The 71,175-nt window shown below is 46.1% G+C and overlaps 2 protein-coding genes across 4 annotated transcripts; one reads left to right on the top strand and one right to left on the bottom strand.

Moving 5' to 3' along the window:
• Positions 1-40,226: 40,226 nt before the first annotated feature.
• MRPL15 (mitochondrial ribosomal protein L15) lies at positions 40,227-45,013 on the bottom strand. Its single transcript, XM_043879102.1, has 5 exons — positions 44,840-45,013; positions 44,143-44,297; positions 43,440-43,605; positions 41,143-41,266; positions 40,227-40,723 (listed from the first exon to the last, which is right to left on the bottom strand). Exons 1-5 carry the CDS (start codon positions 44,945-44,947, stop codon positions 40,386-40,388), a joined length of 891 nt encoding a protein of 296 aa, XP_043735037.1. The 5' UTR covers positions 44,948-45,013; the 3' UTR covers positions 40,227-40,385.
• A 6,152-nt stretch (positions 45,014-51,165) lies between these two features.
• On the top strand, positions 51,166-69,609 carry LYPLA1 (lysophospholipase 1). Of its 3 annotated transcripts, XM_043879099.1 has the most exons (10): positions 51,513-51,646; positions 52,340-52,447; positions 52,634-52,665; positions 57,822-57,887; positions 59,384-59,431; positions 62,000-62,070; positions 63,046-63,119; positions 65,060-65,161; positions 66,078-66,254; positions 67,829-69,609. In XM_043879099.1, the coding sequence occupies exons 5-10, from the start codon at positions 59,391-59,393 to the stop codon at positions 67,880-67,882; spliced, it is 519 nt and encodes a 172-aa protein (XP_043735034.1). In that variant the 5' UTR covers positions 51,513-51,646; positions 52,340-52,447; positions 52,634-52,665; positions 57,822-57,887; positions 59,384-59,390; the 3' UTR covers positions 67,883-69,609. The 3 variants fall into 3 exon arrangements, with proteins under 3 accessions (XP_043735033.1, XP_043735032.1, XP_043735034.1); XM_043879097.1 differs by lacking the exon at positions 52,340-52,447 and having other exon boundaries at positions 51,171-51,646; XM_043879098.1 differs by lacking the exons at positions 52,340-52,447; positions 65,060-65,161 and having other exon boundaries at positions 51,166-51,646.
• Positions 69,610-71,175: the final 1,566 nt, after the last annotated feature.

The raw sequence follows: 71,175 nt of genomic DNA, 5'->3' as shown, positions 1-71,175 counted from the left end.
GCTACTCTATCTCATGAGCCCTTGGAATATGAAGTGTTTCTCTACCCAACTGCCTGTTAGAATCTCCTAGGGAGATTTTACATATCAACGCCCCTAGAAATTTCTGGTAGTAGGTCCTTGACATCAATATTTTTAAAAAGCTCCCCAATATATGGGTTAATAAAACAAATATTGTATGTTAACACATATATGTGGAATCTAGGAAAAAATGGTACACTGAACCTGTTTGCGAAGCAGAAATAGAGACCCAGACCTAGAGAACAAATGCATGGACACTCAGGAGGGGAAGAGGGAGTGGGATGAGTTAGGAGATTGGGACTGACATATCTCCACTACTGTGTATAAAGTGAAAGTGAAGGTGTTAGTTGCTCCATTGTGTCTGACTCTGAGACCCCCATGATCTATAGCCGCCAGGCTCCTCTGTCCATGGAACTCTCTAGGCAAGAATAGTGGAGTGGGTTGCTACTCCACTTCTCCAGGGTGTCTTCCCCACCCAGGGATTGAATTCAGGTCTCCTGCATTGCAGGCAGATTCTTTCCTGTATAAAATAGATAACTAATGGGGAACACAGTGGTGACCAATATGGGAAGGAAATTGAAGGAAGAGAGGATATACATGTACGTGGGGCTGATTTACTTTGCCATACAGCAGAAAACAACATGACATTGTAAAGCAACTAAACTCCAACAACGAAAAAGAAAAAAAAAAGAAAAATCTCCCCAAGGGGTTCCAATGCATTGCCCAAGCTGATAATGACTGGATGATAAAGATGATTTCTAAGATCTCTTCTAAAAATCGGGTTTTTTAAAACCTAATTTCATGGGACACTTCTCCCTCAGTCTCTCATTCCAAAAAGAAAATCCGGAATAGCACAAGCTTCCTTTTGTTTCCAGGAAGCACACACATGCAAAGACGCAGCAGTCAAGACCAAGGTTTAAGTACTCCCTCAGCACTGGGATGGTTTGGCTGATTTTAAGGAGACATTCTCCAAAGCTTCTGAAGGGGTTTGCTGTTTCCAGGTGCACTGAGAGGCCCCCAGGTGAGCAAGAAGGAAAGGAAATCAATGGAGCCCTGGGCCAGCTCTCAGGAACCAGCCAAGCCGTGGTGGCCCTCCGGCCACTAACCTTTACGCCAGTGGAGTGAGCCGTCCCTGAACACAATAGAAGCTCTGCCACTTTGAAGATAAGCTCGCACAGCCTGCTTGAAACAATAATTCTGTACTTTCTTTCCTGTTTCTAGATTTATTTTAAGTATTAGTATAAAATGTCAGAGCAGCTGATAGCAGCCAGATCAGTTTGTATAAAACTCGACTGCCTGTTTGTGGTATATTATGGCTATATTTGACACAGGAAAGCACTTAATCATGCAGGCTATCAGCAGACCACACCCACCTTTGTGAGGACCCTCCGAGGCCGCGAGATTTATCACTGTGAACTTGAACTGGATGGACAGGCCCTGATGGATAACACAGGCTGCTTCTGAGAAGTTGGGGCTAGAAGGGTACCATCCACAACCCAAGGGCCAGGAGAAGGTCAGGAGCGCAGAGCCGTCTCCCACAGAGGGCCTGAGCGTCTCCCACCTATGCCCTGGCTCTTATCTCAGGCTGTTGAAATCTTCGGAGTGGAAATCTGATGATGTGGGAATTGTGGCAACCACCCAAAGCCCCATTTCACTCCAAAATGGCTTTTTCTGAGGCTGCTAACCAGTTTTCTCCGCACACCTGCTAATCAGTGAAGAGTGAATCTGTTTACAGAAAAAAGCCTAGCATCTCTGCTGTTCACTAGTCTCTTTTCCAGTGGGTTACTCTGTTTGCGTATTTGCAGGTCTTGGCAGTTGAGAGGCTGGCACTGCGGGCAGGGTGGGGTGGTGGGGCTCCTTCTCTCCCTTTCACTTACTGGACACCTGAGACCCATAAGAGAAGTAAGTGAGGGCTTCCCTGGGGGCTCAGGGGTAAAGAAGTCACCTGCCAATGTGGGAGACACAAGTTTAGTCCCTGGATTGTGAAGATTCCACATGCCATGGAGCAACTAAGCCCATGTGCCACAACTACTGAGCCCACATACCACAACCATGAAGCCTGTGCACCCTGGAGCCCAAACACAGAACTGGAGTAGTCCCTGCTTGCCGCAGCTAGAGAAAAGTCCACAGAACAACGAAGACCCAGGGCAGTCAAAAATAAACAAACAAATAGAGAAAATTACTTTTTAAAATGTGACTAATGCAAACAGAGAAACTGAACCTTTAAAAGCAAAAAGGAGTGAGCTGACCATGGGGAGGTATCCAAAAGTCCCCCAATTCAGAAATCCCAACCCTAAATCCTCCTGCTTGCATGTGAAGCACTCAGGCCATTCCATCTGGTGCTGGCATTTGCCCAGAGTCAAAAACTCTGAATTCTGCTCCTGGTTTCCCCTTTCTGTAGTGGCAGTGTGACCTTTCACAAGTCACCTGTGCTGTCTGCTTCCACCTCTGAGATGGGGGTGGTTGTCCCCAGGTACCCAGTGTACTGGGATGTACCCAGATGGGAATGTACACCGCAGAGGACTAGTGTCGAATGGGTGGGAAAATACTATTATGTTGTCATTAAATATTAATATTCTTAAATACCTGTTTGGAATTACACTCTGGGGCCAGTCTCACTGCTCACAGCTCAGCTCTTCCAAGTTGCTTACAAAACCCCTCCCAGCCTCAGTTTCCTCATCTGTAAGGCAGCAACAGTAGAATCTCATAGCTTCTTTTTCTCTTTATTATGGACATACTCAGACATATTTTTAATGGTAGAAGGAGTAGGAGAATCAACTACAGGAATCCGTGCGTCACCTAGGCCCAAACATTTTTTCTCTGATTTCCTCCAAACCAAGACCCAGGCAGCAAGCCCTTTCCCAGCCTCTGGCTAATTAGGCTATATGTTTTCTAATATCACCACTGTGCCATGTCACACCCAACAAAATCAACAACACTTCTTTATCATCCAATATCTAGGCCAGAGCCAATTTTCCCTGATTGTCTCAAAGATGTATTTTTACAGTTGGTTTATTCACTCAGAATGAGAGTAAGGTTCAAATGCTGAACATGGTTACTATATATCTTAAGCCACATTTATTCAGTAACAGTCTGCCCCCCCACCTCACCCCTCCCTTAAATCACAGCATAGTTGTGTTGGAGAAATTGTATCATTTGTCTCCTGGAATGTTCCACATTCTGGATGAGGTTGATTGCTTCTTTCTGTTGCTGCTGCTGCTAAGTCACTTCAGTCGTGTCCAACTCTGTGTGACCCCATAGACGGCAGCCCACCAGGCTCCCCGGTCCCTGGGATTTTCCAAACAAGAGTACTGGAGTGAGGTGCCATTGCTTCTTTCTACTGGTATCTAACTCTAGCCACTCCATCCTCAGTACAGAGGTAGGTTTATGGGAAGGATTACATGAGTTGATACCTGAAAAACAGTGCTATATTAGTTTGTAAAGGCTGCTGCCACAAAGTATCACAAACTGGGTGGCTTAAACAACAGACCTTTATTCTATCACAGTTCTGGAGGCCAGAAGTCTCTCTTTGGCACCTAGATGCCGTTTCTTCCTGGGTCTCTTTACCTCCCCACCCCTGTATTTGTCTCTGTGTCCAAACTCCCCTTTCCTAGAAGGACGCCGGTCATATCAGGTTGGGACCTACCTCAGTGACCTCACCTCAGTTAACCACATCTGCAGCAACTTGATTGCCTAACAAGGTCACATCCTGGGGTGCTGAGGGTCAGGATTTGAACATACGCATTTTGTGGGGACACAGTACAACCCGTAAGAGCACAAATACCTGGCACATGGTAAAATTTCTATAAATATTAGCTATGTTGTCAATAATTCCATCACAACCATGTTATATTGTTACTTATTTAAGGATTCAGTGAGTCAATTCATGTAAAACATTGAACACAATACCTAGCCAGTAGTGAAATTTCTATAAATATTAGCTACGAAGTTGTAATGTGTTACAATGTTACTTATTTAGTAATTGTTTCTGTACTAATGTATATTCATGTTAGAGTGTTTCTTCTTTAGTAATTTTAATACTAATTTAAATTCACTCTTGTTATTCAGTCGCTCAGTCATGTCAGGCTGTTTTCAGTCCCATGGACCGCAGCATACCACTTCCCTGTCCTTCACTGTCTCCTGGAGTTTGCTCAAACTCATGTCTATTGAGTCAGTGATGCCATCCAGTCATCTTATAAGACTCAGTAAGAATGAGCCTCAGGCCAAATAAGTGTTACTAGGTAGGGGCACAGGAAAAGGTCTGCCACTTGGGAGAGAAGAGGGTAAGAGGGAGCCTGTGGCCACTAGAGCAGCCGGGAGCCCCCGTGGGGAAGGGCAAGTCCTGGCCCTCATGTGTCACTGGCCATACCATCTGGACCAGCTGCTTCTTCAGACTGAAGTTTCCTTCCCTCCGAAGTAAGCAAACATTTGATATTCTCCAAGCCTGTTTCACTTCTGCTATTTCTAGGTTCTTTAAAGAAAAGGATGGTAAAGGGCATAGCAGACAATGTCACTTACAACATTAAGAAAGCTATTTCCTCTCTGTTTATAGTAGCATCAAAAAATTTACCAGTTATTAGGCAACTGGTAACCATGTTTAAGGGCTTCCCTGGTGGTCAGTGTTAAAGAATCTGCCTGCCAATACAGGAAACACGGGTTCGATCCCTGGGTTGGGAAGATCCCCTGGAAGAGGAAATGGCAGCCAATTCCAGGATTCTTGCCTGGGAAATCCCTTGGACAGAGGAGCCTGGCAGGCTACAGTTCATAGGGTCACAAAGAGTTGGACATGACTTAGCAACTAAACAACAAGAACAGTCATGCTTAAAATGCACCATAAAAAAATTGTTGTGTGTGTGTGTGTGTGTGTGTGTGTGTGTGAAACTGGTCAAGTAAAAGGTCAGCCTCCTTTTGTAACACAAACTTCTTCATTTTGGTTGATCACTAGTTGTTTTTTGTTTTCTATCTCATGGACCATTTTTATTTTCTTTTTATAAGTAAATTTTCTTTGCTCTCAGTGTTGTGGTTATTTCTTTCTCTTTTTTAAACCTGTAACTAATTACTTTCTTTTTTAATTTTTTAAAGTTATTCCATATTACAGTATAGTCAATTTACAATGTTGTATTAATTTCAAGTGTATAGCCAAGTGATTCGGTTACACATATACACCTATCCATTCTTTTTCGGATTCTTTTCCCATATAGGTTATTACAGAGTATTGAGTAGAGTTCCCTTTGTTATACAGGAGCTGCTTGTTGATTATCTAGTTTATATATCAACTAGCTACTTTCTTTGTCTTCCTTTTTCATTTTTTCATCACTAAGCTCTCTTTCCTGATCTGTGTTCTCTTTTATTTCCCTTCTTGGTACATTTCTTTTCTTCTCCCACTCATCTCTTCCTTCTCCAGTCTGGACGAAGGAGTCCAAATTTCTTGATACAAAGATGGAATCCCAGCATTCCAGTGAGAGTTAATCCTGAAAAATCTACTTACCTTTTTCAGATGAGAGCAGTAAACCAGAAAACTGCTCCTGGAGAGAAAGACACAGGGCTCAGCGTGGAACCACACAGCTCTTCACAGCTTTACACAAAGCTCTGCCTCACACCCCACAGGAAGCCACCGTCCCTGCTGGATAACCCTACCCTGGAACAACTCTCCCAGGGAGCTCAGATTCACTGCCCAGGAGCCCGTTGGGAAGAACTGTGGGCAGGCGTGATGCTCAGCCAGGAGGGAGCCTGTTGTGCAGCCAAAACACAGCCTTTGAGATGCTGACATCGTGAGAAGAGTGAGCATTCATGTCTGGATCATCAGAAATGATCATTCATTGAAAAGCACATCTGGAGTTGTCCAAGGGCCCTTAACAACTTCGTGTAGGTGTACCCACAGCAAGGGGGACCCAGGGGCAGCTGTGTGGGTATGTGGGGAGAAGGGGGCAGTGGGAGCTGCTTAGACCAGGAGCCAGCATCCAGGGGTCTGTTCATCATGATGGCTCCTTTATTTTCTGTCCCCACCCATCCACCAGGCAACATGTTCTTCCTGGTTTTGCTCCCCTAATAGACTTTTCTCCTGAAAAACATAGTTCCTGTTAGAAAAAAACTACATGACTTTCTGTCTCAGATCAATTTCACTTGCTTGGACAGTACAAGCCAGTTTTCCCCTAAAACCCGATTACCCTGGATAAACTGAAAGGCCAAAGTAATACAACCACAGGTCAGCAATGCTTGTGACTGGAGGAACAGACAATAAGGAAAGAGTCAAAGTCAGTTTCGAACGTGTCAGTCAGAGTACGCAGTAGGGTGACACACCACACAGCATGATGAGGTGGAATCACAGGTAAGAGCCTGCAGCCTGGCCTCCCCACTGGCATCTCTACCACCGTGTCAGGGCAGAGGGTCCCTCGGACATCATCGGGAACCTCAGGGCCGTATCCCACATCCATGTTCATTTAACAACGATGTGTCAAGTGCTCACTACACGCACGACCCTCAGAATGTGCCATGAGATCTTACAAGGATGAAGCACTCAGGGCCGCCTGTGCACTATAAGACGTTTGTAAGTGACTACAAGTGCAAATGTGTTGGTTATTTGTACCAAGTGTCACTTAAGATGCAGTTGGCAGCAAATACTAGAAAATGACAGCTTCTCATTTGGTTTCATGAGTAAAGTAATTGTATTATCTCACCGGGGCTTCCATGGTGGCTCAGACAGTAAAGCACCCACCTGCAGAGCAGGAGACCCGGGTTTGATTCTGGGGTCAGGAAGTTCCCCTGAAGAAGGGAATGGTGATCCACTCCAGCATTCTTGCCTGAAGAATTCCATGGACAGAGGAGCCTGGTAGGCTACAGTCCGTGGGGTCACAAAGAGTTGGACATGACTGGGAGACTAACACGCACGCATTATCTCACTAATAAGTCTAAAAATAGCGTGACTGTATATTGGTTAATGCAACAGGCAAGATGTCCTCCTGGACTAGGGTCTCTCCTTTTCCTTGGCTGCCCAGGACACTGGCCTTGTCCCAGGGCTGTCCCCTCATGGACACAGGAGGACAATAGTTCCAGTCACTACACATGGCACATCAGGTGAAAGACCAGGGGCCAGTGTGTCCAAGTGTTGATCCTTCATTTTTATGGTCAATCATCTTTGGATCTGCCCCTCCCCCACCCTATGTTTCACTTCTCAGAATTCTCAGCATTATGTCACCAGCCAGAGAAATATTAACCTGAGCACCTGGACCAATCAACACTCAACACTCCAGACCTAAGGAAGGAGCCCGGGACGCAAGACACTGAAACAAAATCTGAACTCTGTTATCAAGGGGGAAAGGGGGGTGGGGGGGAATGGCTGTCAGGTGGACCTTTATGGAAACATGCGCCTGGTCTGGAAAGTTTACTTGAAGATGTTCAGCCCCGTCCCACAGACGGGGACCTGTAGAGAGATCTAAACCTGGACTACAAGGAATCTGAGAGTCTCCCACTGCTTTGCAGGAGAAAGGAAAACAGCGTGTCTCCCAGAACTGAGGCCAGCACTGGGGTCAACACGGCTGCTCCTCCTTGTAGCCCTACTGTGTGCCGGAACCCGCGTGCAGGTCTGCGCTGAGCATCCCACACCGGTCAGTCCCTTGCTTCCTCCTAAGTCCTGCTGAGGGAATGTCTTATCCCCGCTTGCACTGACTAAAGGAAACAAAACCAAAAACTTGGCTTCGAGGAAGTGAAGACATTTGGCAGTCACACAACTGATAGGTGACACAGGTGAGGGTCAGCCCCACTCCCGGTACCCACTCTGCTGCATCTTGTCGGGGTGACCGGCGGATAGGGGGAGCACGGCCGCATGCCCCTCACAGGCTCTGCACTGTCCCAGAACCGGGGCTTGGGGCTGGGTGGAGAGAAGCTCTGGGGGCTTGTCCAGGGGGCTTGCTGGTTGTCTGAGGACCATCTGGGAATCTGGGAGCTACAGAGATAAGGCTTTCCTCCTCTCTCTCCCAGGAAAGAGAGCTCATCACCCTGGTGGCTCAGCGGTAGAGAATCCACCTACAATGCAGGAGACCTGGGTTCAATCCTGGAGTCAGGAAGATCCCCTGGAGGAAGGCAAAGCTACCCACTCCAGTATTCTTGCCTGGAGGATCCCACGGACAGAGGAGCATGCTGGGCTACAGTCCATGGGGTCGTAGAGTAAGACACGACTTAGCGACTAAATAACAAACAACATCGCTGCGGATGGTCACAGGAGAAGGAGAGCTGCCTCGTGAGAGGACTGGACAGGTACCCTAGAGCCACATCATCCCATCAGACTTCTCTTCAGGAAATCTGGGATGCCCTCTGCCTCCACCCCAGTCACCAGTGACACATGTGTTCTGTGCTTCACTGCACACAGGGTGTCCCCCACACACCACCTCATCTGATGCTGAGATGACACAGCCCAGACCAGCGCTGTCCCAGAGAACTTCCCAGGACGGTGGGGAGGTTCCAGATCTGCCCGCCCGAGGCGGGAGCAACAAGCTCCCTGGAGCTGGTGAGCACGTGAGGTGTGTCTGCGTGACAGAGGAACTGCCTCTTAAGCAGTAACTAATTTTAGTTTAAATTTAGAGAGCCACATCTGGCTGGTGGCTGCGGGGGTGGGCCGTGCATGTGCGTGGCGTGGCTGCTCAGGTTCCCTGCTCTGGTAAGCTCCACTCCTCCATTTGTGGCAACCGGTTGTGACCAGAATTCCTCCCGGGTTCCTCGAGTTAATCATCAACCTGATCTCAATGCTGGAAATTAAATTCTGTGACAAAAACTTCTCAAGTATGAGTTCAATAAGGGGAAGGGAACAAGAATAGTTGACAAAAACTTTCCCTTATGTCAGGGAGGTCTGAATTTGTTGGGCAATGAGTATATGTATAATCAGGGCAAATATGTATATATATAATCATATATATATATATATAGTTCCTTTGCTTGAGTGAAGTTTTCCACTTGGGTTCTGGGTAATAGAATGAGCTGCTGAAGCCAGTAATGCAATACCCCAAGAAAATCTACTGATGAAGGGGTATGGCCATAGCTGTCTTTTCCCTCCTGGGAGAAAAAAACAGAACCTAAGCCTCTCCTGTGAGTCACTAGGGTGACCATCACTTCTGGAAAGTTCTAGGCACCAAACGGAAATCACTATCTGACAGCGGTCCTGCTTGTCAACCCTGGTCAGGCACGTGGAGGGGACCTGGGGACTGGAGGACAGGAAAGGAGGGACTGCATCAGTGAGGTCTCGTGCCTGAACAGAAAAGGCGCATGAGGGTGAGAGCCCGCCCTCCCTCACCCCCGGGAAGATGTTTCTTGCCTTGTGAGGCTGGGGGTGTAGCTCCCTGTTAACCTGGACAAACCCTCCATCCTGCAGCATGTTCTTCCTGGGCCCTGTAAGGTCATGGATGGCGTTTCTCTGACTGGCTGTCTGCCCACTATGGGATCTTGGGAAGGCTTGAGAAGAGCTGCCAATGACAACATCCCCACCCAACCCCCACCCCATGCCCCACAGCCTCGGCCTTGCTGCTCCATGAGGCTGAGGCCCATGGTCTCTGCCATCTCCACCGCCCGCCTTCCTGGACAGAGAGAGGGGCAGGTCAGCCGGGCAGGTGACCCTCACCTCCACCCCAGATTGAGTCCCATGGAGTCAGACCCTTCATTTCATCATCATTATTAATAGCTGGGTGTGGGGATGTTTCCTGGAGCACACGATAAGAACCACATGGAATCAGGAGGAAACGAAGTCATGACTCAGCACTTGCCCCCCTCCCATCCAAGGGCTGGGGAGAGTTTCCTGTTCGACCTGAGGATATCTGGGGGGTCTGGGACGACTGCCCAGTGTCTGCTCGGAGATCTAACATCGCGTGCGGTCAGGGTGGGCGGCCGCTGAGAGCTAGCCTGTGTGGGTCACCCTCCAGCCCTCGGGTTCCTGACGCCTATGAGCAGAACCGCCTCCCTTAGTTCATCACAGTGCCAGCTTCTCTTTCCTGCACTCCAACTAGTCTGTCAAAAGGGCGGGAACCTAACGTATACTGAGGATTATGTTCAAGGTCTCTCTGTAAATACAGAGGTATATCAGATTAGTCTCTTTATCTCCCCATGAGGTAAGAAATATTAAACTGTTTTATGGGCATCCCAGGTAGCTCAGTGGCAAAGAATCCACCTGCTAATGCAGGATATGTTGGTTCAATCCCTGGGTCAGGAAGATCCCCTGGAGCAGGAAATGGTAACCTACTCCATTATTCTTGCCTGGAGAATTCCATGGACAGAAGAGCCTGATGGGCTACAGTCCATGGGGTCACAAAGAATCGGACGTGACTGAGTGACTTACACTTTCACTTTAAGGTTAAATGAGGTCATGAAGGTGGGGCCCTCATCCAATAAGACTGAAGTTCTTAGAGAAGAGGCTGAGCCCCAGGAGATCTCTCTCCTTCCATGGCCACAGAGGAGAAGACTGTCATCTCAAGCCAGGACATTGTCCTCACCAGAATCCTCTCTCTAGGCAGCTTGACCTCAGCAGTCCAGCCTCCAGCACCATGAGAAGATGCCCGGCCCTTGTTGAAGCTGCCCAGTCTGCTGGGGCTGCCCTTGCAGACTCAGATGCCCAGCTTGGGGCTTTGAGACCTTTCTCTTCAAAACTCTCCACGTTAACACTCAGAAAAACGCCATGCCCTGAAACTATGCCCCCCCACACCTTCCTTGCCACTGACCTGCCTCACCAGCACGGCTGGAACACAAGACACATGGTAATTTCCCAGAGACACCAAAAAAGCTTGGTAATTAAGATAAATGCCATCTTATTGAAATATTCTTTCAACGAGTGAGTGTTGCATGTTCACTTGTGTCCGACTCTTTGCAACCACATGGATTGTAGCCTGCCAGACCCCTCTGTCCATGGGATTCTCCCAGCAAGAATACTGGAGTGGGGTGCCATTTCCTTCTCCAATTCTTTAAATAAATAAAAATTAATACCAACTGTTCCATGAGGCTTTGGCCCCTTCTGTTCAGCCCACAGCTAGCCAGGGTGAGAACTGTGTGTCCCAGGCTCTTCAGGGTAAGTGGAAACCCTGTGAATGAACCCCAGACTCCACTCTAGAGATGAAGGAACAACCACTCTTCCCAGGACAGATGATTGTTATTGAGCTGTTACTGATAATCAGCACATCTGGGTTGACCGCTTGTGTCTCACAGATTTGATCCTGGTTGCAGAGTGCTCAGTGATGAACAAGGGGGTGGGGGCTGCTGTCTGCAGAGGGACAGAAGCAGGTGAGGGGCAGTAACAGTCCACGGGGCTTGGCAGCCATGTGCCAAGAAGAGAGGACGACAGATGCAGGAGGAAGACACCAAAGCCTGACCGAGGGCATCAGGAATGGCGCCTGGGCAGGTGACATCTTAGTTTACCAAACACAGGGGCAAGGTAACATAAACGTGTGCTGCAGAGCAGCTGCTTTTCACTGAATATTTGTATTAGTTGACAAATGGCAAACATCATGGCCCCAAAAACTAAGGATGTCCTGCAGGAAATCTGTGCTTCTTTCTTGAACACTCCCATCTAATCCATCAACAAATTCTTGTGGTTTCACCTTCAAAACACACAATCCAACCACCTCTTAACAAGTCCAGAGACCCCTCCCCCCCCGCCCCAGATAAGTCCCTAAAGCCCCTGACTTCCTCCTTTTCCTCCTCACCCATCTTTTAGTGCTGGTTCCAGAGCCGTCTTAAACATTTCGTCACACCCAGACCTGCCAACCACTTCTCCCTCTTCTTTTTTTTAAAAAATTTTAATATTTATTTACTTATCTGGCTGTGCTGGGTCTTAGTTGCAGCATGTGGGATCTAGTTCCTTAAGCAGGGATTGAACCTGGGCACCCTACACTGGGAGCCCAGAGTCCTAGCCACGGGACTACCAGGGAAGTCCCCAGTTCTCCCTCTTACTCAGAGAAGTCCAGTGAGTCAGTACTTCTGCTGCACAGTTTGCAGGAATCAAGGGGACCCATGAGAATTATTTATTTCCAAACAGCATCCACCCCTCATTTCTGTACCATTTTGGTTTCTAGTAGATTTTCCTATAAAAATACTGCTCTGTCATTCTCTCCAATTTATCCGACCACAGAGGCTGGGGCTAGGCCTCCTTGGTTAGTCTCATACAGCAATTAGTTAAGGTTAAGACCTCCTGGACCCTGAGCAGCAGGGGAAGGCCAGTCTGCAGTATAGACCCCAATCATATCCCCCAGGGTCCTGGATCCAACCATCTAAACAAATCCCACAAATCATCAGGGTCTCCCTTAGAAGTCAAAATGGCTTTTTCCTTAACTTTATGTATTAAGGAAACTTCAGTTCCGTTCAGTTCAATCGCTCAGTCATGTCTGACTCTTTGCGACCCCATGAATCGCAGCACGCCAGGCCTCCCTGTCCATTACCAACTCCCGGAATTTACTCAAACTCAAGTCCATCGAGTTGGTGATGCCATCCAGCCATCTCATCCTCTGTCATCCCCTTCTCCTCCTGCCCCTAAGGGGAGAAGACCCAATGCAAAAAAGCAAAACGGTTGTGTGGAGAGGCCTTACAAGTAGTTGAGAAAAGAAAAGACATTAAAGGCAAAGGAGAAAAGGAAAGATATATCCATCTGAAAGCAGAGTTCCAAAGAATAGCAAGGAGAGATAAGAAAGCCTTCCTCAGTGACCAATGCAAAGAAACAGAGGAAAATAATAGAATGGGAAAGACTAGAGATCTCTTCAAGAAAATTATAGATACCAAGGTAACACTTCATGCAAAGATCGGCATAATAAAGGATAGAAACAGTATGGACCTGATAGAATCAGAAGATGTTAAGAATAGGTGGCAAAAATACATAGAAGAACTGTAGAAAAAAGATCTTCATGACCCAGATAACTGCGATGGTATGATCACTCACCTAGAGCCAGACATATCCTGGAGTCCGAAGTCAAGTGGGCCTTAGGAAGCATCACTATGAACAAAGCTAGTGAGGTGATGGAATTCCAGCTGAGCTATTTCAGAGCCTAAAAGACGATGCTGTCAAAGTGCTGCACTCAATATGCCAGCAAGTTTGGAAAACTCAGCCGTGGCCACAGGACTGGAAAAGGTCAGTTTTCATTCCAATCCCAAAGAAGGGCAATGCCAAAGAATGTTCAAACTACTGCACAATTGCGCTCATCTCATGTGCTAGCAAAGTAATGCTCAAAATTCTCCAAGCCAGGCTTCAGCTGTTCATGAACCAAGAACTTTCAGATGTTCAAGCTGGATTTAGAAAAGGCCATGCAACCCGAGATCAAATTGCCAACATCTGCTGGATCATAGAAAAAGCAAGAGGATTCCAGAAAAACATCTACTTCTGCTTTATTAATTACGCCAAAGCCTTTGACTGTGTGGATCACAACAAACTGTGGAAAATTCTTCAAGAGATGGGACTACCAGACTGCTTTACCTGCCTCCTGAGAAATTTGTATGCAGGTCAGGAAGCAACAGTTAGAACCGGACATGGAACAACAGAACGATTCCAAATTGGGAAAGGAGTATGTCAAGACTGTATATTGTCACCCTGCTTATTTAACCTATGTGCAGAGTACATCATGTGAAATGCCGGGCTGGATAAAGCAAAAGATGGTATCAAGATTGCAGGGAGAGATATCAATAACCTCAGATATGCAGATGACATCACCCTTATGGCAGAAAGCAAGGTGGAACTAAAGGGCTTCTTGATGAAAGTGAAAGAGGAGAGTGAAACAGCTCACTTAAAACTCAACATTCAAAAAACAAAGATCATAATATCCAGTCCCATCACTTCATGGCCAGTAGATGGGGAAACAATGGAAACAGTGAGAGACTTTGTTTTCTTAGGCTCCAAAATCACTGCAGGTGGTGACTGCAGCCATGAAATTAAAAGATGCTTGCTCCTTGGAAGAAAAGCTATGACCAACCTAGACAACATATTAAAAAGCAGAGATGTTACTTTGCTGACAAAGGTCTGTATAGTCAGAGCCATGGTTTTTCCAGTTGTCGTGTATGGATATGAGAATTGGACCATAAAGAAAGCTGAGTGCTGAAGAACTGATGCTTTTGAACTGTGGTATTGGAGAAGACTCTTTCCCTGGGCTACAAGGAAATCAAACCAGTCAATCCTAGAGGAAATCAGTCCTAAGTATTCATTGGAAGGACTGATGCTGAAGCAGAAACTCCAATATTTTGGCCACTTAATGAAAAGAACTGACTCTTTGGAAAAGATCCTGATACTGGGAAAGATTGGAGGCAGGAGGAGAAGGGGATGACAGAGGATGAGATGGTTGGATGGCATCACCAACTCAATGGACATGAGTTTGAGCAAGTTCCAGGAGTTGGTGATAGACAGGGAAACCTGGCATGCTGCAGTCCATGGGGTTTCAAACAGTCGGACACAACTGAGCGACTGAACTGAACTGAATACAAGCCCAAGGCATTAATTCTGGTACAGGAGGACATGTAGGACATTTTATTAGCCGTGATAATCCTGACCAATGAGTTTAGCCCAACTTAACTGGCCTTCAGGGATGCGGTCACAGCACTGACCACTTCAGGTAAAACCGGGGAAGGGTTCCCCACCACCTCTCCTAACATCACAGGAGAAAGTGCCCACAGCAGTGCATAAATAACCAGCCAGCATTCCTGCACAGTGCACCCCTGAGACCCAGGGCACAGCTGCTTTGGGAAAGGGGCTCCACCGCCACCCAAGGACCACATGACCTCCTGGTGGTGTTTTCTTAAACACTTGCAGGTCTCCTAGACCCACTCCTAGCAGTCAGGCCCCGAGTTGTCATGAGAAAGGAAGATTACCCCTGGGCTTCCAGATTTGATGCAGAGTACCGAGCACACACCAGGCCCTGGAGAGAATGCCCACAGCCATGGGGGCCACTCAATGGAACACACGTCACCAGGTGTGTGTGGAAGACAGACAAGGCCAGTGAAGTGGCATCCTGGTCAGCTGGCATGTCTATGGGTCCCAGTTCAGCCTGAAAAATGGAGACTAGTCCTTATGTTGAGAATGACTGGGGACTTCCCTGATGGTCCAGTGGTTAAGAGTCTGCCTTTCAATGCAGGGCATGTGGGTTCCATCCCTGGTTGGGGAACTATGATCCCACATGCCACAGGGCAACTAAGTCCGAGCGCCACAAGTAGAGAGCCCGCATGCTGCAACAAAGATCAGTGCAGCCAAAAAAAAACAAGGAGAGTGAGTGCCTGAAGAACAGCTCTTGTAACCTGTTATGTCTGCACGCGTAGCCCGTGGGCAGTCTCCATTCGCCCTGCTGGATGGTGCGGCCATGGCTACAGTAACCAGAAACAAGGTTGGGAGCAGGAAAACATCCGGTGGGGCCAACAGTATGCTTTTGTCTTTGTGTGTGCGGGCCCCTCTGCCGCCGTAAACATGTCTGCTGCTGGCAGCGCTAGAATGATGAGGCTAAGCTCTCAGTTTGCAAGCAGGAAACATGCCTCCCAGTTCTTAATGGTCACCCTCATCACCTTGCTCATCCTGGTTACTGCCCTGGAAGCTGAGAAGGGAGACAATTCCATCCTGGGGACTGCAAGATCCAGCGAGCAAACGGCCTCCCTCAGGTGTGTAGACCAGGAAGAGAGGGGGGGTGAAGAGTCAACTTTGGAGAAGGCTATTTCCACACCCAGCCACACCGGACACCTGTGAGTGGGGGAGAGTGAAGCTCCATCCAACGCTGGACTGTCAGAGCCTTCCGAGGTAAAACCTCACCATTGCTGAGATGCCGATGGTCCAGAAAACCAAACAGAGATTCGGGTCAACGTTCCACCGACCAGGGCAGCCAAGGGCGCGTCCCACGTGACATGTTCCCCACTTTGTGAGGATGGTTGAAGAAGGGGAGATCATGCACAGCTCTGGGACAGCTTCCTTGAGGCTGACAGAGAGTCCTCGCACCAAGGAGGCACATCTGGTCACCCCTGGAATGAGCCTGAGGATCCCTGGGAGCCCTTAGGCTGGGCCGCCTGCCCTCCATGTGATGTGGAGATGGGGTCAGAGGTCAGCTGATGGAGCTGGGTCCACCCACACTCTCTGAGAGCAGAAACCTTACAAGGTGCATCCTTATGACCCCACAATCCTGTGCTGAACAACAAGGGTCCATAATAAATCACATTATGAGGAAGCAAGGGATTAAGACTGAAGCAGAAAAATAGAACTGCAAAAATTAGGTACATATTCAGTATCTATATATATATACAATATAGTGAATAGAGAAAAGGAAAAGGACTAGACAGAGTGTCACACAGAGAATCAAATTCATAGTGTGTAAATATTTATACTTTAAAAAGATTCTATGAAGAACCAAAAGCCACCTTTTAAATCCTGCTGAGAAAGTCATGCTAATCTCTATGTAAATTGTTCAGTGGGATCCATCATGTTTTTCTTGTCTCCATAACCAAAAACAGCCTGAGGGACTTCTTCTGTCTTTTATGTTTGTGGGACTCAGTCAGGTAGGAGGAGGGTATGGGGGGGCCCCTCCCCTCCCCTCCCCTCCCCTCCCCTCCCCTCTCACTGTAGTCTGGGGTCCCCTCCTACCCCAGCGTGGCTGCCACCACGTGTGAGAAGGCTCTCTCACTGGAAAAGGCCTCCCTGTGGTGGCCTGGAGTCAGGATCGGAGTGGGGGAGGAGAAGAGAGTGTGGGGTGCAGGAGGCCCAGAGTTGCCACTCCACCTTGTCTCATCACCTCCCTCCCTACCTACCTGCACGTCAGTTATGTTAAAAACGAATTGGGATAGAATTTACCCCCACATAAAAAATTCACCCATGTAAAATACACCATTCAATAGTGTGAGTATATCCACAGAAATATACACTATCTCCATGGTCTGAGTTTACGGTAATTACACCACTCCAAATGTCAAGACCCATGAGCAGTCATTTCTCCAACCACCCCTGACTCCAGCCCAAGAAAACTGCTAATCTGCTTTCTGTCTCTCACTCTGCCTATTCCCGACAGTCCACACAAACGGGGTCACATGGTAGATGGTCTTTTTGCCCAGCTTCCTTCATGCACTTCAGTGTGTTCGTGGCTCCTCAGGGCTTGTCAGCAGGTCATCCTGCTTTATGGCCAAATAACATCCGTCATGCACCACACTTGGATGCACCCCTTGGTGTATATCTGTTCACTAATTAATGGACACTTGGGTTGTTTCATGTTTTGACTGTGATGAATAATGCTACTAAGCACATTTATGTACAAGTTTATGTGTGGTTGTATGTCATCAATTTTCTTGGGCACATACAAGAGGAGGCATATAGTAACTCTACGTTTAACATCTTGATGAGTTGCCGAACTACTTTTCTTACCCACTGCACCAGTTTACTTTCTCACCAGCATTCTAGGAGGGTTCCACTTTTTCCACCTCTTGGCCAACATTCATTATGGTTGATTTTTTTATTATACTTATCCTAGTGGGTTTGAAGTGGTATTTCTTTGTGGTTTCGATTCGCGTTTCCCTTAATTCCAGAAAAACATCTACTTCTGCTTCATTGACTACGCTAAAGTCTTTGACTGTGTGGATCACAGCAAACTGTGGAAAATTCTTCAAGAGGTGGGAATACCAGATCACCTTACCTGCCTCCTGAGAAATCTGTGTGCAGGTCAGAAGCAACAGTTAGAACTGGACATGGAACAACAGACTGGTTCCAAACTGGGAAAGGAGTATGTCAAGGCTGTATATTGTCACCCTGCTTATTTAACTTATATGCAGAGTACGTCATGCGAAATGCCAGACTGGATGAAGCACAAGCTGGGCTCAAGATTGCTGGGAGAAATATTAATAACCTCAGATAAGCAGATGACACCACCCTTATGACAGAAAGCAAGGCGGAACTAAAGGGCTTCTTGATGAAGGCAAAAGAGGAGAGTAAAAAAGCTGGCTTAAAACTTAACATTCAGAAAATGAAGATCATGGCATCTAGTCACATCACTTCACGGCAAATAGATGGAGAAGCAATGGAAACAGCAAGAGACTTTATTTTCTTGGGCTCTAAAATCACTGCAGATGGTGACTGCAGCCTTGAAACTAAAAGACGCTTACTCCTTGGAAGAAAAGCTATGACCAACCTAGACAGCATATTAAAAAGCAGAGACATTACTTTGCCTGTAACAAAGGTCCATCTAGTAGTATGGAGACTCCTTAAAAAACTAGGAATAAAACCACCATATGACCCAGCAATCCCACTCCTAGGCATATATCCTGAGGAAATCAGAACTGAAAAGACACATGTACCCCCATGTTCACTGCAGCTCTATTTACAACATCTAGAACATGGACGCAACCTAGATGCCCACTGACAGATGAACATGTATGCAGTGGAATACTACTCAGCCATTAAAAGGAACCCATTTGAATCTGTTCTAATGAGGTGGATGAAACTAGAGCCCATTATGCAGAGTGAAATAAGTCAGAAAGAGAAGTATAAATATCATATAGAAGAGATGGCACTAATGAATTAATTTTCAGGGTGGCAATGGAGAAACAGACATGGAGAACAGACCTAAGGACGAGGTGGGAGGAGAGGAGGAAGAAGGGGAGATGTATGGAGAGAATAACATGGAAATTTACAATACAACGTGCTAAAACAGAAAGCCAATGGGAATTTGCTATATGACTCGGGGAATGCAAACAGGGGCTCTGCGACAGGCTGAAGGGTGGGGTGGGGAGGGAGAAAGGAGGGAGGCCTGGGAGGGAGGGGACACGGGTGTACCTATGGCTGATGCTTGTTGATGTATGACAGAAAACCACAAAATTCTGTGAAGCAATTATCTTTCAATTAAAAATTTTTTAGAAAGGTCCATCTAGTCGAAGCTGTGGTTTTACCAGTAGTCATGTATGGATATGAGAGTTGGACTATAAAGAAAGCTGAGTGCCGAAGAATTGATGCTTTTGAATGGTGGTGTTGGAGAAGACTCTTGAGAGTCCCTTGGACTGCAAGGAGATCAAACCAGCCAATCCTAAGGGAAATCAGTCCTGAATACTCATTGGAAGGACTGATGTTGAAGCTGAAGCTTCAATACTTTGGCCAACTGATGCAAAGAGCTGACTCATTGGAAGACCCTGATTCTGGGAAAGATTGAAGGCAGGAGGAGAAGGGGATGCCAGAGGATGAGATGGTTGGATGGCATTACTGACTTGATGGACATGAGTTTGAGCAAGTTCAAGGAGTTGGTGATGGACAGGGAAGCCTGGCTTGCTGCAGTCCATGGAGTTGTAAAGAGTCAGACAGGACTGAACGACTGAACTGAACTGAATAAAATGCTAATAATGTTGAGCATCTTTTCATGTGCTTATTGGCCATTTGTATATCGTCTCTAGAGAAATAGCTATTCATATCCTTTGCCCACCTTAAAAACTATGTAACTTGTCTCTTTGTTGACTTGGAAGAGCTATTTTTATATTCTGGGTACTAGTTTTTTATCAGATATATGATTTCTAAGTATTTTCTCCCATTTTGTGGGTTGTCTTTTCACTTTCTTGATATATCATCTGTAGCACAAAAAGTTTAAACAGTGACATAGTCCAACTTACCTATTTTTTTCTTTGATCGCTTGTGCTTTGGGGGGTCATATCTAAATGGACATTAGCTAATCCAAGGTCACAGAAATTTACTCTCATGTTTTCTTCTAAAAATGTAATAGCTTTAGTCCTGACACTTAAGTCTATGGTGTATTGTGACTTAGCTTTGTGTGTGACGTAAGAAAGGGGTTGGCTTTCACTCTTTTGCATGTGGATAGCCCTTCTCCCAGCACCGTGTGTGGAAAAGGCCCTCCTCACCTTCTGGAACTCTGTCAGTTTTAAGCAAAAATAATTCTGTTTTGCTCTGACCCACAGCCTGAGCAGAGGGCAATCAGACCACTCACATTCCTGAATTTCCAGTACCGGGTAAGTGGTGAGACAAACCCCAGCCAAACGCATTTGTTAACTAAACAAACACAAGAAGCATACTTAATCTTGCTGAACTACCTGAGAGTTTGAACCACTTCTGTTTGCTATAAATACTCAGCACTGTGGAGGAGACTGTGTTTCTATTGAAACTCGATCCCGGAGTATTTGTCTGAGAAGCGGGGGGACTGATTTTCCTGTTTTACCCATGACCCCTCCCAATAAATGCATTTATTAATTTCCATGAATTGTTGTGGCTGCTGGGAGGTGTAGAGCAGCCGCCAGTGGGGGCCCAAAATCCCAGGCTGCCAGCTGAAGGCCACATAGACCGTGGACTCGCTCCTCCTCCACCCACCATGGTCTTAGTCCCTCTGGTTCACAACCAGTTCTTGCCCGACCTTAGTCTTCCATCTGACTGCAGAGAATCATGGGCACTTTCAAGTTCTCCAGGCCAGTCCTCTGATAGCTCCTCAAAAGCATCAAATGAAACCTCAGCCTTCAAAGTGGACCAACTCAAGCTCCTTGGCCCGCTGTGCGTGCTTAGGAATCAGTTGTGTCTGACTTTACGCGACCCCATGGAAGGCAGCACGCCAGGCTTCCTGGTCGTTTACCATCTCCCGTGATTTGCTCAAACTCATGTCCACTGAGTAGGTGATGCCATCCAACCATCTCATCCCCTGTTGCCCACTTCTCCTGCCCTCCCTCTTTCCCAGCATCAAGGTCTTTTCCAGTGAGTCGGCTCTTCGCTTCAGCTGGCCAAAGTATTGGAGCTTCAACATCAGTCTTTCCAGAGAATATTCAGGGTTGATTTTCTTTAGGATTGACTGATGGATCTCCTTGCTGCCCAAGAAACTCTGAAGAGTCATCTCCAGCACTGTAGCTCTAAAGCATCAATTCTTTGGTGCTCAGAAGCTGAGGCCCAGAGAACCCAGGAGCTGGCCTGTGTCACACAGGGAACTGAGGTTTTAGAGAAGGATTGTAAACTTTTGGTCATGATAAGGTTCTGGGTCAAAAATCACTGATCCGAGACAGTTTTCCAGTCAAAGCTGATGCCACTTCCAGCATGCCACTGTCCCACCCAAATGATGAAGGTGAGATTTGGATAATCAACCTCAAATTAATTGGGTAGAAGATGGAAGAGGGGAATGGGCAGTCACTGCAGCCTCAAATGAACCAAATCTAAATCTGATTCCCCATAGCAGGGCTGGACAGAAAGAAAGGGTCTCCTCTGGCACATTTTTCTCCGCATGAGGTGTGTGACAATGAGAGGCCAGCTGACCTGGGTTCCTGGGATTACGCTGAGATTGCGCAAAGAGCCTCCCAGTCTGTGTCTCGCAGGGCCCAGGTGCTGGCCACCCCGGGACGTGGGTCCCCAGACCTCACTGTCCACCGCGGCAATTACGCTCTCTCTGCAGCTGCGATCGGAAGAGTGCTTTGTGGACCACCAGGCATTTCCTGTGATAGAATATCAGAACGCCAGTGGTGGCTGGGAGGAGGTGACCTCACAGGGCAAAAGTTCCCTTTCTACAATAAACATTCTCAGCGTGGCCATGTCAGAGACTTCCTACACAGACCCCACACCTACGAGCCACTTGTCATCGTGACACTGAAGAGCTGGGGAAAGAAACGCAACCGTTTCCAGCAGATTCTCTTTCTGGAAAGGGAACTGGCCTCTGGCTTCTGAGTACATAGGCATCATCCTAAAAACCGGTGAACTTACAAAACAGAAAGAGACTCAACAAACGTAGAGAACGCACTCACAGTTGCCGGGGTGGGGGTGGGGGGGAAGGGATAGTTAGGGTGTTTGGGATGGGCATGTACACACTGCTGTATTTAAAATGGATAACCAAAAAGGATGTACCGCATAGCACAGGGAACTCTGCTCAATGTTATATGGCAGCCTGGATGGGAGGGGGCTTTGGGGGATAATGGATACACATGAATATACATGCTTGAGTCCCTTAGTTGTTCATCTGAAACTATCACAACATTGTTATAAGAGAACTTAGGGGTTCTACCAAGCAAACAGTTGGTGGTTCCCAGGAGAGGGATAGAGGCCTAAAAACCTATGACCCTTTAGCATCTTGAGGGGAGAGGAGCAGGGGTGTTTGCTGTGCCACATGGAGGGCCCGGGAGCATCATGGGGGGTGACCGAGGCCATTGACCCCAAGGCTTTACGTCCCCAGCGGTCGCCATGCAGAAGAGAATCACTGAAGAAAGAAGCCAGGGCCGTGGATGATGCGGCATCAGACCCGATGTCCAGGGAAGACACGCCCCGGCGGGTGGCGGTCCAGGGAAGGGGCGCTGGCACGCTTGCCCCAGCCTCCTCCCCGGGCCCGCACGACTACCACCAGCAGAGACAGCACCGCAGGCCAGAGGGTGACGTTCTCTCCTCTCTTTCAAAGACCTCTCTCTGTGCCTGACTCTGCCTGCATGTCTGAACAAAGTCCCGGGTCCTTGCTCACAACATCTCCCGTCTAGGGGCTGCACATGTCCGCACCGGTAAGTAAGGAGCATCGCTGTGGACTGACCCGTGTGCCAGCTCGAGAGCAGATGGAACTGTCAGAGCTGGAGGTTAACTTCGACCCTTCCGAGGGCCTTGTGAGGAGCCACGTCCTTAGTGAGAACCCCTGCGAACATACCCATCTGCCCTCCCTCCAGCTTGGAGCTTGGACCCTGACTTTCACCTGCTTCCATTGAGTGATGCTTCCCACTCATATGACCAGACCCCTCGGTAGCTCATAAGCTTCCATCCTTCCTCTAAAACAGGATGTAACGGTTCGACTAGCCTTGTGTTCTCCAAGGCCCTGTGGCTCCTACCCTGCCTCTCTCTCTCTCACACACACAGATACACATGTCTAGAGTTCTTCCCATCTTTCTGCAAGAAGGTGACCGCAGCTGGGTTGGCCTGGAGGCAGGGAGGTCAGCTGTCCTCACCCATGTCCTGAGCTCCACTCCCAAGCATCCCCAGGCCCGCGTCCCTCAGGTCAAGTAGGAAGCAAGTGTGACCAGAGGCAAACACTGCACAAAGCTTTAGTGCGTGTGTGCTCAGTCATGTCTGACTCTGCGTGACCCCATGGACTGCAGCCCGCCAGGCTCTGCTTTCTGTCCATGGGATTCTCCAGGCAAGAGCACTGGAGTGAGTTGCCATGCCCTCCTCCAGGGATCTTCCTGACCCAGGGATCAAACCCACATCTCCTGTGTCTCCTACATTAGCAGGCGGGCTTTTTACCACTGAGCCACCTGGGAAGCCTGCATATCTTTGCACAGTCAGATTCACCCTAGTTCTCCTCTAGGGTCCTATGTGTCCAAGAAGAGCCCTGAGCCCTGGTCTTCTTCTCCTTGTTCCATGTGAACTAGAATTATAGGCAGGACGTTGGAGCAAAGTGTTGGCCCCTTAGACCTTTCCTGAGCCCACATCCCATACAATTTGCCTTTGATGTTATGGCCACTGTGTCCATCTGAGGACTAGACAGAGGCTCCTTTCAAGACCACAGTGTGGGTGACTTGGGCTCCCCATGCCCCTAGTCCAGGGCACTCTAGTCAAGCTGCCGTTGTTCCAGGGGTAGGGTGGGGGGCATGCTTGCCCAAAGACGGGGGTTCCAGGGCTCTGGTCTAGGAAAAGGTCTAGGAAAAGGAGCTGGCAGGTTCATACAGGAGGAGGAGGGATTTCAGGCTCCAGCCTGACGCAGACAGCAGTTACATCAGAGATACCTCAGAGCTGGGTCCCTCCACCCAGCAGCCCCAGAGGCACTGCCTCTGCTGAAGGAACACAACGCATATTCATAGGTTTGGGGAATGAACGCGGCAAAGAGGCACATGTCTCCCACTTCTGAGCAGCTCCTGAGAGCTGAGACACTAGCTTTCTGAGAGGGGACCGCCTCCCCCCCTCCGCCCCTGCTTCCAAGCTGCCGCCAGCTTTTCTTCTTGCTCAGCCCTGCTCCTGCCCGGGGTGCCTGGGTTCAACCTCGACTCACCCATTGTTCAGCTTCCTCCCAGGCAGCCTCCTAACCCACGGCTGAACCATGGTGAAGTGACGTTTACAAACACGTCTGTTTGGCTCTAATAAATTGGCACTGACTTCTTCTCTATAGAATATTCAGGAAGGATGTATACAATGGGGCCCAGACAGAGACCCAGGCCTGGCGGACGGAACTGGGAGCTGGGGGTGATGTCATCTGGGTCCCAGGGAGGACAGCCCCTCCCCCGCGGTGACAGAGGATCAGGTGCGTCATCGCCCCAGACCCCAGCCTGCCCAGCGTCTGTGCATCAGCAACAATGATCGAGGGGGGCTGAGGCCCTCGGCTCTAAAAGTTCGGGTCATGCATATAGTTTCTGAGCGCTCATCTGGTAGCAGGTCTAAGACAGCCCAGACTCTATCCCCATGACCTTGACCTAAAGGGGCAGGGAGACGCCCAGTGAACAATTATAAACAGAGAAACACTGTGTGCTCTCCAGGCACATATGCAGTCTGGGCACTGTGACGGCATGGATTTTTGCAAACTTAAGGAACACGAGGGGGAAAGGTACAGAAAAAGCTGGGGTGCATCTCAGTGGGAAACACGTAAGGCCTGATGGCATCCCCAAGACACAGAACTTGAAGAGAAGACAAAAGCCAAAGGGTACGCTAACCCAGTTCTTACTCCCCGTGCCCACAGGGCCTGATCAGTCCAGGTGAATCCACACCAGCCGTCATGTCAAGACATTTCCACCAGCAGGAGAAGCTGATCCTGGCAGATTCAGGCTCAGCCTACCCGGAGAACCGGGTTCAGACGACCGGTAGGAACAAAGACAAGCTGGGCAGGGGGAGGCCGGCCAAACGCTCAGCAGGACCATAGCACACATACCACCCCACACAGTGGGCTAGCCTGGAGGCAGGTTGTTTTGTTGGGAAGACCCGATGGAGGAAATGGCAACCCACTCCAGTGTTCTTGCCTGGGCCATGGACAGAAGAGCCCGGCAGGCTGCAGTCCACGGGCTCACAGATCACATGACCAAGCGACCACCACCACCAACGAGCTGTGCAGCCCGGAGCTCGTTGCTTAACTTCTCTGTGCCTCAAATCGTCCTATGTAAATAACCTTAAAAATACATTGCAGCCATATGACCCAGCAATCCCACTCCTGGGCATACACACTGAGGAAACCAGATCTGAAAGAGACACGTGCACCCCAATGTTCATCGCAGCACTGTTTATAATAGCCAGGACATGGAAGCAACCTAGATGCCCATCAGCAGATGAATGGATAAGGAAGCTGTGGTACATATACACCATGGAATATTACTCAGCCATTAAAAAGAATTCATTTGAACCAGTCCTAATGAGATGGATGAAGCTGGAGCCCATTATACAGAGTGAAGTAAGCCAGAAAGATAAAGAACATTACAGCATACTAACACATATATATGGAATTTAGAAAGGTGATAACGATAACCCTATATGCAAAACAGAAAAAGAGACACAGAAATACAGAACAGACTTTTGAACTTTGTGGGAGAATGTGAGGGTGGGATATTTCAAAAGAACAGCATGTATACTATCTATGGTGAAACAGATCACCAGCCCAGGTGGGATGCATGAGACAAGTGCTCCGGCCTGGTGCACTGGGAAGACCCAGAGGAATCGGGTGGAGAGGGAGGTGGGAGGGGGGATCGGGGTTGGGAATACATGTAAATCCATGGCTGATGCATATCAATGTATGACAAAACCCACTGGGGAAAAAAAAAATAAAAATTAAAAAAAAAAAAAACAAAATAGAAAAAAAAAAAATACATTGCAATGAGCCTACAACGTTGCCAATTGTAAGGTGTGCTATTTTATGAGCCACTAAGCAGGAAAAAAAAACACTGGGACCCAGTGCTTTCTCATTGTTCCAATTTCTGATTTTATATTTTGTAAAGAATCCATCTTAGATCTTCTAAGATGCAGGCTTTTACTATCCCACTCTCATACAGGCATAGAAAGGAAAAATAAATTAATTAGGAGACTTCTGTTGTTCAGTCGCTCAGTCCTGTCTGACTCTTTGTGACCCCCATGGACTGCAGCACACCAGTTTCCTCCATCCTTCATTATCTCCTGGAGTTTGCTCAAACTCATGTGCATTGAGTTGATGAAGAAGGAGACATCTAGACCTTTCTCAGTTCAGAGCCCAGCTCTCCACCTTCCCCATGGCCTGACGGCCTGGTCGTTGTCACCCCGGGCACTGCAGCTCCAGCACTATTTCCGCAGAGCACTTCTGCTCCGTCTCCTCCTGGACTTGCGACAAGCCTCAGACAGCCCTCCTCCAAGCGTCACTTTCTTACTGCTGCTTTCTTGATCTCCCAGAGGTGTCGAGCTTCCAGAGCACAGCCACGGGCCTTTCCAAGTGACCCTCAACCCGTTCACCCCCTGAGACAGCGAGGGTTTGTATACCCTCCAGGCCACCAGGAACACATGTGAGCATGCGCAGCAAGACTGGCCCGGCGACCACAGCCGGATTCTAAACGCTGGCCAGGCGGTGCCTCGGGTCCCAGCAAGGAGTGACATTCCTGCTGGACCCCAGCTGAGGGTCGTGACCTTGAGCTCACTTCTTTACGGAGCCCAGTCCTGGTACACTGTCAGCACTCAATAGACATCAGTTCTTTTCTGCTTTTAAAAAAAAAATTTCTAAAATAATTTTATTTATTTAGTTAGTTTTGGCTGTGCTGGGTCTTCGTTGCTGCCCAGGCTTTTCTCTAGTGGTGGAAACTGGGGGCCACTCTCTAGCTGGTGCTCCGGCTTCTCAATGCGGTGGTTTTTCTTGTTGCAGCTCACGGGCTCTAGACACAGGTTCAGTAGTCGTGGCACACGGGCTTAGTTGCTCCGCGGCACGTGGGATCTTGCTGGACCAGGGATTGAACCTCTGTCTCCTGCCTTGGCAGGTGGACTCTTTACCACTGAGCCACCAGGGAAGCCTAGTTCTTTTCTGCTTTTAAGCAAAAAACTTGCAGCAACCGGGAACGGTACTCAGTATTTTATAATAACCTCTAAGGAAAAAAATTTGAAATATATACATATATATATGTGTGTGTGTATATATATATATACATATATATATGTGTGTGTGTATATATATATATATATATATATATTTCTTCAGCTCTGCCAGGTAGCATGAGGTCTGCTGTCCTTGGGATGAAGTTCAAGATGTGTAACCAGCAGCCAGCACTCAGATCAGCTCAGAGACATCCCAGCAAGGGAGGCACGTTCTTTACGGGTCTGCACAAGTATCTACATACAGTTTTTTCCATCTCTAATTATTTCAGCTTAGCTCGGTGATTACGTATGTTCTTGGGAGCCCAGAACAGCCTTGATGGTTTTCTTTTGTGTGATAAGGGACTCGGAACACTGAATCCTATTTCTGACCGTGACACGCCTTTCCCCCATGTGCAAGCGGATTGGGGGATGGGAAAGGCCCTCCCCTGGGTGGGGCCCTTGGAGGGGCCAGTGGAACAAGGGCCAGGACACCCTCTTCCGGTGCCCGATGCCTACTGCATGAGTGACCGGCGGCCAGGGGGAGGCAGCTGATGCCCCACTAGAAAAGCCATCATTTCATGATCCTTTGTGAAAAATAGAAGACCTTTGACCCTTTACAACCATCAGTCCCTCCCCCTTGCATTTGCCTTTGGTGCAATTTGGTGTTTCTAAGGGAAATACTTTGAAATCCTGATTTGATGAGTCATCAGCTACAGGGACCAAAACTCTTTGTTTTGTCTGTAAAATGAGAATCAACAGCACAGGCCTGGGTGGCAGGCACCCAGGAAGAGGAAGGGGAAGAGGGGCACTTGCCTTCCCTTGAAATGAAAGCTATGACAAACATAGACAGCATATTAAAAAGCAGAGATATTACTTTGCCAACAAAGGTCTGTCTCGTCAAAGCTATGGTTTTTCCAGTAGTCATGTATGGATATGAGAGTCAGATCATAAAGAAGCCTGAGGGCCAAGGAATTGATGCTTTCTAATTGTGCTGGAGAAGACTCTTGAGAGTCCCTTGGACTGCAAGGAGATAGAACCAGTCAATCCTAAAGGCAATCAACCCTGAATTTCACTGGAAGGACTGATGCTGAAGCTGAAGTTCCAATACTTTGGCCACCTGATGTGAAGAGGCGACTCATTAGAAAGGATCCTGATACTGGGAAAGATTGAAAGCAGGAGGAGAAGGGGGTGACAGAGGACGAGATGGTTAAACGGCATCACTGATTCAATGGACATGAATCTGAGCAAACTCCAGGAGACAGTGGAGGACAGAGGAGTCTGGCGTGCTGCAGTCCACGGGGTCACAAAGAGTTGGACACGACTGACTGCACAACAAAGCATCCACAGGTCAGCATCAGATGTCAGGTTTCAAGTGTTCCAACGCCACTGATAGCTTAGGATGTGGCTTTGAGCCCAAAACATGAGGATTTTGCATTTCAGTAAATACCACCCAGCTGTGCCCAGATGCAGTTCCAGCACAGAGTCAGAGAGAGCCAGCTCCACACTCGCCCACAGACCCCAGGTTCTTTGGTTTTTATTGCATCGTTGGTGAGATGCTGCAGGCGTCATGCAGTCATGAACAACTCTGAATTTCTCCTTTCTCTATCAAGTTGGGGGATCCAGCTTCATTTGTATCTTACCCCAGCAGCAAAGGGGAGAATATCCGCTTGGACTGAAGGAGGACCAGTCACCGATAGAAATTGTTGTTGTTCAGTTGCTCATTGTGTCCAACTCTGCAACCCCATGGAGTGCAGCAGGCCAGGCCTGCACTCAGGTTCATGTCCACTGAGTCAGTGATGCTGATAGAAGAGAGCCTCTCAACTCTCCAGGGCAATTGGGCCCACAGAGCTGGGAACCTCTCTCCATGGAACCTGCTCCTGAAACCTTGAGGTGGAGAAGAAAAGTGCTCCAAGGAGCTCCCAGGGGGCTTAGCTCTGCCCAGAGGGCTGGGCTCCCATCACAGGGTGGCCCAGGAGTGCAGGGCAAGCGGCTGCTTTATGCTTCCTCTCTGCCACTTAGCCCAGCCACAGAGTCCCCGGAGCTGGTAAGCCTGGAATCTCAATTTATAAATTTCTTTGTTTATTCTGAAGGAAAGAAGCGGGAAGTTCATTTTTACTGGTGACCTTGACTAAAAGTCTTTGATGAGGAGGCTTCACGGGTTAAAGGTTCACCATGGTTTATTTATGTCTTGATAAAATGACGCCATCCTTCTTCTTACATTTTTTTTTCACATTTCTCTGATGGATGTACTTCTTGAAATAAACTACACACAAACACACTCACACACACACACAGACACCTGTAGTTAAAAGCCTAAGTTCTTCAATTTACTATACCTATTTTTATTGTAGCTCCATTCTAACCTATCATACAACAATGCCATGTCATTTTCAGATATTTGCCTGGACTTTTAGAGCAAACATTCTTTCTAAAATGTTTTAGACTTCAAAATATTCCTTCTCCACAATTATTCCTCAAATATAACTTTATATGTTGTACATAATTTTTTGCTATTATATTTGTTTTCTCTTCATTTAAAAAGCAAAACATTATTTCAGTAAAGGAAAAGAACATTATTACAAAAAAAAAAAAAAACCAGCACAAAAACTATGCTCTGAGTTTTGTCACCCTTAAGTATAAAAAACTTGAGGAGCTGGCTCCTCTTAGTGGTCGAGATGAGATACTGCAACATGCAAGCTCCATATCTGGTACCAGAGCTTCTCAAACTTGAAGATGTACAGAAATTATCTGGGATCTTGTTAAAAGGAAGACTCTTACTCAGCTGAAAGGTGAGGACTGGAGATTGTAAATAGCTAACGAGCTCCCTGGGGATGCCAGTACTGCTGGTTCATGGAACTTCCATGAATTTGATGATGTCTAGTTGTCTAAAAAGAATTAGAAGGTTGTAACTATATGTAAGGACTTCCCTGGTGGCTCAGATGGTAAAGAATTTGCCTGCAATGTGGCAGACAGGGGTTCAGTCCTTGGGTAGGGAAGATCCCCTGGAGAAGGGAATGGCAGCCCACTCCAGTATTCTTGCCTGGAGAATTCCATGGACAGATGAGCCTGGTGGGCAACAGTCCATGGGGTCACAAAGAGTCAGACATGACCAAGAGACTAACACTTCACAAAGACCTTTTCACATGGTAAAAATTCCTAAGTCAGACTCATTTCCTCCATTTTTTACAAAAGGCACTGTATAGTTGAACTGGTGACGTTGATTACTAATTGCAGAAAAGCTAATTGCCCTAACTGAATTCCCATTAATGCTCAACCCGTATTTTGTTAATACCACATGTCCCCTACATATGAACAAGTTCCATTCTGAGAGGATATTCATAAGTCCAACAATGTTAACCCAGTACCCAACCAGCACAATTGGTTATATAGTACTGTACTGTAACAGGTTTATAAGATTTTTCCACACAAATAATACTCAAAAACAAACATAAAAAATAAACATTTCAAGGCCCTTTACAGTACAAGGCCCTTGAAAAGTACAGTACAACAGTGGCATACAGGGGCACGTTTGCATCTTTGAAAGTTTGAAACTTGAAGGTTCGTGTGTAGGAGACGTACTGTACAACATTTAGAATGAGTTCACTTGCTCCTGTGCCCACTGCCTTACCGTGAGCAGCTCTGAAAGCAGTCTTTCTGTGTTCTGTTTCACCTCCCTGGCAGCTGTCATCGGCTGAATTATAGCAGGTGCCCAGCCCACTGGTCTTGGGAGATGAATTTTCCAGATGAGGGAACTAAAGCAGGTGGGCACACAATGAACCCCTTCTGGCAGGTGTGGACCCAGCGAGTGTGCACCCTGAGATTCTGCTGTGTCACTGGGCCCACCCTCCCTGAAGCCGTCCACACGGTGTCTTCACGAGGATAACAAGCTCCCCGGCTTCCTGGACCTCCACTCTGCCCACCACCTGCCAAGGATGCACATCTCTCTCACCAGCACCACAGCTGTCGGAGGAAAGGATCATGCTCTTGCTATCTTGCAGGGGAAGCCGATGAGGTTTGAGTTTTAAAGCCCCCTAGGGAAGCAGCCCCCACGGGACCACCTCATCCAAAACCTGTGGCTTTAAAACACTTTGCAACCACGTGTAACCCCAGCCTGTGAGCATATACTGCCTGAGACATCTCTCTTAGGTAGAATGCAGCCAGCTTTCAAACGTGTGTGAGGATATATAGTCCCAGAAATTAAGAGTTTGTCTATTCTGTACCCTTAACATGTTAGGAGGTGCTATGAATGTCAGTGCTGGAAATGGGCAAGCGGACACCTCAAGCTTTACGGGGTCTTGGGGAGAGCTGAGAGAATCAGAGTGGATCCTTTGCAGCTACTTTGGGTTTGGTTCCCCCTTCCTTTCACCCTCCTCCTCCTCTTCCTTTGTCACCAACTGCAGCCAAGGAAGAACTTGGGTTTGCTGTGCCCACATGCAGGTCTCAATTCCTTTAAAACTGAGGATGAACCAGAGTGTTGGGAGCAGGCTACGCGCGGCACTCGGGCTCTGTGATTTCCTTACTCCTTCCCTTAGCTCCTCGTTCCCTTCTACTGGTCTGTGTGGGTCAATCACTCCACCTTTCTCACTGTAGTGGCCCCAGTGCCTAGCGTTGTGTCTGCTGTGTGAATGCTTCAGGTGTGCTGAACGTACCGAGCATGAGTACATCCTAACTAAGGAGGACCGAGGTCACACCTGGAGATGCCTGCAGTCTCACATGTGGTCACTAGGTGGCAGCCTTGCCTCATTTCTGATGGCTAAGGATGGGGGGGTGTATATGTGTGGTGTGTGTGGTGTGTGCGGTATGTGTATATGTGTGGTGTGTGTGTGTATGTGTGGTATGTGTGTGCGCATATAGGTGGGGGGTGTGTGTATGTGTGGTGTGTGTGTATGTGTATATGTATGGTGTGTGTGGGACGGGTGGTGTGTATATGTGTGGGGTGTGTGTGTGTATGTGTGGTGTGCATATAGGTGGGGGGATGTGTATGTGTGTGGTGTGTGTGTGTGGTGTGTGTGTATATGTATGGTGTGTGTGGGACATGTGTGGTGTGTGTGTATATGTGTGGTGTGTATGTGTGGGTGTATATGTGTGGTGTGTATGTGTGGGTGTATATGGTGGTGTGGGTGTATGTGTGGTGTGTGTGTGTGTGGTGCGTGTGTATGTATGGTGTGTGTGTGTATATGTGGGGGGTGTATATGTGGGGGGTATGTATATGTGAGGGGGTGTGTATATGTGAGGGGGTGTGTATATGTGGGAGGTGTATATATGTGGGAGGTGTGTATATGTGGGAGGTGTGTATATGTGAGGGGGTGTGCATATGTGAGGGGGTGTGCATATGTGGGGGGGTGTATATGTGGGGGGTGTATATGTGGGGGTGTGTATATGTGGGGGGTGTATATATGTGAGGGGTGTATATGTGGGGGGTGTGTATGTGTAGAGGGTGTATGTGGGGGTGTGTATATGGGGGTGTGTATATGTGGGGGGTGTATATGTGGGGTGTATATGTGGAGGGGTGTATATGTGGGGGGTGTGTATATGGGGGGTGTGTATGTGGGGGGATGTATATGTGGGGGGTGTGTATATGTGGGGGGGTATATATGTGTGTGGTACATGTGTGGTGTGTGTGGTATGTGTGTGAGGTCTGCAGCAACCTCTCCCAGGTCTGGACACACACCGTGTCTCAGAGACCACAGCCACGGGTGCACACCAGGGGCCCACGTGGAAGCAAGGCACGGGCTCTGACAGCAGCTTCTCCAACTTCAAACAATACTCGGGAGCATCTGGGCTTTCTCTGGATCTCTTCCCTCCATTACCGGAGATGTGAGCATTTCGGATGCGTTAGGACGGCTCCCTTTCCGACACCAGGGGGTGAATTTAGTTCCAGTCAATGTGACTCCACAGAGGGACTGGGCTCAGGACCAGAGTCCCCAGAGGGTTGGGCTGGAGCCTAATTCTTCAAAAAAAAAAAAAAGACAAGGAGGAAATACTTTCAAATCATTCTATTTGCCCAGTATTACACTGATACCAAGCCAGACCAAGACATCACAAAAATCATGAACAAAATACTAGCAAACCAAATCTAAGAACAAAAAAGCAAGTGGGGTTTATCAATGATCTGCAAAGCATGTTCAATATATCTGAAAATCAATGCAACACCCCCAAAACAGAATAAAATACAAAAACCACATGATCATCTCGAAGACACAGAAAAAGAAATGCACAAAATTCAACATCAACTGATGATGAAAACACTCAAGAAAACAGCTGAGGTTTCTTTAATTCCATAAGACCTATTACAAGAGTCAGAACTGAACAAGCTGGCCTTGCAAGTGCTGGTGAGAACAAGGAGTACATGGGATCTTGCTCAGGGGTGGGAGGGGGATGAAAAATGGTTAAATGACTTTAGACAACAGCCTGGTATGTGATGTAGGCGTTTACCCATGAACAAAGGAGTGCACACCCAGAGACTGGTACACAAATGTTCGTGGCAGCTTGATTTGTAACAGACAAAAACTATAAAGGAGGCAATTACCCTTCTCCAGGTGGATGAGTGAGCAGGTTGTGTAATGGAACATGTGTGCTGCAGTGGGAAAGAACGCACTACTTATAGGCACGTCAGTGTGCAGAGGTCTGAAGCTTATCATGATGGTGGCAGGCTGTGGCACAGCCACGAAATGGAGCGGCACTCAGCAATCAAAGGGCAGAACTACCTGCAGAGACAGCGGCACAGCTAAGCCCTCCACAGGCCTTGTGCCAAGTGAAGAAAGCCACACTCAGGATGCTCCAAAGCCCAGGAGGGAAATTCTGGAAAAGGCAAAATCACAGGGACAGAAGTCAGATCACCGGTTGCCAGATGTTAGGCTATGGGGGAAGGAACTGACTAGAAACGGACAGGAGGTAACCCTGGAGAGGGTAATTGAGCATATAAATGTGTCACAACTCAGTTGGACACCTGAACACCTTTACTGGACATAACTCATGTCTCGATAAGCTAGAGTTCTTAGGAAAAGACATCAGCAGTTCTTATTGGAGAGACACAGGCATCAGCCAGGCCACAGAGGAGGAGGATAGAGTTGACTCTACAGTGGAAAGGGCCCTGTGGAAAGTTTTGCCAGGAAGTCCACAGCTGTGGACTTTGGCTACCTGATGCGAAGAGCCAACTCATTAGCAAAGACCCTGATTCTGGGAAAGATTGAAGGCGGGAGGAGAAGAGGATGACAGAGGATGAGACGGTTGGATGGCATCACCGACTCAATGGACATGAGTTTGAGCAAGCTCTGGGAGATGGTGAAGGACAGGGAAGCCTGGTGTGCTGCAGTCCATGGGGTCACAAAGAGTTGGACACGACTGGGTGACAGAACAACCACAGCTGTGGGAAGAAGGCAGATGGGATACACAAAGCTGTGAGCACGTCGGAGGAGAGACCTGAACACACTGACACAACACACAAACCGCTCCCGACTGGCTTCTCCCACTGGAGACGAGAATCCCTTTCCTGCAGAGGGACTGTACAATGCTTTGAGCCTGGATTTACAAGGATTAGCAAGATCATGGCTACTTCTGTGATTGATTCAGAGCAGTGAACGCTGCCAGGCTCTCTGACGAAAGCGTGCACTGGGGCTTAGGCTTAGTGGATGGCAGACGTCTTATCCCAACCCACTTACCCCACCAGGTTTTGCCTTTTGGTCTCAAAAGGATTTATTCTTTGAAAGATGCAAGTGTCTAGAGCTCAAACGAACAGAAAAACTTCCTCTTTAAAAACCTTTTCATTTTGCTTTCAATGTGAAAGTAATTATTCAAAACATGCAACCTCAAAAACAAAACAAAAACAAAAACATGCAACCTCACAAAACCTATACTAGTAGCATTCAAATTTATTTATGAGATAAGAGACCAGAAGGTAAAACCTAGTATTTCTTGATTTCTTCCAACAGTACCCAGGTTACTCTGTAATTCACAAGGAACTTAAATCCTGAGCCAGAAATGCTGACAACTGCTCTGTGCAGCAAATGCATTTCCCATTTCACATCTGGGGAAACTCAAGTGTCAATACATCCTCTGTGGTGGCCAGCACGGAGAAGCGTGGGTTAGAAGGTTAAGTGCAGTCTGATCTGTGCCCTTTGGCCGAGTGAGCGGGTCAGGAAGATCCCCTGGAGAAGTGAATGACTCAGTAATATATTTATATAAAAGAAATTAAAATTACTTTGATGTTTATAAATTATAAGATATACACAGGGCTTCCCCGGAAGCACAGAGGTAAAGAATCTGTCTGCAATTCAGGAGAGTAAGGTTTGATCCCTGGGTCAGGAAGATCCCCTGGAGAAGGAAATGGCAACCCACGCCAGTATTCTTGCCTGGAAAACCCCATGGACAGAGGAGCCTTGTGGGCTACAGTCCAAGGAGTCACAAAAGAGCTGGACATGACTGAGTGACTGAACAATAAACAATCACATAAGAGGTGGGCCACGTAAGATGCTTAATTCATCAACACTTAGAGGCACTTCTGTGCCAGGCACAGTGGTAAGTGCTTCACACGCTGATTTCTCTCAGTCCCCACCATCACCGGATATGTTAGGATCTGTCATTATCCCGCATTTTTCAGATGGTGAAGTGGAGGCTCAGAAAGGTTAAGCAGAGGTCACATTAATGCTAGATTCTGAGCCCAGGGAAATTCTCCTGACCAGTCTGCACACTGGCCTCTGCGCCTGGAGCCTCTGCCCAGGTAACCGGGTGAGTCTCCTGCCCAGGTAACCCAGTGAATGAAGGAGACAGAAGGAGTGGGTGTTGCAGGTCAGCCGGCTACCGTGAAAGCCTAGATCAGCACCGAGGTTTACAGAGGCAAGGCTGTGCCACGCACGCCATAGCCAGCCCCCGACACAGCACAGCGTGTGCACTCACTGACGCCAGGGAGCGTGCTTCGTTCTGACACACGCTCAGCAGACCTGCTGCTGCTGCCGGACGCTTGCCCTGCCACTGCAGAGTCTACCCACAACCCAAAGAACAAAGGGACATTAAAAAGGGAAAAGAGGGGAAATCCCTGACGGTCCAGTGGTTAGGACTCCATGCTCTCACTGCCAAGAGGCGTGGGTTCGATCTCTGGTCGGGGAACTAAGAACCCCCATGCCAAGAGGCACGGCCAAAGAAAAGGAAAATAAGCCAAAGCAATCCACAGTAATTACTTTCAAGCACTAAAAGATCTTTTCTAACCCATATCAACTCAAGACTTCTCTGCAGACACGCACAGGCCACGTCCGCTGAGAACAGGCTGAAGTCACACCAGGCAGGACTGGCATGTAGACGGAGGGCATGTGGCTTTCCTACTTAGATCTGCTGCCTTGGAAATGACCTGGCACACAGCACTGTTACATAATGCGGCTCCAGTCTCTCCACTGACCTCGATGAGGGCAGAGTGGACGGACTCTGTGGAACGTGCCTGCACTGGCTGAGAATGAGCTGCAAGACTATGAGATTAAGGCCAGGATACAGCTGTTTGTGACTAAGCCCCATGCCCCGAGCAAGTGATCCCCGGCGTGACGCATCACCAGGCACCTGTTTCCTGTTTTCACTCTTCCCTTTATCGTTCTCTCCCGACTTCCCTCCACCTGGAAGGCCCGAGACCACCAGCTTCAGCAGGCCTGGTGTCTGCCCGCCTCCTCCTCCACTCTTACTGCGGCTCCGGGTAGCTGAGTCATTGACTGGGCGTGGGGGACACTCCTAAGTGCCTCCTGAGTACTTCCTGGGGCTGGAGAGTGAGGTCCCATCGTCCACCTGCCCGTGATGACCGCCCCCCTCACATCTCCTGAAGAACTGCCTGTCGGGGCCCCTCCAACTCGGCTGTGAACTGAATCACGGGACAAGCTCCAGCAGCACGTCTGGGGGCGGGGGCGGGCGGTGGTAGTAGCCCACCCACAGCGAGGTCCATGCTCTGCAGAGACAAGTGGTCCACTCCAGACGGACACAGGACAGGATGTGCTTAAATGTAAGGAAGTTCATTTCTGCACAAAAGGTTGAGGTCATACAAGCCTTCATCAGCCCAAGACAACAGCTCAATCAGCCTGGTATTTGAGCCTGTGCTACACAAACAGTACGTGTCACCACAGTTCAGCCAGGAAGGTGAAGGGACTCGTCTAACGGACCCTGTGTGAACGGCTTGTTAGTCGCTCAGTCCTGTCCGACTTTGTGCGACCTCATGAACTGTGGCTGGCCAGGCTCCTCTGACCATGGGATTCTCCAGGCAAGAACACTGGAGCAGGTTGCCATTTCCTTCTCCAGATCTTCCTGACCCAGGGATTGAACCCAGGTCTCCCATATTAGAGGTGAAGTCTTCACCATCTGTGCCACCAGGGAGCCTATGTGAATAGCTTAGTTAGTAAGAGTAGACATCATTTAGAAGTGGACATTTAATTTCCAAATACATGGGGTTTTTGAAGTTTGATATTAATTTCTCATTTAAATGCTTTCTTCTCCACAATCACCCTGTTTTTTTCAGTCTAAATTCACTGAGGCTTTCAACGGCTGAGTCAAGTATCTCTCTCGGTAAAGGTCACATTGCACTTGAAAATATGTGGGTTATTTTCAAGTGACTTTTGATATTGATTTCTAACACAATTCCACAATGACAAGAGAACAGACTGTAATGTCTCAATACTTTTAGACTATGAAACTTATGCACCTTGGTTTATGTCCCCAGATATGTTCCACTGTCTCCTAGCTTATAGTCTATGGAAACTTCAAATTTGTATCCTACTGTTGTATGAAAACTATACAAACCTTAATTATGTTGAATTGGTTCATAGTGCTTTTCAGGTCTATTTTTGAGAGTGTGACATCAAAACTAAAAATCTACTAAAAAAAATCATAATTATGTAGTGGAATTACAAGTAACTTTGGTCTCTATTTTCCAAGTCTCCTGTAAACATGTTATCATACTTTCAAAATTTAAAAAAAAAAAAAGAAAAAAGGTGTTGTTTACCCTAATGGAAAGTGTTTTTGAAACACTATTAGATGTAACAAGGTTAACTGTCTTTATTTTCCATCTATGCCATTTTGATTAAAAAAAAAAAAAAAGACTCCAAACAAAGCAGTGGTTTTCTCACCTCTGGGAAGTAGGTCAGGAACCAGCAACAGTAAGACAATATGGACTTTCTCTTTTTAGACTTCAGTATTACATAATTTCAAAACAGGCATTGGCTACTTTCATGATACCAAGTTTTTGAGGACCTTTCCCAGTGATTTTAAAAAATGAAAATGTATTCTATCTCTGGTTCTTAATGAATCACTGTAATCATCAAAAACATGTTTTCTGTGTACCATGTCTTTGCAATATAGCACCTCTCTTCTTCCACATACAGTATTCCAATATAACTTTTTAGAATCTAACACAGGCAGCCTAAGACAGCTTGATGGTCAAAATGTTTAGAAAAAGGAGGCATGGAAAAAAGTAGATGGTGTCTGGTCCTTTATCATCACTCTCCTTTAAAAACGTCAATCTTACCCAGACTGATGAATTAATCAACGTAAGTTTTTGTAACTCACTGAACAGAATAGTGAATATACCATTAACACATACTTGCGTGTGCTCAATCATGCTCTTTTGTGACTTCATGGACTGCAGCCAATCAGGGTCCTGGGTCCATGGAATTCTTCAGGCAAGAATACTGGAACCGGTTGCGATTTCTCCCTCCGCAGGATCTTCCTGACCCAGGAATCAAACCCATGTATCCTGCACCTCCTTGCATTAGCAGGCAGGTTCTTTACCACTGAGCCACCTTGGAAACCCCTACTATTAAGCACAGAAATAAAGAATTCTGCACTTTTTTGGATGTTTGTCTAACTTAAGTCAATCAACCTCAGGGTTGAAGTTTGGTCAAAACCCAAAGAGGCGTTAACCCCCACTGCTGGTTACCAACATTCCCACTCGTGATTCACCCATCACAACAGGGTTTTTCAGCTCAGCTGAGAACACAAGCGGCCGAAGAAAAGACTTCAGACCCTTGTGTTAGCAAAAGACTGTAGCCAAGCTTTGGCCAGTGGGATGGGTGTAGTGCAGGTTTTGTGTGGCAGCTTCTAGACTCATCTTGGGGGAAGTGGCCCCGTGTGGGTCATATTTGGGTCCCAAAGATGCACCTCTCTCTCTAGGGCTGGGGGAAGTCAGGGACTGGGAGTCGACCCTACAGTGATCGCCACACTTCACTTGAGAGAACAAGAAACCTTATCTTATTCAAGCCACTGGGACCCAGGGCTCCAGTCAGTGGAGCCAAATCTAATCCCAACACTGCCAACTCTTGTCACCGGGTGTCCTGGAAAAATAAAAGCATGTTTTTAAATTGTTGCCTATCTTCTGAAATTCACAGGTGTCTTTTCAGAGAAGGTAATGCTAGTACTGATTCTTATGAGTTCTGGGTACTAAGAAATGGCTTAATAACAAGCCAGACTAAATAATCCTGGATAAACTGAAACATCCTCTTGGTACATAAATTACTTCATCAATTGAATATTAGACCAGCAATATTTGAGGTAGATAAGTTAACAAAGTAATGCACTGTTTAGGTTTTTTAAATTTTTTTAATAAAATAAACAGGAATCATTTTAATTCTACTGTAGAAGAATTATCATGAATTATTCAAGATTTAATTGCATCAGGATAAATTAAGCTTCCATGTGGTTTAGACAACAGATCTTTGCAAAGCTAAATAAGCTTACTGACCAATGAACCTTTTACATTAATAGTTTAATTTTCACGTTATCAACTGTTCTAATGGCTTATATAACCACTGACCGTTTTCTTCAATCATTTAAAATGACTGAAACACAAAGGTTTTCAAAGTCTAGGAAATAAGCAAAATTATATCATTAGAACATTTACCTTCTTCAAAGAAAAAAAAAGCTAATGGCTTGATCGTTTTGACAGCTCTGCTGGAGTTGAGAAAAATGAATTCACCTGGAATTTTCATTTCAATCTTGCCAGCAAATACTGCAATACTTGGAAACTATTCACCAGCCTTACACTCACATCCAACATCTTCATCAGTCTGGGTTGAAGGGTTGCTGCCTTGACTCTGGGTAAGAGGTTCCTCAGGGCTAACCAAGAGGTACACCAGCAGCCCTCGGACCCCAACTGAGCGGACAATGAAGTGAGCCCAACCCATCTGCATTCATTCTGATTTGCAACAATAAGACAAGACCTGAAAGGGAAGATGATGGAAAACTCAAGGGGAAATGGTCTAAGAGCCTCCTGCTCCCTTGGGCAGCGTGCCAGCAAGCTCGTGATGCTGAGACACACACAGATCCACATCTTCCATGCAGCCCTTGCTTACTGTATTTTTAATTTTGATTAAAAAAAAAAAGACATGATTACACAGAAAACATCATCCGTGGCAGAACCACAAACTGAGCCAATGCAGTGGGAAACACGTGTCACCGCCCCTTCCGGTGCCCTCCTACCACTGGCTCCCCTGGACGGAGCTCAGGAGCTGTAGTACTCAAGCAGCTTCTCATCCGTAGGTTTCAGAATCTTCTTGTCTGCCATGTTCACCACCCATCCTGGAGCCAGACCAAAGAAAATCTGCCGTGGATCCTTCCGAGTACTGAGCATTTTGAAGAGTTCGTCTTTGGTGATGTCGGGTAAAATATAGCCGTACTTCTTGGCGAGCTCCAGTCTTGCTTCGGGAAATCCGGCGGGATCCGCCAGGTAGCCTCGGTTTCTCGCATCAGTGTAGTAGGGCACGAGAGCCTCGGGGGGGAGCATCCGCTTGGGAATGGGTTGCCCACGGAGAAAGAATGGGATGGGTTTGCACAGAATTTCTAAAAAACATTTTTAATAGAGAGATGCAAATACTGGCAATATATATACTGGTTTTCTCTTAATGATATTCTTTAAGCTATTAATTTTAAAGTATTTCCAAGATAAGAACTTAATCCCCAAAACTTTTTTTTTTTTAACTCAGTTGACTTAAGGAAACAAATGGAAACACTTGATCTTCAAATATTTGCATCTTGAAGGTCAAAGTCACTCCTGGGTCATCAACAATTAGTGAATTTCTAAACAGAGGGTATTTAAGCCCCAGGTTTTTTTTCTAAAAAATCTTATCACATACTGGCTGAGGTGTATCAGAAGATAGCCCCACCAGCCACACCACTAGCAGAAATTCCCAAAAGAGAAATCGAGGTGTCTGAACAAGTCAAACCCTGGTGAGCAGTTGGCCCGGGGAGGACAAGCTTACCCAGGCTTCGCGGGTCGTAGAAGGCTGTCGTGACGACACCCCCATTCTTCTCGATGGCGGCGATGGCCAGCTCAGAAGCTAGCTGAACTTCGATGTTAACTTTTGCCTTAAAGGTGTCAGCGCCCTGTCATCCATCAAAACAAAGTGTGTGAGGAGATGGCTGGGCTACCAGCAAACATCACGAGGGCCTCCTCCCTGCCCTGTTTTCTCCTCCGGAGTGCCTACAGCCCAACAGTGACTCCTACTTTAACACCTCTGCTTTGAGGTCTCATCAAACACCACCAAATCGTTCCTCATTTCTTTAGGCCACTGTATTTTCCTAGTTTTCACTCCCTAAGAGCAGGGATGATAAGACTTCCATTTTACATATTCAGCAGGCATCATCGAAAGCACCCATTCCCAACACCTCCTCAACAGCAGATTGTTCAGCCCTCAAAACAACTCTAAACCAACAGAATTACTGCAACACCAATGCCATAGACCGTGGCACAGAGAGTCTGGGCAACTTGCCCAACAACATAAAGCAAGGGAGCCTAGTCCCAGTGGCTGCATTCCTAACCCCAACATTATGTCATGTGATACAGACAGAAACTTACCTTCCTGACCCACAAGTAAGCAAGAGGCCAAGAGATGGTTAAACCAGGGGACAAGCACGCTGGAGCCAACGGAAGAACAAAATAGCTAAGCTCTGGAGGGGACCAGCCCTCTTGAGTGAAAGAGACAGAGACAACAGAAGTAAAAATAGTTCTGAACTTTTTAAAGTCCTGTCTCTGGTCACTTTCATTAGGCCTAATTTCAAAACAGATTCTGACAAAAATTAAAAGGTGGTGGCACTACCATTCTTTTTGCAGTGGTAAAAAAATTTTTTTGCTCTTTTCATGTGGTTGAAACAAGGTGGTTCCCAGTTTCAATATATTCCATCAATTCTAAGACACATTTCTCCCATCTCTGATACTGGTAGGCATTTTTACAATCAATGGGACCTCTGACTCAATAAAACAAGGTCTTGCCACGTTACTTGACATTTCTCATTACTATTCCATAGACTACTTAACCATTTCCCTGACTCTGGGCACTGGTGTTATTCCAGCATTTTCAGGGCTGTAAGAAGCCTATTTAGCATTTCTTTATATCAGTTAAGTTTCTTTTATCTTGTTTTACCTTAGGACACGTGTTCCTAAATTGGTGATTTTACACTGAAAAGATCAAAACCATCTTATTACCCAATACTGATTGCAAATCTGAAATCCAGAAAAGGGCAACTGGTTTACAAAGCTGTAAATGATGAATAACTGTACATACTCAACCAATAGATTTCAGAATGATTTCTGCTAGTTTAATAGACATATGTCCAAAGCTGTTGGGATGTGCAGTTTAAGGTCTCATGAAGTCATGGGTTTTTCCATATGCTATTTTATAACCATGTTCCTTGATATGCCTAAAGTAGAATACTGAGGTTTAATCCTGTATTTGGTGTTCTCTCTTCAAGTCATTTATTTGAAAAACTTTTATTGACAAGTTTACTTTTTCAAAGATCTGAAAGGTTTTCCCATAAACTATGCTTCCCTCTAGTGGACACTAAGTTAGTCACTTACACAGAGATCAACTATATTATTGACACAGATGAAAAAGGGGGTGGGGGGCAGTAGCTGATTAGCAATGTACAGGTTCATTTGCCAATAAAACTCCTGGCCAACTTCTCTAAATAGAAAACCTCTTCCCTACAATCAGAACTGGATTTCATTCATCCCTTTCTTTCATAAATATTGAGTGACTATCACAAGCCAGTATTTCCAATGTTGAAAATACAGCAATGAGTCAAAGTACCTGCACTCAAAAGAACTGACATTACAGTGAGGAAGACAATGAAAAATGCATGCACTGTTTGGTAATAAATATCAGGTGTTCATATATTCAAAGAAAAACCCTTTTGGGCACAATAAGGCAGACTGTCAAGATATGAGAGTGTTCCTTTATAAAGAACATCTCTGTAACAAAAATAATTTGTCTCAAATAATTTGGAAGGAAAAAAAAAGTCAAAAAGATCTTCCTACTAAGATGGTATCTGAACAGAGAACCAAAGAGAATGAGGGAGCAAGCTGAACAGATACACAGGAAGAATACCCCAGGACCAGGAACAGTGGCTTTCTAAAACCACAACTGAATATAACACAATCAACCATTATGTAATGGTTACAACGCGAAAGAGATAAAAATAAAGGAGGCACAGTGTTGAATATATGGAAATCAGAAACAGTCATCTACGAAACTCAAAAAAAAATCTAATTCCGACTTACCTCCTCTACTAGCTGGACTCCATAGTCCCTTTTAGATGGCTGGATGGTAACACCTCGCCCATTGACCAGCTGGGTTAAGTCAATAGGTTGTGTGGGATCAACACGGCCCAAGTCAATCAGGTACTGAAGCCTGTTGAGACTCAAAGGCTGATACTGGCGTCTGAAGCTACAAAAAAAGTAACAACAGATAGAAAACTCAGCCAGACTTATCTTCCTGTAAGACCTCCAGATGAACGCAGAGCTCTGTCCTGTGCTTTCCTGCATCAATTTAGATGGTTTAAAATAAAACTCCTGCATTTACTTCGCTCATTTATACAAATAAATATGTGGAAAATTTAACATACTCTCTGAATTATGCATTAACGGAACTCAAAGTAAGAGCAGTTACCATTTACTGGGTGATGACAGTGGGCCAGAGTTTCAAACATAAAATCATTCTAAACCTCCAGAGAATGCACCATTACCTCCATTCTGCAGGTCTGAGTGCAACCTCTGGCTTTTTCCCTCTACTAAGTCAGGCTAAACTTCATTACCAAAAATGGTTCAGAGGAACGGTAGCAAAAGTTTGCTTTAAAGAAGTGGATTTAAATTTCTACCAAGCTATCATTTGGTGATTCTCAGAATCACATATTTTTACACTAAGAAGCAAAGCAAAGTAAAAAACAAACAAACAAAAAAACCCCCACAAACAAAGCAAACTTACCTGTGTCCTTCATTAAACCCGTATTTTGGGATTCGAAGGTAAAATGGAGTCTGGCCTCCTTCAAAGCCCAGCCGGGGCCGGGTTCCTCTCTGACGTTCTCCCTTGTGGCCCCTGCCACACTTCCTACCTCTTCTCTGACCTCTTCGTCGTCTTTCCTGGAAAGAGAGAAAAATGTTTTATGAGCTGCAAATGCACTTTTTAAATTGTATTTCACCTCTGCGCTGTGTCTGTTGGTAAAGCCCTCATTCATCCTGCCAGCCAGCAACGGGCCAAACCCACTACGTGCCAGGCACCATTCGAACTGCTCTGAGGTCAAGACACCAAATTATAAAGAAAACATTTTTCTTACTTCGCGAAAGCAACGAGTTGATTTTTAAGGTGGCAGTATGACCATAACAGTTTTTCTAGCTGTGTTCAGTGACTTGCAGAACGTAAAGTATCTTTCCCCTGAAGATAAAGGCATAATGGAAAAGCACTTCATGCTAACCCAATATTGAATGAGGCAACCATGTGCACTTCCTGCGACCTCGCTCCCCGCCCAGGTTAACGTGATTACTCCTCTAAACCCGAACCTGAGAGCTGGGACTACGGGGGCAGGCTTCCCGCATTACTCAAGAGTAGGGGCTCATAGGCCCCTCGTTTCCGCAGCGCCTCTAGACCCGCGATCCCAGGACTCCCGCGCCATCCCCAGCATTACCGGTTTCCTGGAGCCCGGGTTCGGCCTCAAGTTAGCCAGGCTCACACGAGGCAGAGCCCGAAGCAGGTCCAGGGCCCTGGGCCCTGCGCCCCGCACCGGGCCGGCCATGACCCGCTTGCCTGAGACGCCGCGAGGGCGCCTGGCATCCAGACCCACGTGACCTCCGGCGCTGCTTTACGACCGCGGCCCCGCCCCCGTCGTGAAGTAGGCGCCGTAGCGCCGCCGGCTGCGGGGCACGCCGGGAGCCGGTCTCCATCCTGGCGGCAGCGGGTACTCTAGGCTACCTTCTGCGAGCTGAGCTGGCTTTATGTTTAGTTCACTGGGGATGGGACCGTATTTTGAGAGATCGTGGCTTGCTCTTGGCTTGGAATGTGCTGCATTTTCTTTCGCCGCACAAACACGGATTGAAACGCTGCACGTTGGAGGGTTGGTGTCACTGTGTTCTGAGCTGTCTCAGTCTGGTCCTTAAAAGAGGCAGGGTCTTCTCCGAGCGCCACGTGGAGCCCAGAATAACATACTTGGCGCTACCAAGTTCCGGTTTGGAGCTGGGAACTGGGCTGATTATACGCCCTGTCAACTGAAAAATTGCACAACACAGAGCTGTGAGTTATTTGGGGCAAAATGAGAGCTATAGCCCAGATGACAGCCACTCAGCTCTGAGAAGCAGTTCCGAAGAGGTGGGGGTGGGGGGAAGTCGGCTTGTATGTTATTTTAGTGGAGTCAGCAGTCATTGGAAAAGACCCTGATGCTGGGAAAGATTGAAGGCAGGAGGAGAAGGGGACGCAGACGATGAGATGGTTGGATGGCATCACCGACTGGATGGACATGAGTTTGAGCAAGCTCCAGGAGTTGGTGATGGACAGGGAAGCCTGGCGTGCAAAGTTGGACACGTCTGAGCGACTGGAGTGAGTGGAGTCAAGCACAATTTGCAGAGGCTCCTGCTAGTAAGGAGGAGCAGGTGTCCCCTTTAATGATTTCACTGCTTTTCTAAACACAAGGAAAGTCAAGAATTTGGGCTTGTAAAATCTGACAATTATCTGAATATATGAAGGCCTGTTCTGCCGGTTTTTCCCAGAACACAGATGCCTCACTCCTGATCTCAGACCTGAACTCTGAGGTTGCGGGGGGCGGGGGTTGTTGAAGGACAGGGGCTGCAGTGGCTCCTGACTTCGTCCTTGTAGAGGCAGATAGTGAGTGCCTTTCAGTTGGCAACCCTGAGATGTGAGAATAATACCCAGAGTCGAGCGATTACCAATGACTGGCTGGTACCAACCTGTGCTGAAGACTCAAACTCTGCACCCCATCCAAGTGCGCTTGTGCTGCTCCGACCAAGTCAGAGATGCTGACCTCATCTGCTGTTAATGAAGGAGCGGAGCGGAGCACTTGGTAAGCGTCAGTAGCCTGCAGAGCCACCCTGGCTTGATTCATCAACTAAACAACCCCTTGTCGGGTAGATGTTATTACCTTTGACAGACTTGGCAAGGCCGGTAGCTTAACCAAATTCTAATAGTAAGCAGCCAAGATTCATACACTACCTCTTACTATGTAAATAGTATTTTTTGTTTCATAGCATAAAGTTGAATATCTGCAGCCCAAAATACATTACACTATTTTCACTCAGAAATATCAGCTTCTCTATTTTTGTCTTAAGTAAGTGTGATACAGACCATGCCCCTTTCTGTTCTTTTTATGTTTCACCATCTTGCTGGGGGGTTGTTCCCACTGGTGATCACAAGTAATGAAGGTGGAAATAAACTTTTGGAGAGCTATTTCTATGTTTCTATGTTTAGCTATTTCTGTGTTTATCTATGTTTCTATATTTATCTATGTTTAGCTATTTCTATGTTTAGCTAAACCTTTTTGAAGTCATTTTAAATCAAGTGTAAAAAATGAAAGGGAATTCCCTGGCGGTTCCGTGGCTAAGATTATGAATTTTCACTGCTGGCCTGGGGTTCCAGCTTTGGTCAGGGAACTAAGATCCCACAGGTTGCATGTGTTGGGGCAAAAAAAAAAAAAAAAATACAGAAAAAGTTGCATTCATTCCTTTATTTGAGCAAGATACTGAACTTGTTACAAAAATATACACAGACGAAGTCAAAAGTTTTGTTCCCAGATTATTTCACGGTAAGGGAGATCTTCCAAAAATTAGTACTTTTGAAAAGTTAAAAAAAGCCTTTTGTAAAGCCAATAGCACAAATACTTTCAAGAGGGAGGGGACATATGTACACCTGTAGCTGATTCATGTTGACATGTGGCAGAAAACAACAAAATTCTCTAAAGCAGTTATCCTTCAATTGAAAATAAAGTAAAAAAAAAAAAAGAAATACAAATATGTGAGTTTCGTAAAACAGTATGAAGATACAAGACCAGGCTCTATTTAGAAATACAGAAAGAAATATAGTGAAAAAATAAAAGCTAGTTCCTGACTTTAAGGCTTCTTAGTTCAATATATTTCATCATCTTTCTGTTAGAAATTTCATACTTCTGGGAAGAAAATTGCAAAATATGTTGCAAAATGTGTCCTAATCTCCGGAAAGAAGCACAAATCTCCCCCTTATCTAGAAAAATCATAGTTTTCACTAAATAATAAGCTTCTGGGTGAGTGTTCATTCCAATATTGTTTTTTATCATCAAAAAATTTTATATTGAATAAATGAGATACAGGAAACATAAAACAGTGTGCTGCACTTCTGGGAAGTAGATGCTTTTTGGTTGTATAGGTTATGTAATGTTATTGGTGGACATCAGTTAATAATAGTAGAAGTAATAATTGTTTGTGGTTAGCTGTAGACTACAGTTTATCCCATAGCAACATGTTGACCAAGCATATAAAAGCGAAAATAATTTGATGAGTCTCACCTGTGTTTTAAGAATGTAAAATTAAAGGGTATGTGGTGAATAAGTCATAAGTCATTGATCTTTATGCCTATAGAAGTTTTACATCATCATCATTATCATTGCAGGATGTTTATTAAGCTCCCACATGCTTGGGGTGTTGTGCTGTTTAAATCACATTAAGGAGACCTTGTAATAAGAAAACACCTCAGCAACTATTTAAGTTCATCCTGACTCCAGCCCTGGTTAATAGTGACCACTGAGTCATTAAAGAATGAAGTGGGACTTCCCTGGCAGTCTGGTGGTTAAGACTCCATGCTCCCACTTCAGGGGGCAAGGGTTTGATTCATGGTGGGAGAAATAAGAAGATCCCACTTGATGATCATTAAAAATTAAACCAGCATGAAATATGGATTTTGGGGGGATAAATCTGACAAAAAATTAGGCCGATGGGGCTTCCCTGGTAGCTGAGCTGGTAAAGAATCTGTCTGCAATGCAAGAGACGCCAGTTTGATTCCTGGGTCAGGAAGATCCCCTGGAGAAGGGATAGGCTATGCACTCCAGTATTCTTGTGCTTTCATTGTGGCTCAGCTGGTAAAGAATCCGCCTGCAATGCGGGAGACCTGGGTTTGATCCCTGGGTTGGGAAGATCCTCTAGAGAAGGGAACGCCTGCCCACTCCAGTATTCTGGCTTGGAGAATTCCATGGACTGTATAGTCCATGGGGTTGCAAAGAGCTGGACACGACTGAGCAACTTTCACACTATTCAGGTCTATACGATGAAAAGTATAAAACATTACTGACTGAAATCCAACATTACCAAAATTAATATCAATCAGTTCTTAGATCAGAAATTATAGTTGTCAGATTTCCTCAAACTGGTTTGTAGACTCATGAGCATCTCAATGAAAATCCCAAAAGCCACACCCCATTTTTTTTTTTAATCAGCATCAATGGGGAGGGAGGTGGGAGGGGATGTTCAGGATGGGGAACACATGTAAATCCATGGCTGATGCATGTCAATGTATGGCAAAAACCACTACAATATTGTAAAGTAATTAGCCTCCAACTAATAAAAATAAAGGAAAAAAATAATAAGCATCAATTTAAGAGTTTTGAGAGCCCACAAAATTCTCAGCACTCAGATTCAGGACAAGAATGAATGAAAAAAAAAAAAAGTATGAATAAGACCTTCAACTTCCAGCATTCTGGCTATCATGTGAGTAATGTGAAGGTTTTTTGTTTAAGATCGTCGCTCACTATCTTCCTTACCCTGGACTCCCTAAGGACTGTTAAAAACAAAATTCAAACTGGGGCTCCATAACAACCTAGAAGGCTGGGATGTGGGGGGGACGTGGGAGGGATATTCAAGTGGGAGGGGACATGGGTAAACCTATGGCTGATTCATGTTGATGTTTGGTAGAAACCAATGTAATACTGTAAAGCAATTGTCCTTCAGTTTTTAAAAAAAAATACGTAACTTCAACTGAAATTAAAAACTAATGGCTTTATGCAACCATTCATGAATTGGGCAGCATCCCATATGGCAAGTAGAAAGGAGGTCTGAGGAGCTGCACAGACAGGACTTTTACAGGCAGAAAGAAGGTGGGAAACAAGAGTTCAGTTCAGTTGCTCAGTCATGTCTGACTCTTTGCAACCTCATGGACTGCAGCATGCCAGGCTTCCCTGTCCATCACCAGCTCCCAGAGGTTGCTCAAAGTCATGTCCATCCAGTCAGTGATTCATCCAACCATCTCATCCTCTGTTGTCCCCTTCTCCTCCTGCCTTCAATCTTTCCCAGCATCAGGGTCTTTTCCAATGAGTTGGCCCTTTGCATCAGATGGCCAAAGTACTGGAGTTGCAGCTTCAGCACCAGTCCTTCCAATGAATATTCAGGATTGATTTCCTTTAAGATTGACTGGTTGGATCTCCTTGCAGTCCAAGGGACTCTCAAGAGTCCTCCAATACCACAGTTCAAAAGCATCAGTTCTTTGGCGCTCAGCTTTCACATCCATACATGACTATTGGAAAAACCATAGCTTTGACCAGACGAACCTTTGTCGGCAAAGTAATGTCTCTGCTTTTTAATATGCTGTCTAGGTTAGTCATAGTTTTTCTTCCAAGGAGCAAGTGTCTTAATTTCATGGCTGCAGTCATCATCTGCTGTGATTTTTGGAGCCCCCAAAAATAAAGTCTGCCACGATTTCCATTTTTTCCCCATCTATTTGCCATGGAGTGATGGGACTGGTTGCCATATTAGTATTTTGAATGTTGAGTTTTAAGCCAGCTTTTTCACTCTCCTCTTTCACTTTCATCAAGAGGAAGCAGATTAACTCATTTGTGGGGGGGGGGGGGGCGGCGCGGAGATGGAAGGGATCCTTTCAGGCTCTTTAACTCCCTCCTGCCCACCAGGAAATTCCAGACTGACTCTGACATCTTCCTGCCAGAGACTGAAACTCAGACAAGTTCAGGTAGTAAGTTTCAGTTTGGTGGTGATTCGGCTTGGCACAAAGGCTTGGCTCCATTTGGGGCTGGTTGTTACTCTTTTGACAGATTGCACATATCCTTTAGAGCTTCCCAGATGGCTCGGTTAAAGAATCTGCCTGCGATGCAGGACACACAACTTCGCTCTCTGGGTCAGGAAGACCCAGATCTCCTCCCTAGAGGAGGAAACGGGCAACCCACTCCAGTATTCTTGCCTGGAGAATCCCATGGACAGAGGTGCCTGGTGGGCCACAGTCCATGGGGCTGACTTAACATCTAGACAACAATATAGCTTTCAATTTCTCGACTAGATTAAGACAATGTCATTTGGTTCTACAAGAATGAAGTCAACAGTCCCTGACCTTCAATACCCCCTGAAAGGAGTTCAGGGTGGAAATCAAGAATTAGGCATCCAGGGACTTACCTGGTAGCTCAGACAGTAAAGAATGAGGCATCTTGTTTCAGTAGAAGACTCTAAAAACAGGCCTTCAGATAGTAGATAGTTCCAGCTGAAAATTTTTATGAACCCAAACTCTGGTATCTTCCCACCTTCAGAAAAGCACCAAAACCGTATTTTCTCCGGACTACCAGCAACCTACAGAAATGCTGCTTGACCATCTGAACAGTTGAACCAAAATCGTATGGATGCTGACCTCACCCACGCCTCCCATTCCAGAGATGCTCCTCAGCGCTCTGAGGCTGTGTCCCAGGGTACACAGTCTTCAGTGAGCCCGCAAACAAAACGGGACCATAGCTCTCAAGTTGTGGCTTTTCACCAGTGGTCAATCGTAACCTTCCGAAGGTCAGGGCATTCTGACTTTAAGTGTGCCCATCTCTGCTCCTCCCAGATCCCACCAGGTAGTAGACAAGCATCGGGCCCCCTCCTGTGGTCACGTGCCTAAATCAGTATTAACTCCACATCCGCCCATCGGTGAACCGTGGAAACCCGCTGACAACCGTTTCCCTCTCCAGCTGCAGTTTAGAGGAGGGAAGCGGACGCCCGAAGTAAACGGTGGCGCGGCCCCAAAAGGAAACGCGGCCAAAGCTACCCCAAGTCCCCACCTTCTCAGGGCAGAGACCCGATGCCCGGGGTCAGCAGTGACCGCGCGCCCGGGCCCACCAGGCCCGCCACCCGCATGGAGCATGCGCGGCCCGCGCTCGGCGGTCAGCTCAGGCAGCCCTCGGCCGCAGCCAACCGGGCGCCGCTCTGCCGGACATTGTGACGCGCGGGGAGCAGCGCGGAGGGCGGCAGGGGCGCGCGGGGCCGGAGGACGGCGCGGGCGGCGCGGGGCCGGGGGGCGCGCACGCGCCGGAGCGCGCGCCCGTGGGCGGGCCCGACTCGCCGCTCGCACGCCCTTGGGCCCGGCCGGGCGCCCGCTCCGTCTTCCGCTTCCGACGCGCGGCCGCTGGAGCCGGTGTATGTGCGGCAATAACATGTCGGCTCCGCTGCCCGCCATCGTGCCCGCCGCCCGGAAGGCCACCGCCGCGGTGAGTGCGGGCGCGGGCGCGCGCCGCGGGCCGGGGGGAAGGGGCGGGACGCCGGGCCGGGGGTCGGGTGCGGTCTGGCTGGGGTGGTGGGCGCCGCCCCGCCCGGCTGTGTGCGAAGGGCGCGGGGTTACGGCGAGCGGGAGGCTGTTTTCCCACCCTCGAGCCCCCATCCCCATCCTGAGCCCCCGGCCCGGATCCCCGTGTCCCCATCCTGAGCTCCTTGCCCAGATCCCCGTGTCCCCATCCTGAGCCCGTGCCCTGATCCCCGTGTCCCCAATCCTGAGTCCCCAGTCCCGATCCATTTGTCCCCATCCTGAACCTGCAGCCCGAACCCCCATCCACATCCTGAGCCTCCCGCCCCCATCCAGAGTCTCCCACCCGCGCCCCGGCCCCGGGACCTTCCCTTGCCCCCTCCCCGCCCGGCACCCCACACCCAGGCCCGCATGTGAGCGGACGGCGCCCCAGCCCCAGGCAGCTCCGGAGCAGGTTTCTGCCTGTCTGTGGATAGGAGAGGCCTTAAGCCCCCGGGAACAGGACTTTATTTTCGCACCTCACACCCCCTCATCTCAGAGTTTGAAGGTTTAGTGTCGTTTCCGATCAGGGGTGCCACTCCTTAGGAAACTTGTGCGTAAGGATCTCAAACTTTTACCCTGGGAAGCTCCTTTTTTGTGATGGAAAAATTCTACCGTGTAGGTGAGACTCTCACGGTCTGACCTGAAAGAGACAACTGTGTTCTGTAGAATGTGATCGTTTGCCGAGAAGCATGTCTAACTGGAACCTCTAGAAGTGCTAAAACCCCACGTAAGTTATCTGAGGAGCTGCAAAGAAAGAAGTTAAGTATTTTTGCTGCTTCAGCGAGGTCTGTGGAGATAATTAACTTGCTGAAGGCAGTGTTCTGTGACTCCTGGCATCCAGCTTAACCAGAGCCGGGGGCTGTGACATTCTGGTGGTTTCTTGGGGTGTTAATCAGTCATTGCTCTCTTCTAGGTGATCTTCCTTCATGGATTGGGAGACACAGGGTAGGTACCATCCTTAGTACCCTGATGAACTGGGTCATGCACCCCTACACGAGCAAGAATTCACTGTTAAAGAACTCTAGGATTGTATACAAAAGACTGCTAGTCATATTTCTTACACTCCGGTCATGAGATAGAATCCTTTTTTTTGATTCCCACCTGCCCCCCTGCAATTTCCCCCATCCTCTTAATTTGTCATGCATCAACTCCTGTTTCTGGAACATATTAAAACTGCAAACTCCTCCTTGAGTTGCCATGGGTACTGGATGCCAGAGATGGGAGGTATGTTTTTAGAGTCTGCACTTGAGAACTTTCTGCAGGTGAAATTTCAGGGCAGCTTGAGAAGAACTGGTGGATTTTAAGTGAGATACTAGCAGTGTGAGTGTTCTAAGTGAGAGTTTAGATGTTCTGTTCAAAAATCAGTTGAAGGGCAGGGGATGCAGTTTAAAGATTTGTTTGGAGGCTTATCAGGCACATGGCTTTAGCCCTGTGGTTTATCTGTCACTCAGCTTTTCTCTGTATCAAGAGCTTTTTAGGTTTTTTAGGGGGAAGCCGGGGAGCTACGCCAGGTCTTAGTTGCGGCGACCCGGGATCTTTGTTGCAGTGTCCAAGATCTTCCTTGCTGTATGAGGATCTAATTCCCTGACCAGGGCTCAAACCCTGGCCCCCTGCATTAAGAGCTCAAAGTCTTAACCCCTGGACCACCAGCGACGTCCAGAGAGCTTTTTAAAATTTAAATCCACTATTATCTGTTTGAAATGTCAGTCAAATTGTTGTTTTAAAATTGTTACAAAATTACAGAATTGGAGGGAAAGTGAAACAAATAAATTTTGATAAAGGAGCCAAGACACTATTGAGTCTTTACAAGGAGGCACTGGGCTTGAATTAGATTAAGTCTTAAAATCGATTTGATTCCTAGTATCCTTTTAGGCCTCCCAAGTGGAGGTCCATGCCTTACATGGAGTTATGGGAAAGGTTATAGGACTTTATGGTCAACAGGTAGTCCTATGAAGAAGATAGACTTGTTTTCCTATTTATTTATCCATCTATTTATCTAATCCAGAGGTTTTTAGAGAAGCCCTGGTTTATTACCTGACAGGGAGCGTCTTGGTCCCCTGCAACTTTCCCAATAAAGAGCTTTGAGGCCTGAAGAATCAGGCCAAGAGAAAAAAGCTTCATTTGGAGGAAGGTTCTGTGTGGACCCCAGTATAGCCAGATTCTTTAGATGGAAGTTAAGAGTAAGATGGTGACAAAAGTGACCACCATGAGATTATAAAGGCTGAGAGCAGCTGTGACATCTTGACTAAGAGTGAAGTTTATATAAAAAATTAAAGTTCTGAAGAACAAAAATTAGAGGTCTCAGTTCTGACAGTGCTTTCTTGGTGTCAGCACCAAAGAAAGCTGACATTTAACTGGTTGCATTAACACATGAGAAAATTCAGCATGATCTGACAAATGGTAATTCAGTGTTTAAGATAGGTTTTGGAGAACTGAAGTTCTTTTGTCAGGTTGACTTGCAGGGTGAAAAGGATTAAGCGATTCAGTTTGTTGCTATAAAAATGGGCAGGTTTTTTTTTGGTTAAGGTTCTTTTTTGCAGGGCCAGCCAAGGTGTGCTGTCTTAACTTGGGTCTAGCAGTCTGTGTCCTGTAGATTCCTCATGAAAAGTGTTTGGTGGCCAAATGAGATTGGGAGACCCTGTGTAATTTCATATTTTCTCAATTCCCATATGTAATTTTCCCCACATTTTTATGTTTCTGAGATTGGTATTCATCTTATATCTGTTTATTGTGGTGGTGATTTTTTTTTTAATATAAAAAGATTTTTTTCAGTGGTGCCCCTTAGATTTTATCTTATTGTCTAGGGAGTATGATATGGCTTATTCTCCTTTTGAAGCTTTACTGTCTGGGCACTCGCATGCTTAAAGCTCTGAAAACTTCTGCAAGAAACACATCTGACTACGTGTTCCTCTGCATAACCTGTATAATAAAATGTGTTAGTCCACACTATATTGCCTGACATCAGTTTTCCTTCCAAAATAAAAATAGCTTTTGTTATGATTATGGGAGTGTTACATTTGTCTTATAAAAAAAAATTCAGATGCAAATATATTTGAGAAGAGAATGAAATCAGTTGAAATCCTACAACCCAAAAGATACATACTTTTGAGAGTATTTAAAAAAAATTTTTTTTAAATACTCTCAAAGGTATAGAAGAGTTGCAAGAATAAAGGGGCTTCCTAGGTGACTCAGTGGTAACTGAGTGACTCAGTGGTGACTCAGGAGTCAGTGATTCCTGACTCCACCTGCCAGGAGAGGAGACGAGGGTTCGATCCCTGGTCAGAAAGATTCCCTGCGGGAGGAAATGGTTATCCACTCTAGTACGCTTGCTGGGATAATCCCATGGAGAGACGAGCCTAGTGGACTCCAGTCCATAGGGCCAGCAAAGAGTTGGACACGACTGAGTGACTGAGCATATGCTAGAATAAAACAGATTGCTCGATTCCTTCTACTGAGATTCACTGATCTCTATCTAACATGTTACTGTGTTTGCCTAAACTTGGAAAAGTTGCCAGTACCATGATTCTTTACTTCCCAACTTTAGCACTTAACCTCCTAAGCACGAGCAGAGTCTCCTGTATAACCACAGAACAGTATCTGATTCAGGAAGTTTAGCACTTGTTTAATGTTGTTATCGGTCTACCCTGTTACCTAACAGACCTTGGCAGCTGCCCCGGTAATGTCTTTTGTAGTAATCCTCTCCGCTTGCCCTTCAGTCTCTGCCGCGCTGCCCTGAGCAGCTGCAGCGCTTGAATCTCCTTTAATCTGGGACAGGCCCTCTGCTCCTGTGGTGCTCAGGATGTTTACCTTTCTGCACGGATGGGGCTGGTCCCTCGTTTAGGTTTGTTTGGCACTTCCTCACATGGAGGTTCAGTCCCGTTCATTGCCTCACGTTGGGAGCCAGATGGGGTCCTCTGTCCTGTTACTGATGCCACCCCGGTTCAGTCGGTGAAGGTGGTCTCTTCCTTTGGGGCTTCTCTGCCGCCGTGTTTTCCCTGCGCGGTAAGCTCAAGTCGTGGGGAGGTGCTTTTAGACGATGCAAATCATACAATGGACTTTCACCCAGGGCTTTTACCGTCCGTGGGTGATTCTCACTGGAGGCTGGTGTTACTGTGACGTGGTTCTCTAACTGCCACTCCCCTGGTGGTTTTGGCTTGACCCTCCTCACTTCTGTCATGTGGACTCATAGAATCACTTAACAGATTACATTCCGTCATTGTCTTTATGTAAAATTTTAGCTGCTTCTATTAAAATAACTTCACATTTACATAAAAGTTACAGAAGTGGTATTTAGAGGTCCTTTTGCCCTTCACTCAGATTACCCACTTGTTAACATTTCTCACACATTCAAGAATAAAGTTTCAGGCCTGTTGTCACGTTACCCCACAGAGCTGCAGTACGTTTTGTAAGCAGAAGGCACGGCCATGTGGCCACAGCGTGCTCATCAGTCAGGCCATTTTGTAAGCACAGCATACCCATCAGTCAGGCCATTCATGTTGACCCAAAGCTCCCGTCAAACCCACTGTGCACAGTCGCATCCCCCTGCTCTGACCAGCAGTGTCCTTTGTGGGTCCAGAGCACAAGTGAGCTGGTCAGGTTGAGCTGTCGCATCTCCCAAGGCTTCTTCAGTCTGGATTGGTCCATCTTCTTAGCTTTGGTGACCTGGACCCTTCTGCCCGACAGATCAGTTCCTGGGTGGGGTGGCCCTCAGTCTGGCTTATGTGACTTTTCGCTTTTGGTAGGGACACCACAGAGGGTGCCATGCGGGTCCCGGGCCCACACTGGGTTGATTTTTGTGCCTCTGATGATGATTTTATGTTTCACTACCTGGTTAAGATAATGTCTACCAAGTGTCTCCAGAGTAAAATTAGTATAATTGCACTTAAAAAGTATTTTATGGGGAGATGCTTTGATTTCATGAAAATGTCTGTTTCTCATCCATTTTTCACCTCTGGATTTAGCATCCATTAATGATTGCTGTCTGGATCTGTTACTGTGATGGCTGCCAAATAGTGATCTTCTAAAAAATTCCTTCATTCTGTGTGTATTCACTGGCAGTCTACAGTATCGTTTTCAGTCCTGTCTGTGTTGGCCCTTCCTGTGAGGTTTCTTTGTCCTTAACACTTTTGGGGAAGGTGGATTAAAATAGAGAAGTAGTTAACAGAAAAGCAGTTAACGTTTATTTCAAAACTATTTTATCCAAAAAAAGGCTTAAGTTACTTTTATTTTACCCTTTAGCAGAGGAAACAGGGCTTCCCTGGTGGCTCAGTGGTAAAGAATCCGCCTGCAATGCAGGAGCCGCAGGCTCAATCCCTGGGTCGGGAAGATCCCCTGGAGGAGGGCATGGCAACCCACTCCAGTGTTTTTGCCTGGAGAATCCCATAGACGGAGGAGCCTGGCAGGCCACAGTCCATAGGGTGACAAAGAGTTGAACATGACCTAAGCTACTGAGCACGCACACAGAGGTAACATGTAGAAAGTACTAGAGGTAACGTCAAATGTAAGCAAGCAGGGAGCTGTGCGTTTGTAGTGTGACCCCATTCTTATTAAATCTGTGTTTACCTCTCCAGTGATAGCATGCAGAACTTGGAAGAAAATATGTAAAAAGATTAACTGTTTATTTCTGGCTGGAAGGATTTTGATGACATTTATATTTTTCTAGTTTTCCTCTTACTCCATTTTGAACATACATATGTCCACATTTGCACAAGGAGCGAATGTTAAAGTTGATGGTATAGTAGCAAAAGAGAGATAGCAGACAGTTGCTTTACCCCTCTGAGGGTTTTTTCTTCGTATAAAATGAATTATATCATCTGTCTTGGCTATTTTGTTAGGCACTTGGTTGGAAGATTATAGAGTTTTAAAAAATACACTTTTGTAGATTTGAAAGCCCAGTGAAGTATATGAAAGAGAAAACACTGCTCTCTAGGAACCATGAGAGATTTTCTCATGGTAAAGCTGAAATCATATGCTTTGGGTTATTTCTAGGTTGGCAATGATTTTTAAGGGGTTAAAATTTATCCTTACAAATGTAAGTATTTATTCTGTTACTAACTAACTGGACTGTAAAACAGTATCTAATGGCGTTACTTCTCCTCCAGGCATGGATGGGCAGAAGCCTTCGCCGGGATCAGAAGCGCCCACATCAAGTACATCTGCCCACATGCGTAAGTGTTTCCAGTTTTCAAGCTTGCGATTCGGAGTCCAGAGAGGAAGCATCATGATAGCTTTACTTTTCCAGAAAAGCATTTGTATATGTTCAGTTTCAAACTAAAGATTAGTAAGTTCTTTAAAACATAAATGTGACCTGTTTACCTTGAATTTTTCTTCCTTTTTTTAATTGCAAAATTTAAAATAATGCTCCCTTAGAGACTGATTGAACTCACAGCCAGAAAAATTCCTGTAGATACACAGATACCTGTTAAGCTCTGAGGAGATCCATGAGCTGTCTCTGAGGGGGATTTACCTGTCAGATTTGTGACTGCCTTGAAAACCCTTCCAAATTCCGTCAATTAGAGACAGTATGATGCAGCACAGAGAGAATACAGACTTTGGAGTCTGTTAGATTTGGCTTTGAATCCTGAAAATGTTTGTAGGTGTCCAAAAGATATTAGTAAGTTTTGAGCAAATTCAGAAAGTCCCCGAGATGAGCAGGCCTTAGATCAGAGGGTGCTGAGGAGTGGTAGCCGTGGAGAAGCTAGTGGGATGATACGCGTGCTGACCGGTCAGTAGTTCAGCCTCGGAAGTGGTCCTAGCAGCAGAGTCAATAAATACGAAAGAGGAAGAATATCTGAGACTAAGTAAGAAAAGGTTCCCTCCTCTTCTTTTCCTGTAGTTTAGGCTTCATCTTAACTGTTGTCGGCGACAGCCACAGACTGTGGCCAGAGTTGCATTGTGCTTATTAATGATTCAGGCCAGAGACAGAATTCTTGATGCTGCTGGAATTTCTGCTCTGTTGTTATTGGACCCCAGACTGAATTTGGTGTAAACCTATCTTTGAACCTAGGGAAGCAAGTTTATGTCCTCAAGGAAATTTTGCTAAGACTCTGTGACATCTAAGGTGGACTTGTTTCTCCAGTAAGGAGGATGGTGGTGGGATGCAGTTAGAGTGAATCTCTTCTCTCCTTTGGTACCTGGCTGTGGGCGGGTGGTCCAACATTGTCAGCACAGAATTGAGTTGGGTATAATGGACACTCAGGCAAAGCTTATGTTTCCCTTATTTATTTAGAGGTCTTGTAAGCAGGTAAGAACTAGAAAATCAGCACACATGTCATTGGAGCCTATGGGAATCGACGTCACCTTTTCTGTGCAGTAAATTGCTTGCATCCCTCACCCCTTAGCCAGTCTCAGACATTTCCAGCCATGTTGGTCACTGTTTTCTTTCTCACGTCTGGTCTGAAAGTATCGAGTAAAGGTGTTGATAAAGAAAGATATTTGCTTGCCAACTTTAGTCCATCCCAGTGGCCGCTCTTGTCTCAAGAACCATTTGGAGAGAGTGGAGCACAGAGTTATACTGGTGTGCGTGCAGCTAAACGGATCGTCTGTTTAAAACTGCACACTCGATGTTGTGTGAGCCTCAAGTAATTATCTGCAACAGATGATGTTGACTAGGTTCTGTGCTTCGGTGTATTATTCTTGATTTTCTTTTTTCTTCCCCATGTAGGCCGGTTATGCCTGTAACATTAAATATGAACATGGCCATGCCATCATGGTAAGTAAGACTTCACTTATTTACTAAGAACTTTTTACTTATACTTAGGGTGTTGTTTTTTTTTTTTTTTGTAAGTTTTTGTTTTGTTTTAATCAGAAGTGCTTTTGCATACAGCAATTTTTTTTTTTTAAATAAAAAGTTTTATTGGAGAAAAATAGAACCACCACGTACACAGGGAAAAGAGCACAAAAATTCAACTGATAGAGAACTGAAAGTCACAACTACCCAATGTTGTTTGCAATTACTTTTCAATTTCTTAAATGGCTTCCCTCAATTTTTTAGATAGCCTTGCCAATTTTCAGCTGAAATAGAATCAAGTTTTCAAAAAATTAAGAGCCTCAGCGAAGGGACCAGCTTTTAAGATAACAAATGTGATACCAAAAGTCTCCTAATAGGACCAATTCTACCGAAAAATTCCTGAAGCACGTAACTACTGAGTCTGGTAGAACAGAGACCATCAGGGATTAGTGAGAACACTGACTCAGACGGTCCAGTATGCAGAGAGGGCAAACAAAAAAGCTGCATTTCCCTGTCAGGTAAGTTCACATAAGAAAACCAAGGAGGTGCTAAGAAAATACAGGCAATGGCTGCTCAAAATAATTAAGGCATTCTAATTACCACATATTGTTAGACAACAGTGTGTAAAATGATGCAATTAGAAAACTGGCAACTTTAAAAAAAATATGGTCACAGGTCTTTGAGAACTCAAGAAAACAATCAATAGCAAACACAAGAGCTGAAAGTCTTCTCAGCTGAGGGTAGAAAGTGAAAGTGAAGTTGCTCAGTCATATCCGACTCTTTGCGACCCCTTGGACTGTAGCCCACCAGGCTCCTCCATCCATGGGATTCTCCAGGCAGGAATACTGGAGTGGGTTGCCATTTGCATACAGCAATTTTTAATGAACGGTCTTTAAGTTGCAAAGTTCTAAATGAAATGTAGCCTTTATTTCACTGTCTTGGTTCTCATGTTTTAGATTCAGGGGTACACTTAAGGAGCTGCGGCAGCAGGTAGAGAAAGAGGAGGGAATGGGTGGGTAGAAATGCCGCAGAGTCTCTCTCACCGCTCGACACACCTTTGCTGACTGCCGTGACCAGACGGGGCGTCCACCTCCCGCCTTGGCTTCCTGGCAGGCTGGCGGGTGTGCAGGGAGACCACTTCCTGATGAGCCCTCTGGGGGTCTTCAGGGTGCCAGGCGTTCCCCGTGTGCTTCACAGTCGCTCCTTTGTTCTCTGGGCTGCGTCCAGGCCACGCGTTGTTCCTGCTGCTCTGAGATCCCTGCCCTTGGGTCCCCCGGGTCTGCTCAGAAATGACGACTCCGACCCCCGGGTCCTGTTTTCCTTTTTCCTCCAGCTCCTGCCGACGTCTTGCCGTTCCGGTGAGTCGGGGATCCGATGTCCCTGGCCCGTTCACAGCCTTGAGTGGCTGTCGCTTCCAGGACTCCTCTCTTCCCGCTGACCTTCGCCTCTCTAGCCCCAGGCACCCACACCTCCCCTGGGCCCTGCCACCTGGAGCCGCCCCATCTCCGAAGGCACTTGGCCCAGACCTGAGCAGCAGGCACACTTGTTCCTGCTGCTTTGCTCCCCCGTCTCCACACCCCGTCAAGACGTCGTGGGGACTCCAGCGTGTTGCCACCTTATCCTCTGCTTGTCCCACCGCCTCTAACCCACCTGAACGTTCATCCGTGTCTGTGGGAGATTCCTTGGCGACTCTCACTGGTTCCTGGCTACAGTGGCTTCTGGTTCTTCTGTCTTCCCTCTCTGACAGAATCCCTGTCTGGCACCAAGACTTCCACCTCACGTTGCTCCTGACCGTAGTCTGAGCACATCTGAACACATAGTGGATAGCGGGGCAGACCCAGATTCAGGGTCGAGTGGTGACAGGCTCTCCAGACTATGATGCAGGTGGCCCAAGGGCCTTGTGCAGCAGGTGCGGGCCTTGCACGCGAGGTGCCACGCTGGTGCAGGGCTTTCCAGCCAGGGGACTTAAGATGACTAGGAGGGAAGTGAGGAGATGGTATCTATTCGGGTGTCTCAAGGGCTGAAGATTCCTCCCCCAGGTGTCAGGTTGGACTAGGTCATTCTGCAGGTTCTAACTTTAAATAATGTGACTCTGATTTTCTAATAGAATCTGCGTCTACTTAGTGCAAAAGGAACTCACAGGATGTCAGATTCACACATTTAAGTTGACTGTTCGGCCTGCAGAGACAGTTGTTGTCATTTAGTCGCTAAGTTGTATCTGACTCTTTGTGACTCCATGGACTGTAGCCCACCAGGCTCCGCTGTCCTTGGAATTCTCCAGGCAAGAATGCTGGAGTGGGGTGCCATGCCTTTCTTGAGGGGATCCTCCTGATCCAGGGATCAAACCCATGTCTCCTGTGTCTCCTGCATTGGCAAGTGGATTCTTTACCATCTGAGCTATCTGGGAAGCCCAGAAACAGTTTAGTTTGAATTTAAAGCTCTAGAGAATATTTCTGGTTAGCCTTTTTTCTCTGAAGTTACCCTCTTCTTATCAAAGGTATATATTCTTAGAATCAAACAATTCTTTTAGGACTTTGCTTTGTTTTCCAGGTTTGACATTATTGGGCTTTCGCCAGATTCACTGGAGGATGAAACTGGAATTAAACAGGCAGCAGAAAATGGTAAGTAAGGAAAGTTTTATAGTAGATTTGGTTGTTGTATTTTTGTTGATGAAAACTATGCAACTGTCTAAACTCAGGTGGTGGCACTATGCCATTCTTTTCTGGTCACTCTTACCTTGTTTGACTGTTAATTACGGTCCATGAAGATGAGGTGGATGGGGGGGGATGGTGTTTTATCAAACTTGAGTGCTGTCAGATACATCATTTGCTTTCATTGATGCAGGCAAATGGAGAAAGTCACAGAGTATCTCATACTTGTGGCCAGTTAAATTTGGAAATTTTCATCTTAAAAAGGTGAAACTCTTATATACATATCAAAAGTGAAAGGAGGTAAATTTGTAAAAAGGTGCAGTTATTCTCATAGTATTATAAAGAAAAATGGAATTATAGGGAGTTACTGAGTAATGTAGTTAGTGATATGTGTTGAAATATTTTACGGAAACAAAAGAATTCATCTGTTTCCCACCACCCCTGCCCCCCCACCCCCACATTATTTACTGGCTATAGGGAAAATTAATACCTGTGTTTGGGGTTTTTAAATAATAAGGTAAATTATACAAGCACTGTAAATCACGACCCACGTAAAGTACTTAACTATGATTTTAAAATAACATCTTTTAGGTACAAATGCCTGGGGTTCATTGGAGAGAAAAAACTATAGAATGTATATGAGCAGAATAGACCGTAGATAAAGGAATATTCATATCTCTCTACATTGATGAAAGAAAAAACTGCTTTACAAATCATGTAACAAATAACAGTTTAAGCAGTGTCTACAAAATTGAGTTCTTGAAAATACATTCTAATTTTGTGTTTTAAGAGAGTGCTTCAAGTTTTTCACTTGTTTTGACCTTTAATACACTGATACAATTTAAATAGGAAAAAATTAATAATGGAAAAGCACATCAGTGGACTTATTTTTGAAAGTATTGGTGACTTAATTTTTGGTGATTTTATTTTTTATGTTATTTTTAGTAAAAGCTTTGATAGATCAAGAGGTGAAGAACGGCATTCCTTCTAACAGAATTATTTTGGGAGGATTTTCTCAGGTAAGATAAAAGTTTGGGTGGTGTTTCATCAGTGTATTTGTCTAGAAGTCTTGATCCTTTTTTTATGGGAGTCCTGTTTTTAGAGATGTTACAGAATGTGATGTACTCCTTACCTTTAATGCTGAATTAAGTTTGGATGGACTGGGAAGAATGATTAGAGCATATGCCCTGCTCGTCTCCTTTTCTAGTTTTCTCTCTCAGTGATAGGCTTCACTCCATAGATTACGACTTGAAAGTCAGTTTATTAAGGAAATCAATTGGAGCCTGGAATATATTTTTCTCGAGTAACCACAGCGCACACGCAGCTGTATCTCAGTCAACAGTGTGTGCCCCTCTGGATAAAACGGCTGAAACACAGGTATGAGGCCCTGTCCCAGGAGATGACCGACGGGAAATAAGGTCAAAGAAGAGAAAATTCCTTCCTTTTTTTTCATACAAATTCTCAGTGGTCGAGCCCCACAGACCCCCTGGAATCCCAGTCAGGCGGGATCAGGGTAGGGGCCCCAACAAGGGGACCCCAGTCGGGGGGCTGCGCCGGCCGCTTGCTGACCACCGCTGCGTCTGTGCTTTTCCCAAGGGCGGGGGTGCTTAGCTGCACCGTGTGTTCGAGGATCCCTCTGAGGTTCCCGTTCTGGAGTAGATGGTTCTGGCGAGGGGAGCAATGTCAGTCTTGGTGATGTCATTCTGTCCTCTTCTTTCTTGTCATGCAGAACAGGTTTTAGGTAAAAGTGTATGATGTTTACTTTTGGCATCTTTCTTCTCTTCCTGTACTTTTTCTCCCACCTGCGGTACTTTTTCTACAGTTACGACATACTCACATTTACATCTTAATTTCAGCTCATCACCTGTTTGCCATGTCACACCCCATTCCCCAAACCGCCCTCACTGCCAATCTGTAAATCCTTCAAGGCAACAATTTAGTGTCCAGACGACCTGAATTAGGGCAGTGTCGGAACTCTGGAATCATTTAGAAGTTAGAATTCCGTGGAAATGCAGGTTGTTGATATGATACAGTAAAAAGACGTGCTGCTGATGTGGTGTTTGTTGGAAGTCACGGGTAATGTACATTGCACTGCACGCCCTGTGACATAAATGTAGTTATAGGGTGAACGCTTGGTTCAGAAGTCTGTCGATGAGATCCGTTGGTTAGAGCAGACAGAAACGAGATCCTAACACCTTAGGCAAGAAAGAGTAAGTTACAAGTCTGGGGTCACATCCCAGAAGCCAGTGATGAGAATGAAGCCAGGCGCCCGGAGGCAGCTCGGACTCGGGTAGCCCCCCCACCCCGCATCTGCCTCTCTGCCGTCAGCCTCACTTGCCTCGCCATCTGTGGCTGGCCTGTGCTTTCTCTCGCTTTTCCCATTCTTGAGCTTGTATGTTACGGTTCCAGCCACACAGAGCGTGAATTTCTCAGATGAGAAAGGCTCTCACGTCTTCGTGTGGCCCTGGAAGCTGTGGGCCAGAGTGAACGCAGGCTCCAGGCCTAGGCGGGGGGTGGGGGGCGTTGTGAGCTGCCGGCCAGTGCTCCCGAGGTGTCCTCCCCAGAGAGCCCTTATCATCCTGTTTTCTTGTTTTGGAAAGTAATACCAGTTTAAGACCAGATTTGATTTTCTACGTGAGACTTTGCAAAGAGGGTAGTGACTATAAATTTGGACTACCGCTCAGGCATTGTCAGGGCAGCCGTGAACTCTGCTCTTCAAACTGCGTCTTGGCTGGTTGGGGCATCACTGGGGTCTCATGACTGTCTTCAGGGTGGAGAGTCAAGTCCTGGAGGACTTGCTGCTGGGGTGTGTGTGTGTTTCTACCAGTTTGCCTAATTTCATTAGATGTCAGCCATCCAGTGTGACTGTTTTTCTAACAGACTGTATTGACAACAAGAATCCCTTCCCCTGCTCTTGGCAGCAGACCCGTCCCACTGATTCCGCCTGTTGTCTCTCCAGGGAGGAGCTTTATCTCTGTACACGGCTCTGACCACACAGCAGAAGCTGGCCGGGGTCACCGCTCTGAGCTGCTGGCTGCCACTGCGGGCTTCGTTTCCACAGGTGCCTGGCGCACGCGTGCAGCGGGGCGGCGCTGGGCTCTGAGATGGCAGATATTGTTGGGAACAGCCTCATGTTAGCTTACTATCAGTAGCAATAAACTTACATTTTTAGGGCGGTTTTAGGTTCACAACAAATTGAGCTGAAAGTACAGAAAGTATCTGTTTACTTTGTGATGTATTTATTCAGACTTTATTTGCACACTACACTGCCTTTACTGTGGGTTGCAGGAAATGGAAGAAATGAGTGAGTCCTTAAAACAAGAAAGAAAGAAGTCCCTGCTGTCATGAAGTCTATATTTGATGTCTTTGGTACACTGTAAGATTTATATTAAAAATTAGGGCTATTTTTAATACATAGAAATAATGTTTTTGAAAAAAAAAAATGTTTTTGGAATGCTCAGGATGCTCACTGCTTGATAGCACAATTTTGCCACAGAATGTAATTTTTAAATACTCGACCATGTAAAGCAACACATAGTACACCCAAGGGATAAGGACATTTTCAAATTCATCTTTAAATCTAGTGTTTTTTTTTCTCCTTGTCACTAATATAGTAACTCTTTTGTGTCTTGCACATAGTAAGTGTTGTTTATTAACCTTCTTATTTAAATCAAGTAAGAGCTGAGAACATGATTGAGCTAAAACATACCGAGTCCAGACACTGGATGTATGATTCGGATACAATGTGCTTTGAGGAACTGATTCATTAGGAAAACATTTAATACAAGCAGGGTGATCCTATGTCCTTTAAATGAAGAGGTGGAGGACACAGGGATGGAGGGAGCTTCATTTCTGTGGCCAGATGTCACCTGTGATGTAAGAACTTGTATGATACAAGCCTGTCTCTGGTTGTATGCCCCTGGCACAGCGCGCCACCCCTTTGAGTGAATAACGCGGTTTTGTCGTGTTGTCTGCAGGGCCCTATTGGTGGCGTGAACAGAGACATTTCTATTCTTCAGTGCCATGGGGACCTGGATCCTCTAGTCCCCCTGATGTTCGGTTCTCTCACTGCTGAGAAGCTGAAGACATTGGTGAATCCAGCCAATGTGACCTTCAGAACCTACGCAGGCATGATGCACAGTTCATGTCAGCAGGTAAACGATAGGAAGCAGTGATGACAGGCATACCTCTGCAACTTTTTGCATGTGATATTTTTAGGATAAATAACTTCTGACTCCTTGGGGATTTAAAGAAGTTAATGAATGAATTCACATTGAACCATAGGTTAGTAGGACTTATATCAAAGTTTATTTCATTTAATTCAACAGACATTCATCAACTTCCCACCTGCAAACATTGTAATTCAAGGACAAAAAACATTCCTTTATTAAAATCTAAAGTAGATTAACTCAAATGAGAATTTTTAATAGGGGAGAAGGGTATATATCCAAATGACTATATAGTGAGCAGACTGTGATGTATGTTACATTAGAAATTTTTTAAAAGTTCTCTGAAAAGCTGAGAAGGGTGATTGCTTATTAAGAATGAAGGACGTCAGGATAGGTTCAGAGGCTCTAAAAGGCCGAGACTAAAAACTGACCGTTCAGCACCAAGGCAGTCCAAGTTAACATTTTTTGCACCTGTCGGCCCGGCTAAATCATTTGCTTTAAGGGCAGAGAAGGCAAGTAGTAAGGTTTATCCAGAAGGTCGGGGGACCTAGGACTCTAGGTGTAACTGAGAAGGCAGTTGAAACCCTGATGACGTATCAAGTTCGGAAAGGCTGGCAACCAGATCCCAGGAGGGAGGGGCTAACCGGTGGTCCTCATAGCAGGCATCCCGTCACAGGTGACCCGAGCTTAGCAGACACACACCCAAGCCAGGACCCCAAACTCAGTGCCTCTGGGTCAGCACACCGAGGGCTCGGGGGTGCACCTGGGCCCCGTGTTTGTGTGGAGGGGACCTATGTACCCAATGGGAGGACAGTGGATGGACAGCTTGGGGCAGAAAGTGAGAGGCGGTGGGGATGGAGGAGGTGGTGTTGCAGGGACCTTTGGGACCACAGAGGATGTACAATAGGCTGGAGGTGATACGGATGAAGGGTCTCTGCGTGCTGGGGTGTGAATCTGTGAGGTCAGACACCAGGGGTAACAGCAGGGAGCCTGTTCTGGGGCAGCGATAAGGCGGACCCACATGCAGGAGGCATGGAGCCATGTCCTCGGGGATGGGCTCGCTTCCACGGCTCTCCAGGCCTATCTTGGGCACCTGCCCTCCCTCCTTCGGGTGGCTAGTTGTGTGTGAGTCCTCATGAAGGCACAGTGTGTGGTGCTGCTGGTATAACATCATCGTTTTAGTGGGGGTGTGTTAGAAGCTGGGCACTGACGCTGAGTTGACAGTAGCTGTGTGTGCGTACCATGTCTTCTGCATGTGGTTATTGTCACTTCTCAACCCCCTTCCCCGCCTCCACCCCCAGTGGGGAAAAGTGCATACCTGGGACTTCATAACACGAGAGCAGTCATTGAATGTATTAATACAATCATCACTATCATCGTAGGAAGTGTTCCTAAATTTCTGTTGGTGCTTCATTTCTCTGTCACCACTTTTTATGTAATTATAGTAAAACTGTGGTTTCACCTTCTCTGTGCATACTGTGGATTCAGTTAGCGGAATTTAGTGGGGATTTCATTTCTGATTTGTGAAACTGCTTATCAGACCTCTTTATTCCAAACAGGAAATGATGGACATCAAGCAGTTCATTGATAAGCTCCTACCTCCCATTGACTGACGCCGCCAAGAGGCCTTGTGTAGAAGTGCACACCAGCATTGTCCAGTGGAGCACACACTTCTTCCTGTGCCCGGCCTTGAAACCTCTAATGTTTGCAGTGTTAAAACGTTTTGCAAATACACACCAATGACACAGACTAAATAAATCTCCTCGTGGGAAATGTATGATCTTTGACATTTCTCTATATGTATTTATATGATATGATCCAGGATACACTAGTATTAAAATAGGTGAAGCAGCCAGCTTCTTCTCCCAAAAGTAATTCAGCAAAATCATAAAATACTGCAACCAGACTTTTTTTTTACTACATCACTTGAAAATTACTAGTATGCTTAATGAAAACTTGTTCAGGTGTAAATGAGCAGTTAAGACATAAAGGGTTTAAACGTGCTGTGACTTAAAGACTATGGACATATTCCCAAATTACATAGTCACCATGCAGTATCCATATTTTTATATATGTGTTCGTATATACTTAATGATTATAATACATATTAAGAATGAGGTGTTATTACATTATTCCTTATAAGAGGGATAATGCTTCTAAGTGTCCATAAAGAGTAATATTGCTCTCTTGAATTAATGGCCCTTTTATTTTGGGGACCAGGTTTTTCTTTGCTGAATATAATTTCTATTGTATTTAATATTCTTTTTTCCTCTCTAGAAATATGTTCTTTCTTCTTTTTATCCTTCATAACAGACCAAATATTGCCTCCTTGCCATAGACACCCGCAGTCAATATATGCTGTAATTTGACATTCTGAATCACAGACGTGATGGAGTAAAAATGTATTGATAGTTATAGAAAGAAACCTGACATCCCTTCAGAGTTTGTACACTACTTCCTAAACTGGAGTTTAGTCCACATTTTGGACCTGCAGAGTTACTAGAATCTTCAGTGCAGGTAATGAAAATAATTCTTTGGCTGTATTTTCCTGTAATTAACTGAAAGAATAGTTAGTTCATATTCTAGTATGTTCTGGAATATTTAAAACTGATCTTAAAAACTGTAATCTCTAAGATGATTTGCTCTAAGGTGATTCTCCTCATAGCATAGAATTTACTTATTCTGCACATATGTTTGAAACCAACTGCTGTAGGAAATGAACAATCCTTTCAAAAATTTTGCTTTACTCTTCTCTGCCAACAGACTCATTTAAAATTTTCACTGTAGTCAAATGATCTTTTTAAGTTAGCTTTTGTGCAAATGTAAAAATAGCAATTATTTGATTTTAAATAATTAGATTTTTCAAATTATCAGTTAAAATTACTTGAAGATAAATTTATGGGTAACAAAAGTTAGTCAGAACTCAATACATATGGTGTAGTTACCACAGTTTAATACATAGCAAAAATGTACACTTGACATTTCTAAACTGGTGTTCATTTTTCTGCTGTATTCAAGCTGACTAGGACAGTGTTAAGATGGCATCTTCATAAATGGGTGCTATTTGATGATGGAAATGGCTTGGTATGGACTATATAGAGCATGTGAATAATGAAGCCATATGTTTATGTCTGGATTCACAGTTTTTAAACAATCATTTACTAAGTCATCTTGCTTTACCTTAAAGAATATAAACTTGTTTCACTGACACAAATCAGCAAGATCTAACTTATGGCAAGAAATATTCCGTTGAAATGCTGTGCTGTAATATGGGAAAATGTAAATCTTTTTCACGGTTTCTATCAATGTGAAATAAAATTGAATTCTGACTTTGCTGTGACTGGCTCTTTGGAATATCTTTGACTTTTGAGTTTGCCTTGGAATGGCTGTACAGAAAAGGAGGAAGACGATGATCCAGTCACAGGAATACAGGTAGAGAGAGCAGATTGATGGAGTGGAACCAAGTGGGAGCCAGTGCTAATGAGCTAAAAAAATCTCGTTTGATCTTCAGGGTTCCCGGCCTATTGAAATTTTCTGTGGTGTCTCCTTCTGTCTTCTCCTTTCAAATAGTTTCAGGGGATTTTTAAATTAGTGTCATAAATCAGTTATCCAAGTGGGTTTTTTCTCCTTTTACTTCACTGCTGATTTCTTTCTTTTCCCTGTAAAGGAATCCTGTCTGTCTTTTAAACAGTCCTTCGGCTTTTGATTTTGAATCAAGTGACCAGCTCACCTTTTTGTGAGGCTGCTTGTTCCATTTGAGGGTGACCTTCCTACTTATGAGAGTTCTGTGCTGAAATTTTGTCTCCAGCTTTAACTCTTTCTTAGAATTATCCTCCACAGCAGTGGCTTATTTCATGTGATAACCTGTGATTTCACCATCCTTTTGAAACTCATGGCTCAAAAATAGATGTGGTCCAAGCATGGGGTTTTGTTTTAAGTCTATCTACAGGTAACAACAGTGTTTTACTAAAACTTAAGTACTTAATCCATTCCAGGCAGGCACTGTACTAGGCATTTTATATCCTTTACTCATATAGTCCTCACATCAACTTTATCTTCATTTTCCAGAAGAGGAAATACATTTGGAGAGATGAAGTGTTTGCCCGTGGTCCCAGAGCTGATGTGTGTAGAAGCCGGGGTTCAAAATGACCTGTTTTCCTTACCCTGTAGTCCCCTGCTGGGGGACTCATGCCCTGTGCCCCTGGGAGGTAATTTAAATGCTTCTATACATTAAAAAAAAAAAAAACTTGTTTCATACTCAGAACACCTAGTAATGCCTAATAGATTCGGGTAAAATTCAGCTTGCCCTAAATAAATTGCATCCTCCAATGCTCAGGAAGAACCAAAAAGGAACCTAAACCCCACACAGGCCACACCTAATTTGGGGGCTCAGAAATAACTCACCATGAAGAAACAGGCATACTTTCAGGGGCTCCACTCTGTCACAGGGTGAACTGGAGAAAAATCTGACTCCTGGGAAGGGATAGGAGAAATTTGTCTATCTTTGCTTGGACTCAGACAGCAAGGGAGCCTTTCCCTTGAAACCAGCAGCTCTCTTCACAGATACTTGGATTCGGAATTTGTACTATTAATGTGGCCTGGAAACACATAAGCTTCTAATGAACAAGAATTTCCCTGGAAAGGTCCATGGTGGTTCAGTGGCTAGGACTCTGCACTTTCACTGCCAGTGGCCAGGGTTCATTCAAATCCTGGTCAGGGAACTAAGATCCCACAAGTCTCAGGGTGCAGCCAAAAAAAAATTTTTTTCCTAGGACTGGGTCTGCCCCTCTGGTACCTGGAAGAGGCAAACAGATTCTCCCATAGACAGTGATGTATTCTCAGCCCAGGTTGGTTAGTTAGTCCTGCCAAAAGTAAAGCTCAACACCCCTAAAGGACAAACCTGATG

Source organism: Cervus elaphus, chromosome 21 (assembly GCF_910594005.1).
Source record: "Cervus elaphus chromosome 21, mCerEla1.1, whole genome shotgun sequence".
NCBI classification, from domain to species: Eukaryota; Metazoa; Chordata; class Mammalia; order Artiodactyla; family Cervidae; genus Cervus; species Cervus elaphus.
This window is presented reverse-complemented; position numbering and strand designations above follow the sequence as displayed.

What these genes read in the sequence shown, in the direction of transcription:
- LYPLA1 (XM_043879097.1), top strand. Translation starts at nt 51,302, where the DNA reads ATGCGCGGCCCGCGCTCGGCGGTCAGCTCAGGCAGCCCTCGGCCGCAG. An exon ending in CATGGATTGGGAGACACAGG is followed by an intron (nt 52,666 to 57,821) that starts GTAGGTACCATC and finishes CTTCTCCTCCAG; the next exon opens with GCATGGATGGGCAGAAGCCT. An exon ending in AAGTACATCTGCCCACATGC is followed by an intron (nt 57,888 to 59,383) that starts GTAAGTGTTTCC and finishes TTCCCCATGTAG; the next exon opens with GCCGGTTATGCCTGTAACAT.
- MRPL15 (XM_043879102.1), bottom strand. Translation starts at nt 44,947, where the DNA reads ATGGCCGGCCCGGTGCGGGGCGCAGGGCCCAGGGCCCTGGACCTGCTT. An exon ending in GGGTTTAATGAAGGACACAG is followed by an intron (nt 43,606 to 44,142) that starts GTAAGTTTGCTT and finishes CTTTTTTTGTAG; the next exon opens with CTTCAGACGCCAGTATCAGC. An exon ending in GAGTCCAGCTAGTAGAGGAG is followed by an intron (nt 41,267 to 43,439) that starts GTAAGTCGGAAT and finishes GATGGATGACAG; the next exon opens with GGCGCTGACACCTTTAAGGC.